The following is a 72089-nucleotide window of genomic DNA, read 5'->3' as shown; positions in this document are numbered from 1 at the left end:
GCAAATCAGCACTGTGGTGTATCTACAAAATCGCCCGAGGTTGTTGTTTGGACTCAGACCGCTGCACAATATAGTATAATATCTCACTGGCGCACGGCTCACCTGGTCGCCTGTAAAACCAAGAGGTGTGTCCCGTCCCGGCCTCAGTCGGTCTCTGACGGGCTCAGACGGGCCCGCCCTTGTCCCGGGCTTCGCCCGCGCTGCGTTCCGCGCTGCGTTCCGCGCTGCGGAAATAAGTGCACTGAAGGATATAGTCACGCCGGGGGACGGGTCCTGAGGAAGAGGCAGGCAGCAGCAGCAGGAAGTTGGAGGGCTGCTGGACCTCGCAGTCCTCGGTACGGGAATCCCAGGGCACCAAAGGTCAGTTTCTCCACGAGCGGCTCCCGCGAAGCGGGGGCCGCGAGTTTTTAACCTGTGTCCAGGGGCGGGTCCTGAGGAAGAGGCAGGCAGCAGCAGCAGGAAGTTGGAGGGCTGCAGGACCTCGCAGTCCTCGGTACGGGAATCCCAGGGCACCAAAGGTCAGTTTCTCCACGAGGGGCTCCCACGAAGCGGGGGCCGCGAGATTTTAACCTGTGTCCAGGGGCGGGTCCTGAGGAAGAGGCAGGCAGCAGCAGCAGGAAGTTGGAGGGCTGCTGGACCTCGCAGTCCTCGGTACGGGAATCCCAGGGCACCAAAGGTCAGTTTCTCCACGAGCGGCTCCCGCGAAGCGGGGGCCGCGAGTTTTTAACCTGTGTCCAGGGGCGGGTCCTGAGGAAGAGGCAGGCAGCAGCAGCAGGAAGTTGGAGGGCTGCAGGACCTCGCAGTCCTCGGTACGGGAATCCCAGGGCACCAAAGGTCAGTTTCTCCACGAGCAGCTCCCGCGAAGCGGGGGCCGCGAGATTTTAACCTGTGTCCAGGGGCGGGTCCTGAGGAAGAGGCAGGCAGCAGCAGCAGGAAGTTGGAGGGCTGCTGGACCTCGCAGTCCTCGGTACGGGAATCCCAGGGCACCAAAGGTCAGTTTCTCCACGAGCGGCTCCCGCGAAGCGGGGGCCGTGAGTTTTTAACCTGTGTCCAGGGGCGGGTCCTGAGGAAGAGGCAGGCAGCAGCAGCAGGAAGTTGGAGGGCTGCTGGACCTCGCAGTCCTCGGTACGGGAATCCCAGGGCACCAAAGGTCAGTTTCTCCACGAGCGGCTCCCGCGAAGCGGGGGCCGCGAGTTTTTATCATGTGTCCAGGGGCGGGTCCTGAGGAAGAGGCAGGCAGCAGCAGCAGGAAGTTGGAGGGCTGCTGGACCTCGCAGTCCTCGGTACGGGAATCCCAGGGCACCAAAGGTCAGTTTCTCCACGAGCGGCTCCCGCGAAGCGGGGGCCACGAGTTTTTAACCTGTGTCCAGGGGCGGGTCCTGAGGAAGAGGCAGGCAGCAGCAGCAGAAAGTTGGAGGGCTGCTGGACCTCGCAGTCCTCGGTATGGGAATCCCAGGGCACCAAAGGTCAGTTTCTCCACGAGCGGCTCCCGCGAAGCGGGGGCCGCGAGTTTTTAACCTGTGTCCAGGGGCGGGTCCTGAGGAAGAGGCAGGCAGCAGCAGCAGGAAGTTGGAGGGCTGCTGGACCTCGCAGTCCTCGGTACAGGAATCCCAGGGCACCAAAGGTCAGTTTCTCCACGAGCGGCGCCCGCGAAGCGGGGGCCGCGAGTTTTTAACCTGTGTCCAGGGGCGGGTCCTGAGGAAGAGGCAGGCAGCAGCAGTAGGAAGTTGGAGGGCTGCTGGACCTCGCAGTCCTCGGTACGGGAATCCCAGGGCACCAAAGGTCAGTTTCTCCACGAGCGGCTCCCGCGAAGCGGGGGCCGCGAGTTTTTAACCTGTGTCCAGGGGCGGGTCCTGAGGAAGAGGCAGGCAGCAGCAGCAGGAAGTTGGAGGGCTGCTGGACCTCGCAGTCCTCGGTACGGGAATCCCAGGGCACCAAAGGTCAGTTTCTCCACGAGCAGCTCTAATGTATGCTACTCTGAAACACTGTTGTGCACTCTGTGACACTGTACAATATTCTGCTCCACACTACAACACTCTACCCAACTCCCTCTATGCTACTCCATGCCAAGTTACTCCACTCTAGTTTATGACAGAGTACTGCACTGTATTCCACTGTACTACAGTCCTCCGGTCAATGCCACACCACTGTACACCACTGTATGCCACTCCACTCTCTGACATTATGCCACTCCACTCTAACACACTGTACAACATGCCACTCCACTTTACAACACTCTGCTCCACCATATGTTCCTCCACTCTACCTCACTTTACTGTACTTTACAGCACTATACCACACGCCACTCCACAATACAACACATCACTTCACTCTATAACCTGCCATTCCAACCTACAATGCTCCACTCCACTCTACGACACTCCACGCCTCTTCACACTCTACTGTACTGTACGACATACCACTCAACTGTGCACCACTCCACTCTACATCATTCCACTTTACGCCAGTCCAACCTACACAACAACACCGCATGTCACTCCACTGCACGACATACCAATTCACTCCATGCCACTGAACTCTACGCTCCTCCACTGTAAGACACTGTACCACATACCACTCCACTCTACTGCAGAACATGCCATACCACTCTACAACGTTCTCCACTCTAACACAGTCCACTCCACTGTCTGACACTCCACGCTACTCCACTCCACTATACGAAACACCACTAATCTCAACGCCATACCAACCTAGTCTACCACATGCCACACCCCTCTTTGACATGCTACTTCACTGTGTGCCACTCCACTCTACGACATCCAACTCTACTCCAATCTACGCCCCTTTGCTGTTAGACACTGTACGACATCCCAATGTTTCACACCCCACTACACTCTACTTGTAACGCTGACCAGTCCTCAGGATCGGTTTGATGAATGAGAGGTCCACCTCTTGATCTAACCAAGCCTTCAAGCCGTGATGGCACAGGTCATCGGAAGGATCAAGTGGGGGAAGGAAAGGAAGGGAACAGCGGGGAAAGAGATCTGAAATGAGAAGAAATAGAACAGACAATGGTAAACATCACCTTCATAAACACATGTTATACGAAAGCCAGGTCTCTAAGCCAAGCCAGGTACGGAACCCCCTGTACCTGCAAAGAAAAAGAACCATTCATGTAGTCCTTGCGATAGAAACAAAAGTAGAGGGGGTGGCTTCTGTGAGGGCGACTTGTTTTGGGTATTTCTGCAGGAACGAGAGAAAGAACAATCAACATGCACGCACAATCCCACTCTCTTTCTTTTCGTATCTCCCATTATACTCAGGCATGGAGTTCTGGCCAAGCACCTACCCTTCTCTAGACTCCACCGTTCCTCACAGGGATAGAGCGTAGACCTCTACCACTCATGCCAACCGCGGTTAAAGATAGAGCCAGAGATAATACCATTAACAATACTGTGGATATGTTACGTCACATAACACAGCCAGCCACATGCATTCAGTCACTTAGCTCATCCCCTCAATCGCTACTTTGCTTTGTAGCGTAACCGTCTGTGATCCAGACAACCTTGTCAGTGTTTGTATCCAGTATAATGACTCTTACACGGACTTCGGCTGGACCATAGTACCTAGAAAAACTCTTTGTAGGGGAGACGCCCCCAGGACTTATAGTGGCAGCGCACCCCCGCCGGCCGACAATGCAGGCCGATCACATCCGGAGCGCCAGTAGCGCTGACCCCCAGTGAACGTCTCTCACCCCCGCCGGCCGAAAATGCAGGCCGATCAAATCCGGAATGCAAGTAGAGCGGTAAACCAAGGAACGCCAGACTCCGCACGAGCAGCCGCTCACCAACGGAGGTTGGCACAAGGACAAGAACAAGCAGCGGTGCAAGCACCCTTACCGGACCAGGATTTCTAGAACTGGAACTGTAGCGGACGAAAGTACCTCGAAGCTGAGAATTTCCCACAGCTTCCCGGGACTCAACTTCCTGCTTTATGCGTCTTCTCGCGACGTCGAGCATGACGCGCTGGGCATCCTGGGTAGTGTAGTTCGTGGCAGTGCGGCGGACGGCCGGTGACGTTTCTTTGTTTCTACTGATGTGCGCTCGCCAGGATGTAGTCATGACACTACTGTACGACATGCCACTATACTCTACTCCACTCCACTCTACAACACTCTGCTCTACTCTATTCCCTTTCACTCTACTCCACTGTACTCTACTGTACGACACGCCATTCAACTCTATGGCACCCGACTTCACTCTATGACACACCACTCCACTCTACAACACGCCACTCCACTCTATGACACTGCACACCACTCCACTGTAAGAGACGTCACTCCACTTTATGACACACCACTCCAATCTACTAAATGCCACTACACTCTATGATATTCCACTCCTCTCTATGATATGCCCCTCTGGTCAACTCCACTCTACAGTGCTGTCCTCCACTATACAACACTCTGCTCCTCCACTCTACAACACTCCACTCCACTCTATGACACTCTGCGACACTCTACTGCACTCTATGCTACTCTACAACCCTCTACTCTACTCTACCATACTGTACGCAGCTCACTATGCCTCTCCATGCCACTTAACTCTAGTCTATGACACACTTATGAACCATACTCCACTGTACTACACTACTCCACTATACACCACAGCTCTCTATACCACTTTATGCCACCCCACTCTTCGTCACTCTAAGCAAGTACACTCTAACACACTGTACAACATGCCTCTCCACTTTACTCCAATCTATGCCCCTCCACTGTACAAATGTCTACAACACGCCACTCCATAGTACGACTCCCGACTTCTCTCTACGACACACCACTCCACTCTGGGACGCTGCCCTACACTCTATCACACTCCATGCCAGTCAACTGTATGACATTCCACTGCACTGTATGACATGCCACTCAACTGCACACCACTCCACTCTATGCCACTCCAGTGCACACCACTCCACTGTACACAACAACACTCTACGCCACCACACTCTCTGCCATGACACTCAAAAATACTCTAGTGTACTCCTTATAACAACACGTCGCTCTACCCTATCTCACACCACTCCAAGGTACCAAATGCCAATGCACTGTATGACACTACACTCCATTCTATGACACTGTACGGCACTCCACGCTGCGAGAAGCCACTCCACTATGTGACACTTCACTCCACATTATGACATGCCACTCCACTATATGGTATTTCACTTTACACCTCTACACTCTAAGACCCTCAGTGACATGACACTCTATGACACGCCACTCCATTCTACTCTATGGCATGTCACTGCACTCTACATAACTAAAATCTACTCTACGACATGCCAAACAACTGTATGCCACTCCACTCAATTCTGCCCCATTCTACTCTACCCCACTTGCACGCTATGCAGCACCACTCTAAGCCTCGTCACTGAACACTATCACACTGTACACTACTACACTGTATGCCACAACACTATACGACACTTCACTTAATGCCCCCTCCAATCATCAACACTGCACACCACTCTATGCCATTCTATGACACTGTACTGCACTATGCAACGCCTTCCTCGCCACTCCATGCCACTTTGCTCCACTCTACTGTATGACACACTACTTCACTCGACTCCACTTTACTCCACTACCCCAATGAACACGACTCCACTCTACTTCACCCACTCTAACACACTGTACAACACACCCCTCTATAATCACCACTCTACTCCATAAGACACCACTTCACTCTACAACACTCTACTCCACTCTATGCCAATGTACTACATTCTACTACACTGTATGACACCCCACTGCACTCTACGCCACAACATGCAATTCCACTCTACGCCACTACACTCAGCAACACTCTACTCCGCTCTATGCCCCTACATTCAACACCACTCTATTCTATGACACTGTACAACACACCATTCCACTCTACGATACCCCATTCCACTTTATGACAGGTCATTCCACTGTACGTCACACCACTCTACTCTATGACACTCCACTGTACAACAGTCCACTCCATGCCATTTCACTCTACGACATACAACTCCACTCTAAGACATGCCATTACAATGAATGCCACTACACTCTGTCACTCCCCTTTTAGAGACTGTATGACATGCCACTATATCACGCACCCCTCAAGTCTAATGTAAGGAAGCTTTTCCCTCTTGTGCTGTGCATGGTGCAGTTTGCAATGATTTTACAGCACGGGACAAACACCCGGTGCTCAAAATCACCACGAACGGCATGACTCTAACGCACTCCGCCACTTGTGGAACTCCGCGTAGGTGGAGGAGTTTTTTTGGTCACTTTGAGGAACTCTGCGAACTCTGCCCAGGCTTACAAAAAAGAAGAAAAGAAATTCCACTTCAAATAGGACAAGAATCTGGGTGGAAGGTGGCCAGGTGCAAATAGGGACAACAGAATGGGAGAGGTGCAAGGGCAAAGAGAGAAGGGTGGCAAGGGATGTGTGCAGAGATTTTGCAGCTGTGGGACATAAAGGCGCAAAAAGATGGCACGGCTAGTAGAAAGTGGGCAACTGAGGCACCAAGTGCCTCAAGACTCGAGGATGCTCAAATTCCAGGAGCACGTTGGTGCTTCAGAGAGCAGAGAGGATTTGACTCTTGAAGGCTGACTTGACCTGTTGACCTTGAACTAATACAGGAAGTCAATGAGTGATTTTCAGGTATGTGGGCTGGGAATAGGAACTGACTTGGTAAATGTTTAAAGCCAAAAGTAAAGGATTTGAGGGTGGTGACGTGGCATAGCTATCATTCACCGAAGCTAGAGAAAAGATTGGCTTCCACCATAATGGCAACCAAGCAGGCATGAATAGCTTTCTATGGGTATTTTAGGGGTACGAGTCTTATGGGGGCTCAATGGGAAAGTGAATGACTGAAAACTAGGCCAGAGCAAGGAGAAAGAAAAAGTAGAGCAGGCTACAACTTTCAATAGGGAATTTAACAATATTATGGAAGCAACTCCCAAGATATGGTCCTTTTAGTGAAAAAGATATAATTGCAGGGTAGTTTTTTTTTAATGATTTTTTTATTTTGCTACTTGTAGATTATCCATAATAATGAGCTCCAGGCTTGATGGTTGATGCTTCAGAGGAAGGCGGTAGTGTGAGGTTATGGTAGACAGACCAGAGGAAAAAGTGATTAAACTGCGGGAGTTGGGAGAAAGATGGACAAGGAGAGAAGAGGAGATATGTCAGTGAGATGTAAATGCCTAGAAGGGAGTGCTCCTCCTTCTCAATCTACCTTTGACAATGTATTGTATTGGGGCATCCGTTCCATGATTAAGATTAGAGAAATTTGGGGACCTATGGATATGGCGGCACCATAAAATTCAAGCAAAAGGGCTATTTAGCTATGAATGTTGCTGTGTTATTGTTTTGAAATGTCTGGGTCATAAATAATTATTTGTTCTCCCTTTTCGCCCTTTTTTTTCTTTTTCTTCTGCTTTGTAAATGCTCTCGTCTCCTTTCAGATACTTATTTTTTGTTCAATCTAATTGTCAAATTAATATCTATAATTTACAGTTATTTCTTTAATGTATACTATGTATTTTTTACCCCACTTGATGACAATAAAAAAAAAAAGACAATGTATTGTATTTATTACAGTGTTATTATTCTAAAAGGACAACGTTGACAGTCAAGATGAAACTGAAAATAGGGACCTGTGACCCATCGGTTGGTAGGTGGTCAAGTCCATTCCAAGAAGAGGAGATACAGAAAGCAGGTAGGCCTTTCCCTCGAGGTAGTTGAGGTGCACTGTTCTACCTGGAAGGGGGCAGTGATTGGGCGGGCAACTGAATCAGACTGAGGTCTGTTTTGGAAACTACTGTAAGGCCACGGCAATGACACATGACCTGCTGTAGATATGCTAATTAACAATAGCTATAATGCCAACTTTTGCCTATGCAATAAAAACGCCCATTCTAAATTTTCTATTGTTTCATGTGGGCAAGAATATTTTTATCCAGTTGACTGGTAATGGAATTCATTAAAGAAAAAAAAAAAGGGAAGTTGACGTGGTCTGCATGTGATGTGGACACAGTTGCTGCTGAGACATGCAGTTATCCCTGGACATATTTAAATTACATTAGTGTAATTTTCAAAATTTTAGGAATTTTTCGTTACACTCCATACACAAAATTCCTGAAATTACGCTATTACAACACACTACGCAATTATGCACTATTCGCAGCAGAATTTTACTATTAGCGCTCAGAAACAATGGCCAGAACACGAATGTCTGTTCCGCTATTTTTTAGCACAAAATGCGCCCTTGTGTCAAAAATTGATGCTAGGATGTAGTTCACACTAAAATATAGCACTAAACTACCACTTTGTGTTTTGCATAATTATGCGTCATTGTTCATGATTTTGCCAAAAGGTTGTGTAAGTAGGCAGATGCAGAATTTTGCACACCTCCTAGAGCCACTGACTTTTAACAGCGTGAGGAAGGAAGTTAACAGGACGACTATGGAATTTTAGAAGCAGAGGAGCTTTGGTTGGTGCAAGCATAAGGCGATACAAAAGCAATGGAGTACACTCTCTGCCAAATTGAAAGTCCACTCACCTGATTTACAGCTTGGCAGACTTTAAGTATGCCAGCGAAGGAGACTACTCTGTCTCCGTGACTGACTTACTCCTGCGACACCACGACTGACTAGAGGCCATCCAAGATTTTGCCATTCGACTGCCCGCCCACCCGATTTACAGCGAGACAGTTTTCTCTATCCATCACTATCTGGTAAAACCTGGCAGTAAGGGGCAGTGAAAACTGCAAAATTACCCCCGGGCCATAGGAGGCGTGACGTCATTTTTAATACATTGACAAGAACCGCTGTGACAGTACTTCCTGCCCATGTTAAGAGGTGTCTGCTGGGCTGGCAAACATCTCTAAATTTGGCAGCCTGACGAGCCTTGGTGAGGTGAGAAGAAAGTATGCTGCCATAAAAATGGTTTGACTTCTGTCTGCTAAACTGAATCACACTCTTAAGTTAGTGTCCTATTTCTATTTCAGCAGCATGGGGTTATTTTGTACTTCCTGCATAGTGAGATATGCCTATAGGAGGTAATGGAGATGGTGGTGCAGTGTGAAAAAGTATTAAAGAAAAGAGGAGGGTTAGTGATAGGGCCTTCATTACAGGTATATATGAGAAAACAGTGGTTCCAGTGGATAATACGAGAAAATGATTTAAGCAATGAATATGCACAATCGCGATAGGTGTGTGAAGGACCTGATAATGTCAGAGGGCAAAAATATTTTTTTTACACAGTATATTCAATATAGTATTTTATAAAAAACAGCCAATAGTATATACACTTCCTTAAGTCAAAAGCGCGAAACTTTGTGCATGGTGTCCCAAAGTGAAAGTTGGAACCAAAAAGTGACTGTACATGGTGAAATAATTTATAAAAGGTTTCCATAAGTTTATAAAGACCGACCATTAAAATAAATGTTTTCATAGTCTACGTATACAATGATGCAGGCTGGGTGATGGTCCGTTCTATATACTGGTCGACGGCGTTTCGACCCTTCTGTGAATGTAGGGTCTCTTCAGGACTAACGATGTAGGGACATCTAAAATTAAATTGATAGGGGTTAGCAAAAGGCCCATGTAGCGGCACAGATGCGAGAAACTATAGCAAAGGACTTCAATAGAAGGTGGTTACCTGGATTGTTAAAAGGGCGCAGCCTTAGTGAATGTGAAGTGCCTCAGTGGAAAGTGAAGGAAAGAACTCACGTGAGGACCCAGCTGGGTTCTTCAATGGTGTGTTCGAAAGGAGGAAAAGCAATGGTATATTATTAGCGCTACGTGAATGTGTGATAGCTAATAGCTGACTTATTAGATGCAGTCATAGTGGTACCTGAAGTATAAAAATGAAGGTTACCTCACGGTGTGGAAGGACGGCTCTTAAGGGTAAAGGGAGGCCGGAGGGCTCTTCGAATGTGTTGCTACAGCTGTAGCGAACTGCTTCTCATTAAGGAGCTGGGATCGATTGTTTGCCATATATTAAGAGGTACTCGGTGTAGTAGTACCGCGAATGGGTAGCTGCAAAAAGTAAGGGGTAGTATCAGGTATGAATAGTGGAGGGGAGGGGAGGTGAAGTGGCACTAGCGCACAGTGCGCGCAGGTACTTACTTAAGAAAAAGGACAAGGCGAGCGGACGAGTCTCCGCAGGTGGCTCTGCTGTTGCCTGGATCCACTGCGGTCTGAGCGTGCGAATGAGCACCTAGTATGATGACCCCGAGCGAAAGCTGTGCACTGAGTTATAACCAGTGATTCCCGCCTTATCTGCCTGCCGAACGGCATGCAGTAGGGTAGAGCGCTGATAGAACGTGCGATCCGGTGATGGGTAAGCTGATGGAATGAAAACTGAAAACAGACTCGCTCCTTTGCGGAGGTTTTGAGTTTTGAGTGGGGATGCAATATTTGCAAATTGTGAAAAGGGAGTCAACGTAAAGGGATAAACGAATAATGATGCCGTTCTGAATTATGTGATATACCGCTAGCCTGTAAATACAATACGACAGAACATCGTGTGATTGCGTAAAGCAAGAGTTTCACAACTCCACCGGAGAGGTGTGTAGTGAATGTATATACGGCGCTTACTCACACCCTGTTGGGTCCGGACATTAGGTGTTGAGCATTTGTTCATGGCAAAACAACATGTGACAGGATAGTGTTTACATTGTAGGATATCGACATGTTTCGCATTATACATAATTTATATCTGCTATAAACCTTATATCTGTCATATACCCCCATTTGGAAGATTTATGCTCACATTCTATAAAGTGACATTGTTTCATGGAGCAAGCATGCACAATACTATAAGAATGGTGTTGTGCATGGCGTGATATGTACAAGGGTGTCATTACGGCAGATATCAGGGTAAGAACTCTACTTGCCTCAGATGAGTGACATGTAGGGGGTGTCTGAGCTGGTGTGTTGGTGGTGTGCACAGCGTTGTGTTGTAAAACTACTAGGGGGTGCTAAGTTACAGAAACGTTCATAGGTGGGGTGTCAGACAGATGGTGCACAGAAGGTGCGTTTGTCTCAATGTAGGGTAGTTACATAGCCTCTCCATTCTTCAGCGGAATTAAGTCCTTCATCAATCGAATTGATCCTGTCTAGCCATCTGCATTCAATCCGCTGCAGTATGTTTGTGATATCACCTCCTCTCTCTGGTAGGGAGGTGATGTCAATCACTTGCCATTTAAGTTCGTCGGCAGTGTGGTTTTTCTCATTATAATGAGAGACCAAGGGGGCATTGGGGACAGATCTGCGAATGCGGCTTCGATGCTGGCTGATCCTGGCTTTGATAGGTTGTTGAGTCTGGCCTATGTACGGAAGGTTACACAGGCACCAAATGCAGTACACGACATTCCGTGTGTTGCAATTAGAAAAGCTTTCTAAGGTGTGTTCAAGGTTGCCATGTTCAAAGGTGGAGGTGTTGAATGTGAACTCGCAGGACACACAATCGCCACACTTATGGTGTCCTTTAATTTTGGGAAGGCCCCATGCATTGATAAGAGTGTTGGGTGAGTTCGCTTTTTGGTCAGGGGCGGACCTTACAAGATGGTCTTTTGTATTTTTCCCTCTTTTATAGGCAAAAAGTGGTGTTTCAAATGCCTGGTCCATACTCCTGATAATTTTCCAGTTTTTGTATGAAGTTGCATACTTGGTTTGTGTGCGTTCCAAAAGTGGTGACGCATACTATTTTCTCCATGTCTGGTTTCTCTTTAGTTTTCAATAGTTCTTCCCTTGGACAATACCAGGCCCGTTTGAGTGATCTTTTTAGTAGTCTGTTGGGATAGCCTCTGTTAACTAGTTCGACTCTAAGTATCTCCGCTTCTCTCACGTACTCCGCTTTATGAGTACAATTGCGGCGGATTCTGAGAAACTGCCCGAATGGCAGGCTGTCTCTAAGGGCCCGTGGGTGGTGGCTGCGATATGATAGCAACGTGTTTCTTTCCGTGATCTTTCTGTGGAGGGAAGTGTACAGTGCCCCGTTCTCATGATTAATGTTGAGATCTAGAAACGCTATGGAAGACGCATGCATGGTGAATGTGAATGTAAGATGCGTCTGGACAGTGTTCAAATGTGTGACAAAGTTAGTGAAATCTGTGGCAGTGCCTTTCCAAATAACGAAGATGTCGTCGATGTATCGCTTCCAACATTTGATGTTGGAGTGATACATATTGTTGTCGTTAAGGGCGAACTTATACTCAACGTGGTCCATGTAGATATTCGCCAGATTTGGAGCAAAAATTGCTCCCATACTTGTGCCAGAGCACTGTTGGTAGAAGTGACCTTCTGAAATGAAATAATTGCTCTGTAGAGCAATGCGTAGTAAACTGATAATAAAACTGGTTGGTACTTGTATTGGCCTGGGTCTTTTCTCTAGGAGACTCTCTATGACCTCTATGCTCTCTTTCTGAGGTATGTTAGTGTAAAGCGAGCTTATGTCCAGGGTAGCTAATAGGTCACTGCCTAGGTTGAACGGCATACCATCTACTAGATTTATCATGTACATTGTATCTTTCACATATGTGTCTTGCAGAGGGACAAAATCTCTAATGAAATGATCTATGTATGAGACTATGGGTTCTAACACGGAGCCGCATCCTGACAGTATAGGCCAGCCATGGGGATTGGTGATACTCTTATGTATTTTTGGTATGGTGTAAAGGACTGGGGTCCTGGGGTTATCAGCATTAAGAAATTCGAATTCTTTCTTGGTAATGTAGCCCTCTTCTCTTGCTGCTGTGGTGATCTGCAGGATATATTTGCAAATTTGGGGAAGAGGATTAGCACTAAGCTTTCTGTAAGATTTTTTCTCATTTATTTGCCTCATAATTTACGATTTTGCACTACAATACCTCCCCCCTTATCTGCTGGTTTCAAAATTAAAGAAAGGGTAAATTTAGCAACATCTCCACGACCTGCTCATGCCACTGGATGGTACTAGGCGTAGAGACAGCGCTAGAACACGCAAAAGCAGAACTAAAATAGAATGAGAAACTCAAAAAAGAACTCCAAAGTGGAGACGCAATAACTGAAGCTAGAGCACTACTTGACAAACTTAATAAGACCATTGAAGACTTCAACACATTTGAGCTTAAGAAAAAAGCAGACAAGGTCTCTAAAGACATAAAATACTACTCAAAAGAAAGGGCATATCCCTACCTCAGAGAGGACTATTACACAACCATTTGTAATCAAAACAGACAGAATACCTGAGGGAGATTTCGAAGGAACCAACCAGTCACATTCTCTGAGTCCTCCGGTGGGTCAGACGATTCAAACGCTCAGGCAGGACCCAGTCGAATTGACAATCACCCTGGTCAGCCTTTTTTAGATCGAGGAGGCAAATCCAAAACTAAAACATGGTACCAATACCCAGGAGAGAGACAGACTCGCAGGAAACATTACCATTGGGGCCCACAACCATACTAACACACAATAGTAACCAATCAGAGACTATCCCTATCTTTAACCTATTTCAACACATAATGTCATCAGCAGAAATCTCGCTGCTCAGTAAGGGTCTTTCTTTTGTCATCACAGAACGGACCAATTTCTTTACACTAAAAACAGAGATCTTTCAATTTTTCAGAAAGATAAGGTTGGAATTATTTTTTAGAGATAAGGAGCCTCTCGTCCAAGACTCGTGTACAGGACTCAGCCCCCCCTCTAACTTTTACCCTACCAATGGGATGATGCCACCAGAGTTATTAGCCTTTGAAAAACTGGTTATACAAGGCATAGACGAAAAATTGGGACCCCCTCTAATGATTAGTTAAGGTCAGAGAGAAGAGAAGCAATAAGAACAATCATACTATAAGAACTCCCTCATGACCTATATTTCTTTTTCATGTGATTCAAATGAATTAAAAAATGGGCCCACATTTTTTTTATATAATATACTACAGATACATCATTATTTTTTATATTTTTATTTATTGCTTTTTATTAAAAGATAAAACACTTTTCTATAAATATCCAACTTTATCAATTTGTAATTTCTTTGTCATAAACATACAATGAATATACACAATACATTTATCTATAATATATCATGTCACTTATTACCATAATATAATCCCTAGGAAAAGCTAAACACATCAGAAAAGGTTTATTCACATTCTCTCATGCATACATCCTAACTCAATCCACATTCGCGCTACATTCATGATCACAGACACAGAACTCAGACAATAAATTGGAGATATAAGAATGACAATAATCTCCTTTGACCAACAGAACAGCTGCGAAGAGCAGGATATAGATATCAGTGGTCAGTTGTCGACGCGTTTCGGTGGCACAGGAAGAGAATAGCCACCTTCATCTGGACCCACTAAATAATCAATCAAAATAGCAATGCCCAGGGAGTACATAAAGAAATCTATATAAATTGAAATCAATAATCAGCCCAAACACAACTTATTAAAAAAGAAAATTTCCAACATGTTAGGCGATAACACCATGGACCAAAACGTGTACCCTACATATTTTCACAAAAAGTGACTTACAAATCCCACACACCTAAGTACTTTAAAGAAAAAAGAGTTGTTATAATAAAGTGCTTTCAAAGTGAAAGTACATCCTGCATTATCTCTTTTAAAATAATCCTACAAGTCATTGACATCTCTGAAAAACGATATATAGTCCCAAAACACCAAGAACAGACACCTAGGTCTATCAATGCCATCACCAGAGTGAAAATCAGAACCCTAAAATTCACGACGTGTACTCCAAAAAGTTCTATTTCTAAGTGTGAAACCTTAAATTCGAACAGAACTTACTTGCTGTCAACTTAATTACTGTCTATAATGTGACTAGTGTCGCCGTCCTTTATCTAGTACAGATGGTTATATATTGTAACATCCTAATATCTATTGGACTAGGAGTCATTATTAACAGGTAGGTATGCTTTCTTACCTTTTATTTCAAAATTTGTTTTAACTGCTCATCCTCACTGATCAATATAATATTGATAGAGGAACCCAAAATTTAATCTGAAGAGGAAAATAAAATTTCTAATGTAGTGATACTGTTATATTACCAAATAATTTTTATCTAAATTAGTGCTTCTTATACCTTTTTCTTGTTTTATCAGGCTCTCAGGGAGTCATTTATCCTTCTTATATCCTGTTTCAATCTTCTTAGATGAACAAAGCACAAATAATGTGTCCTAGTCGTCGTGATACTGGAAATGAGGGGAAAAGAAGAAGAAGAGGATATCTTAAACATCCGTAGGCTCCTGTAGCTTTAAGTTTATTTGGTGCCTCATTCCCTCTCCTACAACCCCTCGTTAATACTAATACAAAAAAGGGGGACACGTATTGAACTATTTCTCTTAGGGTACAAGATTCTACTTACTGGTTCCCTATGTCTCCCTTCCACACTCGTTGTGAAGGAGCCTTCACTGCGTGGTAATACCCACAATGTAAAATACCTGATGGAGAGTATTTCTCCAAAGGAAAGATTTCACTGAATTTGCGCATGTAACAACATGCGATATAGCGGTTTTAACAATCCGCCTAAGCCTTATTACAAAACCTAAAGCACTAAAAGTTAAGTTTTGAGTGTTTCCACCCTCTTATCGCAAAAACGAAAATGGGGGAGGGGGAAAGGGAAAGCAGACAGACACTAGCCATATACTTAGAAAGCGACCCCCTAATCAAACGCTTTTAACCTTGTTGTTTCTAAAAGCGCCACAGAAAACTTTAAGAAATTTCATGTAACCAATAAACACACAAGAACTAATGGTACAGCCTTTAGTTGGAAATACATGTTTCCAACAATCACGTAAAGAAAATCTTATCTAATCGTGAACCTACTGCGAGTAATACCATACGCAGTGTTTCTAAGGTCACTTACCTATTGGTTTACATCAAAACTTCAGAACCTCCAGCCGTCCAGGAGAGCCCACTCATGAGAGGTACGGCACAACGCCATTAGGTCGCAAACCTCCACTTTTTATACGTAAGAGCTCCAATGAAATTAAAGCGTATTGAATGCGAGCGTGCTCACATCCAACTGCATGGAACTAGAAAGAAGACAAACTATTTTAGCAAAGGGACGCGCCATCTTAGTGCAGGTTCCTGTGGGTTGTGTATAACCTATTTAGTGTAAAAGACAAAATCTTTTTTTCTATATATAAATTACTGCTCAATCTGCTTATGATGCCGACGGATCATGTATCTACGAATTAATTACCCATGAAAGAGATTTTTATTTTATATTTTTCTATCTATGGGCAAGTAATGCAGTACAATAGTAAATAGGCAAGCGAAAGAAAGGAAGGGCACACATCGGCGGTACTTAGTAACAAATATTAACCGCCTTGAAGTGACGTGTAAACATTATGCCCACATGAAGCTCTAACCATAATAATAGTTTGTCATAACTATATCATGCTTTCGATCCAAAAATACCAAGATTAGCTGAAAAATATACAGATGCGTCTCACTCGGTATTCAGGTCACAACTAAAAACAGATATCAAAATTTTAATGAGCAGAGAAAATATATATATATAAAGCCTCCATCTATACTGATTCTATAGACCTCTGATTGATAAAATTGATAAAATTGGATATTTTTAGAAAAGTGTTTTATCTTTTAATAAAAAGGAATAAATAAAAATATAAAAAATAATGATGTATCTGTAGTATATTATATATAAAAAAAAAATTGGCCCATTTTTTAATTCATTTGAATCACATGAAAAAGAAATATAGGTCATGAAGGAGTTCTTATAGTATGATTATACAAGGCATAGACAACATGAAAACAAAGAAATCGTTCATTCCATACAACATTACACTACTAGAGGGCCAAGCTCTTCAGGCACTAAAAAATTATGCCTCCATAATTTTGAAACCAGCAGATAAGGGGGGAGGTATTGTATTGCAAAATCGTAAAGATTATAAGGCAGAAATTCGAAAAACAAATAAATGAGAAAAAACATTACAGAAAGCTTAGTGCTAATCCTCTTCCCCAAATTTGCAAAGATATCCTGCAGATCACCACCGCAGCAAGAGAAGAGGGCTACATTACCAAGAAAGAATTCGAATTTCTTAATGCTGATAACCCCAGGACCCTAGTCCTTCACACCATACCAAAAATACATAAGAGTACCACCAATCCCCCTGGCTGGCCTATACTGTCAGGATGCGGCTCCGTGTTGGAACCCATAGGCTCATACATAGATCATTTCATTAGAGATTTTGTCCCTCCGCAAGACACATATGTGAAAGATACAATGTACATGATAAATCTAGTAGATGGTATGCCGTTCAACCTAGGTAGTGACCCATTAGCTACCCTGGACATAAGCTCGCTTTACACTACCATACCTCAGAAAGAGAGCATAGAGGTCATAGAGAGTCTCCTAGAGAAAAGACCCAGGCCAATACAAGTACCAACCAGTTTTATTATCAGTTTACTACGCATTGCTCTACAGAGCAATTATTTCATTTCAGAAGGTCACTACTACAAACAGTGCTCTGTCACAAGTATGGGAGCAATTTTTGCTCCAAATCTGGCGAATATCTACATGGACCACGTTGAGCATAAGTTCGCCCTTAACGACAACAATATGTATCACTCCAACATCAAATGTTGGAAGCGATACATCGACGACATCTTCGTTATTTGGAAAGGCACTGCCACAGATTTCACTAACTTTGTCACACATTTGAACACTGTCAAGACGCATCTTACATTCACATCCACCATGCATGCGTCTTCCATAGCGTTTCTAGATCTCAACATTAATCATGAGAACGGGGCACTGTACGCTTCCCTTCACAGAAAGATCACGGAAAAGAACACGTTGCTATCATATCGCAGCCACCACCCACGGACCCTTAGAGACGGCCTGCCATTCGGGCAGTTTCTCAGAATCCGCCGCAATTGTACTCATAAAGCGGACTACATGAGAGAAGCGGAGATACTTAGAGTCAAACTATTTAACAGGGGCTATCCCAAAAGACTAGTAAAAAGATCACTCAAACGGGCCTGGTATTGTCCAAGAGAAGAACTACTGAAAACTAAAGAGAAACCAGACATGGAGAAAATAGTATGCGTCACCACTTTTGGAACGCACACAAACCGAGTACGCAACCTCATAACAAAAAACTGGAACATTATCAGGAGTATAGACCCAGCATTTGAAACACCACTTTTTGCCTATAAAAGAGGGAAAATATAAAAGACCATCTTGTAAGATCCGCCACTGACCAAAAAGCGAACTCACCCAACACTCTTATCAATGCATGGGGCCTTCCCAAAATTAAAGGTCACCATAAGTGTGGCAATTGTGTGTCCTGCGAGTTCACATTCAACACCTCCACCTTTGAACATGGCAACCTTAAACACACCTTAGAAAGCTTTTCTAATTGCAACACACGGAATGTCATGTACTGCATTTGGTGCCTGTGTAACCTTCCTACATAGGCCAGACTCAATAACCTATCAAAGCCAGGATCAGCCAGCATCGAAGCCGCATTTGCAGATCTGTACCCAATGCCCCCTTGGTCTCTCATTATAATGAGAAAAACCACACTGCTGACGAACTTAAATGGCAAGTGATTGACATTGCCTCCCTACCAGAGAGAGGAGGTGATATCACAAACATTCTGCAGCACATTGAATGCAGATGGATAGACAGGGTCAATTCGATTGATGAAGGCCTTAATTCCGCTGAAGAATGGAGAGGCTATGTAACTACCCTACATTGAGACAAACGCACCTTCTGTGCACATCTGTCTGACACCCCACCTATGAACGTTTCTGTAACTTAGCACCCCCCTAGTAGTCTTACACCACAACGCTGTGCACACCACCAACACACCAGCTCAGACGCCCCCTACATGTCACTCATCTGAGGCAAGTAGAGTTCTTACCCTGATATCTGCCGTAATGACACCCTTGTACATATCACGCCATGCACCATTCTTGTATTATTGTGCATGTTTGCTCCATGAAGAAATTTCACTTTATAGAATGTGAGCATAAATCTTCCAAACAGGGGTATATGACAGATATAAGATTTATAGCAGATGTAAATTATGTACAATGCGAAACATGTCGATATCCTACAGTGTAAACACTATCTTGTCACATGTCGTTTTACCATGAACAAATGCTCAACACCTAATGTCCGGACCCAATAGGGTGTGAGTAAGCGCCGTATATACATTCACTACAGACCTCTCCGGTGGAGTAGTGAAACCCTTGCTTCACGCAGTCACACGCTGTTCTGTCGTATTGTATTTACAGGCTGGCGTTACACCACATAATTCAGACCGGCATCATTATTCATTTATCCCTTTACGTTGACTCCCTTTTCACAAGTTGCAAATATTGCATCCCCACTCAAAACTGAACACCTCCGCAAAGGAGCGAGACTGTTTTCAGTTTTCATTCCATCAGCTTACCGATCACCGGATCGCACGTTCTATCAGCGCTCTACCCTACTGCCTGCCGTTCGGCAGGCAGAGAAGGCGGGAATCACTGGTTATAACTCAGTGCACAGCTTTCGCTCGGGGTCATCGTACCAGCAGCTCATTCGAACGCTCAGACCGCAGCGGATCCAAGCAACAGCAGCGCCACCCGCGGAGACTCGTCCGCTCGCCTTGTCCTTTTTCTTAAGTAAGTACCTGCGTGCACTGTGCGCTAGTGCCACTTCACCTCCCCTCCCCTCCACTATTCATACCTGATACTACCCCTTACTTTTTGCAGCTACCCATTTGCGGTACTACTACACCGAGTACCTCTGAATATATGGCAAAAAATCAATCCCAGCTCCTTAATGAGAAGCAGTTCGCTACATTTGTAGCAACACATTCGAAGAGCCCTCCGGCCTACCTTTACCCTTAAGAGCCGTCCTTCCACACCGTGAGGTAACCTTCATTTTTATACTTCAGGTACCACTATGACTGCATCTAATAAGTCAGCAATTAGCCATCACACATTCACGCAGCGCTAATAATATACCATTGCTTTTCCTGCTTTCGAACACACCATTGAAGAACCCGGCTGGGTCCTCACGTGAGTTCTTTCCTTCACTTTCCACTGAGGCACTTCACGTTCACTAAGGCTGCCCCTTTTAACAATCCAGGTAACCACCTTCTACTGAAGTCCTTTGCTATAGTTTTTCGCATCTGTGCCGGTACATGGGCCTTTTGCTAACCCCTATCAATTTAATTGTAGTTGTCCCTACATCGTTAGTCCTGAAGAGACCCTACATTCACAGAAGGGTCGAAACGCCGTCGACCAGTATATAGAACGGACCATCACCCAGCCTGTATCATTGTATACGTAGACTGTGAAAAAATTTATTTTAATGGTCATTCTTTATAAACTTATGGAAACCTTTTATAAAATATTTCACCATGTACAGTGACTTTTTGGTTCCAACTTTCACTTGGGGACATCATGCACAAAGTTTTGCGCTTTTAACTTAAAGAAGTGTATATACTATTTGCTGTTTTTTATAAAATACTATATCGAATATACTGTGTAGAAATTTTATTTTTGCCCTCTGACATTATCAGGTCCTTTACACACCTATTGCGATTGTGCATATTCATTGCTTAAATCATTTTCTCGTATTATTAACTGGAACCACTGTTTTCTCATGTATAACTAATACCCTGGTTCCGTTGTGAGTAGGGTTCCCCTGTTCCTTGTGGTGACTTCATTACAGGTATAGAAAAACCACATAAACCAAACTGAGATCTGGGTAGGTACAGTATAAATGCAACAATATCTCAGCAGGAGTTATTGTGATTACTTAAACTTGTATGTGCAAGACATTACAATAGGTGAACACAAGAGAGGAGGCTTCAAATAATTCAATCAATGCGCCCGTAGGCGTCATATATTATAAGAAGATCAACAAATACACAAAACAGTTTTTAAAGCACTGTTGGGTATAAATACCAAGGCAACCCTAGTGGAATGTGTACAAAGTGCTCGTGACAGTGAAGTAACGGCGCAGGTGACAACGTGAAAAACACCACAGCATACGGCGCAAGAGAATTTACAATATATATACAGGTTAAAAGGTTCAAACATCAACTTGTTCAATTATACAATTAGTAATTTCCGTTATGTTAAAGAACCAAGGGTCAAAGTGCGCCTAAGGCGTTTGAGCTGGTGGGCAATGGTCGACGACGTTTCGATCCTATTTAATTAGGATCATCTTCAGGACCTGGGTCGCCTATTCGTGGAGTGCTCTGTGAATAAAAATAAGTATCAGGGCGGCTGAAAGGGGGGTTGAGAAAAGGGGGGATAGATGGCGGGAAGGAAGACTCTCAAAGGCATACCTGAAGCGCATTGAATCAAGCGCTAGTGCAGGGGAAGAAGCGATGACGATGTGAAGACTGGCCACGTAGTGGTCGGGGTACAATTAAGCTGTATGTTAGGATTAAATCAGCCGAAATATCTATGAAAAGCAAGAAAACGAATATCACTGTGGGGACGATGAAGGGCTGAGTGCGCTGGGCGGAAGAGGAAAGCTGGGGGCTAGTGGGGAGAGAAACCGAAAGCGGAAAACTCACCGCTTTGAGATGTGAATCGAGGCAGTTGCAGGGAATTAACCCTGATCGTGATTTGGAGCTTCAGGACAATGCCTAATGGAGGGGGTAAAAGAACGGGGAGGGTGATTAGAACTCAAATTTGGCGGGGTACCAACGGGAAACGTGAAAGTGAGCTTGATCAAAGGCTTACCTATTTAGCGGGTCAAAGGATCAGAATAATTCTGGATGCTGGAATAAATCCACAATTCAGGGAGAACGGGGATGCCACGGTCGTGTGGAGTCCACGGTCAATGCCTGTAGTCAAAGACGCGTAACCAACTAAAAGAAGGAAACACATGCTCTACAGGAAAATACCGAGAAGCGTTGATTGGGTCCTCAGAAAGAGGGGAGGGGTTGTAACTAAGACGCCTGGGGTGGGTCTGTGGAGACGACAAAGGAAAGGGAAGAGTTGTGCGGGAATGTAGATTGTCATGCGGAGCGCTGATTAGGCAGGGGGTGTGGTGTTACCAAGGACGCCTGGAGTCAGTCACTTGAAAGGGCGAGGGGGAAGGAATTAAGGAGGCGATAATAGACTCAAGAAGGGGTCAGAAAAAGGAAAACAGTGTAAACAATAGACTATTGGTGGTACATTCATTGAATATGTACCTCTCGTGCCACGAGTAACGCAAGGTTTAAGACATAAAAGCAATACACAATTTTCCGAAAAACAAGTGCAAATGTCAAACATAAGACGCTCAGGGTTAGTTATAAGGGGATATTGGCAACAGATTGTCATCCAATCCTTATCTGGATGTATATCACAATTATCAAGGGACTGACAATGGAGCAGAGGTGAGATACATCGTGGGAGAACACAAAATCATGTAGGCAGTATAACTAGAGTCTCAGGTGGAAAAATGAATAGTGCTGTTCCTCTCATCGATGGTGTTCAACCCCTGGTTCACAGAATTACAGCGTGTTATCCATTTGCATTCGCTTTTGTTCAGAAGAGATTGCAGATTACCCCCCCTAGGGGGGAGACAAGGTTGGTCTATTATTTGCCACTTCATGTCAAGTACATCATGATTCTTTTCCAGGTAGTGTGTAACCAGAGGGGCTGTAGTAATCTTACAATGTATTCTGCGTGTATGCTGAATAATTCTTTGCTTTACCATCTGTGTCGTTTGTCCAATGTAGATGAGATGACATGGACATTCAATGGCGTAGATTACATTCTGTGAGCGACAATTGGTGAACGTATTTAGGGTGTGTGATTGGTTGTTGAATCTGAATTCCTTAGTGTTGACTGTAAGTTCACAGACGCTACATGATTGACATTTGTAATGACCCAGTACAGGTGGCAGACCCCAAGTGGAGGTGATGGTATTGGATTTGGCTGATTTAATGGGCCAAGTGATAGCATGAACCAAGTGATTGGATAGATTATTGCCGCGTTTGAAGGAGAAAAGAGGTGGCTCCTGAAACGATTTATTGGTTCTCAGAAGTGTCCAATTTCGTGAAATAATTTTCTTTACTTGATTACTGCTGGGACTGAATTGGGATACAAACGGAATTCGAGAATTGGTTTTCTTGGAGTGAGGTGTAAGTAAAAAATCACGGTGGCAGTACCAAGCCCTTTTGCCAGCTCGTGAAACCAATCTGCGTGGGTAACCTCTGTCGGTGAGTTTCTTGTAAAAGACCTCGGATTCCCTGAAGTAGTCCTTGCGCCATTTACAATTCCTCGAATGCGAAGGAATTGACCGTAAGGTAGCCCATCTTTGAGTCCACGGGGGTGGTAGCTCGCATAATGTAACAGAGTATTCCTCTCCATGGGTTTCCGGTACAGTGATGTTCCAATTATACCTTCTTCTGCATGTATGTTCAGATCTAAGAATGGCAGGTCATTGGTTTTATATTCACACGTGAATTTCAAATGAGGTTGAGAGTTGTTCAACCAATTGACAAAAGATGTTAAAGTCACAGCGCAACCCTTCCTGAGTAAAAGGACATCGTCTATGTATCTTCGCCACAGGGAAATTTGTGGTCTGAATGGGTTGTTGGGAGAAAGTATAAGACATGTTTCAAGTTTATGGACAAAGAGAATGGCAAAATTTGGGGCAAAACAAGCACCCATAGAGACACCTTTGATTTGTAAATAAAAATCGTCGACCATTGCCCACCAGCTCGACGCCTTAGGCGCACTTTGACCCTTGGTTCTTTAACATAACGGAAATTACTAATTGTATAATTGAACAAGTTGATGTTTGAACCTTTTAACCTGTATATATATTGTAAATTCTCTTGCGCCGTATGCTGTGGTGTTTTTCACGTTGTCACCTGCGCCGTTACTTCACTGTCACGAGCACTTTGTACACATTCCACTAGGGTTGCCTTGGTATTTATACCCAACAGTGCTTTAACAACTGTTTTGTGTATTTGTTGATCTTCTTATAATATATGACGCCTACGGGCGCATTGATTGAATTATTTGAAGCCTCCTCTCTTGTGTTCACCTATTGTAATGTCTTGCACATACAAGTTTAAGTAATCACAATAACTCCTGCTGAGATATTGTTGCATTTATACTATTCATTACAGGTATGGCATAGCAATACATTTCTGCAATAATACAAGTGATTTGCTATTTCTGGACCTAGGATAGTGGGGTTTGGAAATACCACCATACCCAATTTTATTGGGACGGGAGAGGGGAAGGGACTTTGTCTGGCCTTCTCGTATACCCTCACCATAGTAGGGGTGCACAAAATGCTTTTCTTGCCATGCTCAACAAAGGATTGCCTCTCCGACCCTGTCTCTCACCCACTGACTGGCACCAGTAACCCCGCTGACATTTACCATCTGCTCAGAGCAAGTGGTCATTGCTAGTGGAATAGTTCCTGGAATAAGGGACAACATGCAAAATGTTCACCTTTATTTCCGGGTCTGAATGTTTGCTGCACACATGGGCCCTCATGATAAACTGGCCACATTTAGGTATTAGGGTAGCATCTGGAATTAGAGGTTTTGGGCTCTAGGTAACCCGCACCTAAATGCGGGCAACTCGTAATGAGGGCCCATGTGACTGAGTTTTTCATGGTGCCTGAAAGAGCTACCAACAGAGACTTATATTTTAAACATTTTTTTTAAGTAAAGAAGTTGATTTTTGGGTGAAACTAAGATGTGGTGTACATATGGAAATATTGAAATAGTGGTTTGCAGGGTGGGCGGAAGACCTGGAGATCCAGGGAAGAGAGACTGTTTGGGCAGGAGAGCAGAGAATGGATTAAAGTAGTGGCTTGTCCTGACAGGGAAAGGCTGGCTTTAAGGCCAAAGTACAGGAATAAGAGCTGAATTTAGGGACTGATTCACAAAGGTAAACTTACACTTTAGTGTAAGTTTTCGAGATTTTGCAATTCACAAAGAAATGCTATGAGCAGTATCTTTATGACTGCCTATCTTTTTATGTGTGGAGTCTCTGCAGCGAGTGCGGAGATACTCGTAAAGATACTATTCGTAAAATCCCTTTGTGAATTTCAAAAAATCATAAATTTACACTAAAGTGTAAGTCTATGCTTGTGAATAAAGGCCCTTAGAGTTTGGCGGCTGGTAGTCTGTCAGTCAGGGTAACGGAGGAAATTATGTCCGCTACCCTGAGAGGCTAACACCTGCCATATTTAGAGATCACCGTCAGCCCAGCGATGAATGCTGTACCTTTTAATGAACCGCCATCATGGTCTTGAAGGCAGTCCACCAAACCTGTTCATCCTCGTCAGGTTTTCCGTGGCAGTGATGGACAGAACACAAGGATATCAGCAGTGCCGGATTAAACCCTGTGGAGGCCCCTAGACAGTCGAAATTCCAGGCCCCCCTTGCGTATTGTCTCTTAATACCCAATGCACCAGATTTTTTAACAAACTAACAGCTCCAAAAGATGAACTTTCAAGAGACATTGGGGCATATCATCAAGGGCTTTATCTCCGCTTTTATGGCTTTGAAAGCCAGAAAGGCGGAAATAAAACCAACGCCCTATCAGCAAGAGGGTGCTAACCTGCGTATTCGCATGTTAGCACCCTTTTACACTACGCCTACCTTTGTATCTCTAATGAGATGCAAAGTGGGCATTCCTGACATACACTACATGTCAGGAGAGCAATAACGCGTCTTTGCGCTATCTGCAAGGATGTCCTTGCATTTTACCAGACGTTAGTTTTTGGAGAAAACTGCTGTTTTCTCCAAAAACTAACGTCTCCTAAAATCCTGACTAAGCCACCCCTAACATAGGGGGTGGATTATGCTGATACGACCACAGGGATGTATCAGCAAGGTTATCGCCCTTTTGCAGGGAACATCGCTGGAAAACCAGCGATGTTCCCTGCAAAACGGCGATAACATTGCTATCTCAGGAATTTATATTGCCCTGGAGCAGCGCGTTGATGATAACGCGCTACCAGGGTGATAAAAAGTAGAGACAGCCGGCGATAAGAAAATTATCGCTAAGCACGGCCAGCGATAGTTATCGCTGGCTGTTGCTGATATGGCCCTAACTGTTCTGTGAATCTGATGTCTCCGGTTTATGTACTTTAGGTTGTTAATGGCTACATTACATTAATACAGTATTTTCACTATAGAGTCTCTAATGTAAAGTTTTCGTTTTTCTTTGAGTTGATTCATTTTTTTCTATCTTTTGCAAACAATATTTAAGAAAGCTTGATTCCAATTTTCTTTCAAGATAAAATCAGTATTATTTTGATCCATTGTCACGGGGCCCCTAAAAGGAGTGGGACCCATATACCGGTGCCTACTTCGCCTATTTGGGAATCCGGAACTGGATACCAGACCATTAGCCTTAGTAGGGTGGGCGTTCTGATGCCCGTACTCCCACGCAAGCGCTCCACCAGGCTAGAGGCTTTCTGTCGACAGAGCCAGCAGTGGCACGGATGGAAAGCCGGGGTCCGTTCGACTATTAATAGGGAAAGCGGGCCGAGGGTGTGGCAGACAGGGATATCTGTCAAGTTGTGACGAGTAACCTGTTCCCCAAAGTCTAAATCGGGCCAAACGCTTCAAAGTGTAGGCGGTATACACGTGTATTAATTAATTCGCTGCCTAACTTTATGATTTAAGCTGGAAATTGTAAGCCCTGTCCTTTCCCTATAAAAGCGGCAGTGTATCAACCAAAAATTGCGTCCTTGGGTCGCTCGCAGTGGTCCTTAAAGAACACGTGGATTCAGACATAGTTAGGATTCCGGCGCGACTCATAAAATGTGTCAGAGGCTGCCAGAAAGCGGCATCTGTACTTCTGATCAAGACCTCCTTAATGCAACAAAAAAATGTTTAAAAAAAAAATCAGGCTGCTGTGTGCAGCTCAGACTTCTGTGGAGGGTCGTAAAACGTAAACCCTAGTATTCCCACCCTGATACATCTGGCTGGCCCACCCAGCTCCTCCTACTGCTCTGTATTTACGACCCTCTCTATATTGAGAGACTGCCCTGTCAGAGAATTGCGAATTTCATGGCGGACAGACAGGTCTTTGAGTCTCATGACAGACAGCCGGGCCTCCCTCTCTTTCCATCTCGCAGACCCAGTCGCTTTATTACAACGAGTAAAGCATTCGAACGCCTCAGGGAGAATTCGACTCCATGACGTAACCTTAGCCGGGCCTACCTCCCGGCGCAGCCTCCGGCTTATCGAATTATATTCACTTAAGACTGCAATAGGATTGGAATCCAAAATATGGGTTTTCAATGTGCCTGCGGTGGGCCCCTCGCGACATTAAGGCCGTTTCTTTGGAAAAAAAGGCAGACATTCTTCAAATATTTGTATTTCTGTTCTCACCATCATGGCAGATGATGAGAAATGCACCCCGCGCTCGACAGGCCTAAAAAACAAACAAGGCCAAATCTGGCCATTCCATATATTAATCTCCAGAGATGAAAGTATAGACTTCGAATGGAAGGAGAATGAGTTCCACACACTGAGTGACTCCTCCAGAGAGAGAGAGAGGGAGAGAGAGAGGCCAAAGATCGAATGGTTAGGTGACTAAACTGGAATGTTACCATAAAATGTGCACCTTCCTTGCCCTCAGAGCCACTCCCAGGCATGTGGGCGTGAAGCCTAAACTGCTTTGTCACAGTAGGCCCCTATTTCAAGTTTGGCCTTAATTCTGGTGGGGCCCATAACTTCTGTTACCTGCCGTCTGTGCACCCAGTGAGTTTCACCAGGGAATTCCCCATGTGAAACGCTGTGTCTGAATTAAGCATCGCCAGAGGAATCGGGCGGTAATCCAAATTCCCCTAATAATTCCTCATCTCTCAGTGAGGGCTAGGGTCTAGGTGTTAAGGAGCTGGATTTTCTATGCACCCAGAGCGGCTGTCAGTATTGGTTTTGGGAATAACCCCCCCCCCCTCCAAACACACACAGGTGTGTGTGTGTGTATATATATATATGTATATATATCATCTTTGCGAAATTTTCTAAACTTATGGTCCGCTCCGGTCAGCTCCCATCCTGAAAGTTTCAGGGTGATTTGCCAAGCGGGGGCCGAGAAAAAAGGGGGGGGTCCCAAAACGTGTTTTCCCCATGTTATTTACCATAGGAAACTTTAGACACGGCTACAGCCCGAACTGCTGAACGGAATTATATATAGGACCCCCAGGGCCAAAAATAATTAAAGAAAAAATAAAAATCAGCAAAATCCGCGCTTTGTTGCTAATTAGCCCCCAGGGTTATGTAATGGGGGGCCCAGAGGGGCCCCTCAGCCCCGGGGACTGCCACCCCCCTAGGCTTTGTAAAATTATGTGGGGGGGCTCACAGCCCCCCCAAGCCCCGGAGACCGCCACCCCTGGGGCTTTTGATCACAAATGGTGTGGGGCTCAAAGGCCCCCCCAAGCCCCGGGGACCGCCACCCCCAGGGCTTTGCAAAAATATTTGCGGGGGGCTCATGGCCCCCCCACAGCCCCGGGGACCGCCACCCCCCGGGGGCTTTGTTTAAAAAACAAAAAAAAGAAATAGCCTGTGTGTGAGGGGGGCTCCAGCCCCCCCACATGCCCCGGGGACCGCCACCTCCCTGGGGCTCTACATATTCAAAATAGGGGCGTTATAGTTAGATGGACATTTCACTCGTACAAAACCATTGAAATTCCCTTGTTATAGTTAGTTCAGCTAACTATAACTCGCGCCTGCAATGCACTGCTGATGACATCACATATTACATCACTCATGACATGGTCAGTGACATCACTCATAACATCACTGATGACATCTCAAATGACATCATTCATGACATCACTGATGACATTATCCTTGTGATAGAGTGGCAGACCTCCTCTCACCCTAATATAACCTTTGATACACATACTCAAAAATAGAAACTAACATTTTCAAAACAATGGACATACCAATACCACTTACAACACACCTATTTAGTAATTCCCAGATATACACATACATCCACTCATTCACCAACAGTCCCTATACTGTCACTCATACATGTACTCACTCATCATATGTACTCATACACCTATACATCCTGTTACACACCGCCACTCATCCATAGAGTTACTCACACACATAGTCACACATGCAAAAAAAGTATCAAACATCCATTTACTTGCATAGACAGTTATACACACGCTAGCACACTTACTTCTACAGAATCTTACACATACTTACTCTCTTAAACAATCACTTATAGCAACACCTACTTATTTGTACAGGAACTCTTCCAATCTCTCACTCTCACATATACTCACTTATATACACCAATACTCACATATACTAGTTTAAAACATATGTAGTTACTCATAAAGACACTATTGAGACAGTCATTCACTCACTAACACACACATATCCACTTATACATTCCTGCACACATGCTGTCTTCAACACATACAAACAGTGAGTCACTCATTCATGCATCTATGCACTAAGTAATACCCCCCACCGAACCATACAGACATTCAGACACTCATACTGATACTCAAAAAAACAAGTAATAACCCATATAGACACTCATGTAGCTACTCACCAACCCATGCAGCCACTTATACACAAAATGAGAGACGGATGCAGATATTTAAACATTTAAACATTACTCACTAACCCATGTATTCACTAAGATACACTTTACCAGTCAGTTATACAATCAATAAAAAATAAAAAATCATCCATTTAGACACTTATATACCCATTTATTCTTCCATCGACCTTGAGATATACATATATAGTACATATTTAATTTTCAGAAAAACACACATTCACTGGATGATGTCATCATTGATGTCATCAGTGATGTCATTTGAGATGTCATCAGTGATGTCACTGACCATGTCATGAGTGATGTAATATGTGACGTCATCAGCAGTGCATTGCGGGCGCGCGAGATATAGTTAGCTGAACTAACTATAACAGTGGAATTTCAATGGTTTTGTACGAGTGAAATGTCCAGCTAACTATAAAGCCCCTGAAACCTATGTTTTTTTCAGTGAATATATATATATATATATATATATGCAGGCTGGTCACTTGCTGTAACAGAGACTTTGCACATGCACTTTAAAAATCTGCAACAATAAAAGAAGAATATATCTCCACATTGCGGTCCGTACCTGTTTGTTGTGATCGAGACTGGGATCATTGCAGGATTGTGGTTAACATATATATATATATATATATATATATCCAAAATACATCCGCTCCTTCTGGACAGCCAGCCCCATGGAAGGTGGCGTACGCGCCGGCGAAGCAACCGGCAAATTATCTCCAATTAACCAAAGTTCAGTACGCTCTCAGGCAGGTAAATAACACAGATCTTCATGGATTGCGGTCGCGTGAGTTATAGTTGCCTGCACTAACTATAACGGGGGAATTTCATTGGTTTTTTATGAGTAAAATCTCCAGCTAACTAAAACATGTGTGAAACCTATGGTTTTTTCAGTGAATTTGTATATATATATATATATATATATATTCAGTGAAAAAACCATAGGTTTCACACATGTTATAGTTAGCTGGACATTTTACTCGTAAAAAACCAATGAAATTCCCCCGTTATAGTTAGTTCAGCTAACTATAACTCGCGCACCCGCAATGAACTGCTGATGACGTCACATATTACATCACTCATGACATGGTCAGTGACATCACTCATGACATCACTGATGACATCTCAAATGACATCACTGATGACCTCACTGATGACATCATCCAGTGAATGTGTGTTTTTCTGAAAATTAAATATGTTTTATATATGTATATCTCAAGGTTGATGGAAGAATAAATGGGTATATTACTGTCTAAATGGATGATTTCTTTTTGAAAAATTGATTATGTAACTGACTGATTAAGTGTATCATAGTGAATACATGGCTTAGTGAGTAATGTTTAAATATATAAATATCTGTATCATTTTTTCACTTTGTGTATAAGTGGCTGCATGGGTTGGTGAGTAGCTACATGGGTGTCTATATAGGTTATTAGTTGGTTTTTTGAGTATCAGTCTGAGTGTCTGCATGGTTCGGTGGGGGGTATGACGTAGTGCATAGGTGCATGAATGAGTGACTCACTGTTTGTATGTGTTGAACAGAGCATGTGTGCAGGACTGCATGGGTGGATGAGTATGGGTGTGTTAGTGAGTGAATGACTGTCTCAATAGTGTCTTTATGAGTAACTACATATGTTTAAAACTAGTATATGTGACTATTGGTTTATATATGTGAGTATATGTGAGAGTGAGAGATTGAAAGAGTTCCTGTATGAATAAGTATGTATTTCCATAAGTGATTGTTTAAAAGACTAAGTATGTGTAAGTTTCCGTAGAAGTAAGTGTGGTGGTGTGTGTATAACTGTATATGCAAGTAAATGTATGTTTGATTCTTTATTAGCATGAGTGACTATGTGTGTGAGTAGCTCTATGGATGAGTGGCATTGTGTTACAGGATGTATAGGTGGATGAGTACATATGATAAGTGAGTACATGTATGAGTGACTGTATTGGACTGTTGGTGAATGAGTGGATGTGTATGTGGATCTTAGAATTACTGAAGAGGTTGTTGTAACTGTTATTGGTATGTCCATTGTTTTGTAAATTTTAGTCTCTATTTTTGAATGTGTGTATCAAAGGTTTTATTAGGGGAAGAGGAGGTCTGCCACTCTATCACAAGGATGATGTCATCAGTGAGGTCATCAGTGATGTCATTTGAGATGTCATCAGTGATGTCATGAGTGATGTCACTGACCATGTCATGAGTGATGTAATATGTGAAGTCATCAGCAGTTCATTGCGGGCGCGCGAGTTATAGTTAGCTGAACTAACTATAACGGGGGAATTTCATTGGTTTTTTACGAGTAAAATGTCCAGCTAACTATAACATGTGTGAAACCTATGGTTTTTTCACTGAATTTCTAAGGTTTTTTAAATGCTAATTCCTAACTATAACGTGTGTGAAACCTATGGTTTTTTCACTGAATTTCTAAGGTTTTTTAAATGCTAATTCCTAACTATAACGTGTGTGAAACCCATGGTTTTTTCAGTGAATTTGCAAGGTTTTTTAAATGCTAATTCCTAACTATAACATGTGTGAAACCCATGGTTTTTTCAGTGAATTTGCAAGGTTTTTTAAATGCTAATTTTTTTTTTTCTTCTATTTTTTCTAACATATTTTTATTTTAATTTTCTTACCTTTTATAAAGACTATGATTAAATTTTTAAAATTCTTAAATATGTTTTTTTTAATATATTTTTTAAAATAAACATGTAAAATTTATTTGCAGTACTTTTTTTCTATTTTTTTTTTTATTTTTTTAGTACGCGTACCGTAAGCTCACGGTAAGCGTACGGTTTACGCAACGTCCGTAATTTTCCTACGCTGCTTGCGTATAGTTACGCAATTTGCGTAGCCGCGCGTACTCCGCGTGGGACGCGTACGCGTGTACGCTACACGCGCACGTTACGCGGAAGTGCCGGGAGTGACTGTTATGCGCATGCGCGCAAGCGCGTGTCTTTTTTACGCGCATGCGCACTTTTGCCGTAAGCGTACCGTAAGCGTACCGTAAGCGTACGGTAGGTCATGTGATCATGAAACACAACTTTTGATTGGTTGAAACTACTTTCAGTTCTAGAACTCTCCTACACCACACCCATTCTAGGCCTGGGCGGTAAATTCCGTTCCGTTCGCGGAATTTGCGGAATTTGGGTAATTTTGCGTTCCGCGGAGAACGCGAAATTGCCCAAAAATCTGCGTTCCGCGATTTCGCGAAATTTTTTGCTTGTTCGCGTTCTCAATATGCGTGTTCGCGAGATATTTCACCCCGAGCACGCAAACAGCGATCGCGAACAGGAAAAAAGTATCGCGAACAAGCAATTCCGCGTGTTCGCGGAATTTTTGCGTGTTCGCGGAGATTTTTTACCGTTTCGCGGAGATTTGCGTAACGCGATTGCGCAAATTCCGCCCACCCCTAACCCATTCCCCTCATTTCTGCTTGTGATCCCTTGGGAGAAGGAGCTGGTTTGTCTTTGGGATACGATGGCAGAACAGCAGAGCTCTTCTGAGAGTGAGGCTAGCACTAGCAGCACTGTCTTGAGGCAGAGATCGAGGAAACAAAAGCCCTCTTATGTATGGGATTATTTTACTTTTCCTGAAGGCCAGCAAAAGGTAAATGCACCCTTAGTGACTTGTAAGCTGTGTAAGCGTGTACTTTCTAGAGGTAATCCTAACAGGAAGTATTCCTTTGGGAATCACACCATGAAGAGACACCTCCAGGATGTACACAGAAGGACACATGGTCATCTTTTTGGAGGTAACTCTTCAGAAAGACAAGCCAGTACATCCACAGCAGCTCAGCCTGAACCATCATCTGCAGGGCTGACTCCTTCTTCTGCAGGTCAGGTGAGCCCTTCATCTGTGGGGGGAGAATCTCCTTTTGCTGGCCCTCTGGAAATCAACCCTCAATTTCGGAAGGTTGATATTCGATGCACATTTTGTCAAGATCTAATTTGCTATAGGGAGACCAGTGTTTCCCTAGTGAACAACAAAATAGATCAACACATTTGTCGCTTTGAATAATTTTCCCATGCTTCCTTTCCTCTGTCCCTGCATGAACACAACGGTTCTTTTAAGAGCCAACCTTATCTTTCATCTTTTTTTTACATATGTTTTTAAAAACTTTTTTTTATTTTTTTTTACCGTACGCGTACGGTGCGCGTACTTTTTTTTTTTTTTTTTAAAAAAACACTAAAAATCAATAAACACATTACAAGGTCCTTGAGAGACTACAATTATTATTATTGACTTACCATACTCACTGAAAAAATATTTATTCATTTGTTTTTTTTAAAAATAGTTTTAAAAATGTTTGTAGTTTTCGAAAATTTTCTATATCTATCTGGAAAAAAAGAAAAAAGTATTAATATTTTTAAAACATTTTATAATACAGTACACATATTTACATTTTTTTCCATAAAATATTTTTGCCTTATTTTTGCTGTTTTCAGAATATATTGCATTTCACTATAAATTGTGAAAGCAATTGCATTCATCATTTTACAGCGGGCAAAAAAAAATAACAATCACAAAGATTGTATTAAAAAAGCCCTGATTCTTTTTTTACTTAAACTTAACATTATAGAAATGCATAATATTCTAAAAAAATATCATCTAATACCAATACTTATTTCTTTAAAATACCGTCTGATATGTTTGTTTCAGAAGTATAATCACAATATTATATCTCAAATAACTCCAAAATACATCTGATTTCATTTCCTTTAGACCAAATAGTAATTTTAAAATTCTTTTTTGATTAAATTTCCAATGGTAATCCAATAAAATTCTAAAGTTTTATTTGTACAGATCTCACCGATTCTCTGTAACAATTCCTTTATTGTATTTAAATATATTACTACATTTCTTTTCACAATAGTCACAAAACGAAATTTCTATGCCAATTTGAATGCACACTAACTGCTCTTTTTTTTGGGCAAGTGAAAATCACTTTTACAAACTGTCACATTATGAAACCACTTTTCAGATTTTTTAAAAAGCCCATGTCCAGACTGCTACACTACAGCAAGGGCAACCAGCCTTAGTGATGCTGAATGTATTTGCATTACAGACTGAAACCTGAAAACCCCACTCGCTTGTAAATACTGTGCATGACTATACATGGCAAGCACATGGGTGTGTGCTAAGACTCTGCTTCTTCCCCAAAAAATTCGCTCCCCCTTTCCATCTAATGCAACTGTGAAATCACCAGAGCAAGACGCAATAAATCTCTGCCTATAATTCCTCTCTGCACACAGAGTCATGTTTTCACATTAGTCCCAAAACGAAATTTCTTTGCCAATTTGAAAGCACACTTACTGCTCTTTTTTTTTTCGGGGCAAGTGAAAATCACTTTTACAGACTGACACATTATGAAACCACCATGTGTAACTACAACAAAAACAATTTCCATTTCTATTATTCATTTCTTAAGTTACCACATACATCCCCTCTCAAACTGTAAACTCACCTTTAAAATTAGTTAGTTGTGAAAGAAATGTGACACTCAAACAGAAGATTATCAGAGCCAGGATCTCTGTTGTGTTCACCTCTCTCCTCTCAGCAGAACCAGATAATGGCAAACTTTCCCTCTATTTTTCCACACATATACTTGTAAGTTTCAAATCTCAGTGCTTCCCCCTTTTTTTCAAATGTAATCACACATTTCTATTGGTTGAAAACCAACCCTTTTCCAAAAGTACCCTTCCCCCAACTTGACTTCTGCCTAGTACCCTTCCCCCAACTTGACTTCTGCCTGCTACCATAGCAACAGCTCATGGAACACTGCTGTGTTGAGTTAGGTCAGAAGTTCGCCAAACAATGTTTCAATTCCACAGAGCAAGAGTGTTTGACTTTTCAAACCTAACAGCAAATCCATAGTACTGTTCTTTGGTTACACATTTTTTTTTACCAATATAAAACATGCTTCTATTAATTTACACATACAGCCTAGTTTTTATTCTAGAATGGTATGAAACAGCCAATCAGTTCTTTTTGTTTTGAAAAAAATATGTATGCCTCCATTTCCAAACTGTCTTTCTTTTCATATTGCCATTCTACTGAAAGACACCTCCTGAGTGCATCCAGTTCTCCTTTGAAGATGTTCACAGTGTGGATTGTAGGGCACAGCTATGTCTTCTGGAGTGAAAAGTTTGCAGAGAAAACAGGTATGGTGAGAGACCTTGCTTTGCCAAATGTAGACATTAAATGGATTGGTCAGAGAGGGTTAAAGTGGCACCAATTGATGCCATTGGTGAAATCCTTCATTCAAATCCAACACCCTGACCTCATAATAGTGCACTGTGGTGGCAATGACCTAGGCACTTTGACTGGGGTAGGTCTGGAAATGCTTATGAAGGACACCTTTGCACAACTGTTTACACTTTTCCCTAAAACTGCCTTTGTGTTTTCCAACATATGCCAAAGGCAAAAATGGAACTGGTCCAATCATTTCTGTCCACAGATTGACAAAGCAAGAAAGCACGTCAACAAATCTGTTTCTGCTTTCCTCCGTGACTATGGTATGGGTGCCATTTACCACAACAACTTGCGTTATGACATGCAAGACATTTATAGAGGAGATGGTGTGCACTTCAATGATGAAGGGAACAGAGTCTTCCTCTTGAACCTTAGACTCTGCATCGGTACTTACTTGTAGGTACCACTAAAAAAATGACTTCATAAACACAACAGCTCTTTTTAGAGCTCCCTAATTTCTAAACTCTTAAATCTGCTTTTCATTTATTTATTTTTATTTTTTTACCGTACGCTTACCGTAAGCTTACCGTACGCGTACCCCGTGATTTTTTTTAAAATCAATAAATGTTTTTTTTGTACTTTTCTGTCCTTCTTTGACCCCCTTACAAATGTTAGGGGGTCTGTAACTCTCCTCATTGCCCCCTTTCCTTGTTTTCACTCTTTTTTTTCAGAGTGAAATACACAAAATGGCGGCCGCCGCTTCCTGGTTTTGACCGATTCGAATGTTTACTAAGATCTAAGAGCCAATCAGAATCGCGCTCGCGCACGCCACCGTACGCTTACCGTAAGCGTACGGTAAGCGTACCGTAAGCGGGCTCAGATATATATATTGATTTAAAGGCTATTTTCTCAGAATCTACTGAACAGATTTACACCAAACCTACAAAAGGCACTTCCTTGACCTAGGGACTACCTCTCTGCCAAATTTTGAGTAATTCTGTTCAGCCGTTCGGGCTGTAGCTCGTTCTAAAGGTCCTATGGAAAAATGCATGGGAAAAACGCGTTTTGGGACCCCCCTTTTATCTCAGCCCCCGCTTGACGGATCCCCCCGAGACTTTCAGGGTAGGAGCGAAGCGTAGCGCCCCACCTATTTTGAGAAATTCGCGAGGATTCATCGACCGGCGCCAAAGTTATTCAAAATAGAATGTTGAGGTTTTCCTATGGAAACGTGGTCCTAACTATAACTACCTACTGGCGACCGCCAGTAGGTAATATATATATATATATATATATATATACATCTTCAAGATACAAATATGTTAAGTATATAAACTCTATACATTAATACTTTTAATATTTGTCCTTCGTATATTCTTTCTATGATATTAGTGTCGCACAATATTCTGTAGTCGACATTCAGGATCCACACCAATGACTAATGAGGGTCTAATTGGAGATAGTTTCACAATAAGGTCAAGGGTAAAATTCCACCCTCACTGTGGCTGTGCGAAATGTTTTATTACAGAAGCGTGAACCTCGATTAGTGGATTACCCTGATTTCGCTTAATTTCTGATTTGTTTAGATTTTGCATCCATACACTGACAACTTATGTTTGTCTGGCGCAAGACTTGGTTTAATAAGATTTTTTTTGCAAGAACAGTCTACTGCAGCTGCTGCAGTAGCAACTTCCAGGGCACGTTTTACAGAAATTAAGGCTACTTTTTGAGCCCCTTTGCAGTGCTCTTGCACCACACAACGTGGTGCAAGAGTGACCCAAATTAAAAAATCAGATTTGTGGCCTTGTGTGATCCTGCGTGGCTTCGTAAATCTCGAGTAATGTAACACAGCATAAATCACTGCGTTGTATTACTCTGCGGCAGGGAGGTGCTTCCATGGGTGTTCCTACGCAACATTCATGGAATTCGACACATTCCCACACTTACAAGAACTTATAAATCTCAGAATGCACCAAAAAGATGTGCCTCCCCAGAGATGTTTTAAGGCGTGGGCCAAATGGGCTCTGGTCCAGGGCCTTAGCCTCTCATGGGGCCCCCTGATACAGCCAGTCTTGTTCTGCAAAGAGGCTTGGCCTGATGACCTTAAATAATTCTTAAACAGATTGTTTTAAATACCTTTTCCTTTAATGTATTGTTAATGTGAGTGATGGACGAGTGTCTATTACAGACATTTTTCAGATAAATGTTTGGGCTTATTTACAAGAGCTTATCGCCACCAGAACATCTCTTTTTGTGACGTTCTGGTGGCGATAAGCCTTTCGCCTTGTTTACAAGGTGGCGTTTAGCCACTTAACGTAGCTAAATGCCTCTTTGTGAATAAGGCCCCCTTTCACGCAGCACTTAGTGTGAATGGTGCGGGCAATGGGTGTTGCAGTGGGCGTTCCGCCTCAACACCTTTTGATTTTTGACGCTGCCAAGGGTGGCATGAATAGGAGGCAGCAACCAAAAATAAGACCAGGGAAAACCTGGTATTTATCTGGCGAAACGGGGTGAAATGATTCATTTCTCCTCGCTTTTGGTGTTTCTATGTGTGCTGCATTGTGCAGCACACAGGGAAACATCAAATCGCCACTAGTGATTGTTCATGTGCAGGAAAAAATGACAAGTTGCAACTTCTATGTGTGCTGCATAAAGCAGCATATATAGAAGTTACAAATTGCCATTGCTGATTGTTTATGTGCAGGAAGGGACACTTTTCTACACATGAATTATCGCTCCCAGCAACGCAGGCACCCTTGCATTATAGTTCAAGGGTGCCTGCGATGGCGGTAGGTAGCTAAATTTAGCCCCATGGCTAGGGGAAACGCAAGGGTGTGCCGCATTCTTGTACATACAGCACATTCCTGCATTTTTAGAATGGCGGAACGTGGCGTTAGCAATTTTAGCTTAAAGCTGCGCTCCGCCATTCTTTTGTAAAAATGCCCCGTTGTGTTTATGTTTCATGCAACATCCATAAAGAAAGTTTCTTTTAGATCAAAACAGGACCTCACATATGAGAAATGGGAGGGTGACACAGAGAGTATTTGCAGTAATTAATGAGCTGCTGCTGTGTTGCAATATTGAAAACACAGGTCATTATCCATCAATATTAGGTGTAAGCACATTTAGAACTTGGACGAGTGTGCATGTGCACTGTCAGTTACGTGGCCAAAGAAGGCATGAAAGAGCTGAAACTGGATAATAAATTCAAAGCTGTTCCGAAGATCATACCTTTGGCCCAGGGCCCCCAAAATCTTTAAGATGTCTGTGCGCCTCCCCAGGAGAGCACACATAGAAAGGGGAAAAAGCCTCTCAGGATTGTTTTTGTGCAGGAAGGTGTCCTTTCTTGCAGAAAAACAATCCTGCATGCAACGCAGCACCCTTGCACCATGATGCAAGTGTGCCTCCGTTGGCGCTAGGCAACCCATGTTGTGCGGGCAAAGGAGAAATGACAGGAATGCGCCGTATTGTCTTAAATACAGCACATTCCTGCCCTTTCCCAGTGAAGCAGCACAGCAAGGTGACTTGTTGCGCTGAGCCACTTTTTTTCATAAATATGCCCTGTGTTTTTTGTACAAAAGTGTATTTCAAGCTTATCTTTTCCTTGCAACTTACTAGACCGAAGACAGTTACAAGGTAAATCCATGTGAGATAATTTGTATCCATAGGTGGATGGTAAAACTGGGCATCTTCTAGTGAAATGTTTTTTGACTGTACTGATTTTCGAGAGGATGTTTACCTCGCATAGTTCAGATGAAACTTCCAAATTAAGCCAAAGAGTGGATATTGGTAATATCACTCCTTGGACCTGCTTTCGGCCCTCAAGTGAACTTCAGAACCATCCAGATTTTGAAAGGCGGTATTAGCTATGCTCCTTTCATTGATGCAATGTATCAGGCATGCTATGATACATCTGCCACTTTGTCACAGTTTCTCCATAATCCATGATTCAAGGAAGGTAGCTCAGTGGGTCTGCGCCAATACTGCATTGTCCGCAAAATAACCCATCTCCCAAAAGTGAACTAGAGATCACAGATGACCAAAAAGTTGAGCTTATAGTTGGCAAGGACAACCTTCACTAAATCTCTAGTCAGTGGGGTGTCAGTATGCCTGGGCCAATGGGTTCTGATGTTGGTAAAGAGAATTTACTGGACAGAGTGAAGGAGTCTGAAGCGGGAAACATCCTTCAAACCGGAGCTGGAATCCCGCTGTGCCATTACAGCACCAGCAAAAGAACAAAGACATCTTTAGTACACATTGGTTCAGCACACAAGTCGGTTCATTGGTGGAATGGTGTTGGATTTAAAGTCCAACACCTTCCCTACTGTTGCGCATACTGGAATTGGAATAGTAAATTAACCTTTTTCAAAATCCAGCGCCCCCCTAAAGCAAGTCGTTATAATGACTTGCGTGCTGAACAAATGCATGCTACAGACGCATTTGTTCTAATGATGGCGCTGTGAAGGTACAGCGTGATTCTGGCTTGCGGGATACCGTCACACATTTGTCTGAAGCAATTACAAATTGACCCGCGGAATTTGAGTGTGCAAAAAGTGTGCTGGGAAATTGAATGTTACCAATACCTCACCACAGGCATATAAGGGTGCCAGAATCTTTAGAGAGCTCAGTCTTGTAAATGGTTGGTTGTGTTCATGATTTTCCAGTGACAAGGCACGCAGTGGCCAGGAAGCATTAACTGCACTGATCATTGGTTTCGACCACGAAATAGGGTATTGGAGATTAATGTCTGCTAATCTCCCTGTAAATCCTGTTCCCATGTAATACCCTGTAAACTGGATTAGCTCAGAAATTGTTAGATCACAGGATGATGGTTCCAGTGCTTCCAAGCTCACTTTAACTAGCTCAGGCATACAGCACAAACCCCACATTTCTTTACTGATGTGGTAGACGCCCTACTATTCCATATTCCTCACAGACTCAGTGATTGCGATTAGAGGCTCCTATAAAGGCAAAAGGGTTCTGCAACATACAGGGCACACTCCCAGCCAGTTTTGGGTTCTGTAACCATGTGCTGAAAACCATGCTGTAGGTCAGGTTTTGAGAGGAATAGGTTGAGGGGTACAGTACAGGTTTCTCCATCACACTCTTGACACTGTTGTGACACGGTGCCTGAAGCTTCAAAGTTAGTGCTTTCTCAATGCATGGGCACGCTGGGGATTTGCCCACGGGCCCTATGAAGATAGAGACCCCATGCAGACCAGAAATTAACACTAATGTTCCTTTAAAACTCTTTATTCCTGGGAGTTGTTGTGTAGGCAGGGCCCAGCACACTGCTTTGCCCGAGGGTCTATAATGCTATTAATACAGCACTGGTCGAAGTCAGTTTTGCCTATGGCTCTTCATGGCTCATTTTACAAATTCTTATCAGGTCAGTTCTCTGTGGAAGCTTCTGGTGTCTGGGCCTTCTGCTTGCCCGCAAGGCCCGGCGACCTGGGCCACTTATATTCCCTGAAGGGGGCTCAACCTGGCAGGTCCCCCTGATGCAGCATGGCTTGCAGAGACCCAACACTTGCAACACACATGGAGCCACTGACTGGTAGAAGTGCCTTCTGAATAGTGGACATGGCAGAATATCTCTCCCAAACTCGTTTAAATGGGTAAAGGCCTCGCCCAAAAGGGACTGCGACCACTTCTCTTGGAAAGGAACAGTTTTAAGTCTGGTGTAGAAACAGGTTTAGCTCTCTTGCCAGTCTCATGTATTAAAAAATATTCATAAATAAAAAAGACTTACATATGTATACATATAGAGAAGAGGTTTGAGATAGAGCTCTTCATCCATTGGTATGTACAACTGTCATTCACAGTTTGCTTCCGCCCATCACAGCATACAGCATGGGGCTTTGGGTCTGCTCACTTCAGTCATTGGCTTGCTTACACAGTGGCTAACGTTTTTTTAGGTCTCGCCTGCGTTGCAGCGCATGCACTGCTTCACCTTGGCGAGATCTATTGTCGTTGCTTTTGTGTCCGGCTTCTCTGGAAGCGGGGTTGGTGTCCGCCCTGTCTCCTTTAAGTCCCATCCACCCTGACTGCATATTTTGCTCGTTAATGATGCATGCAGGTAGAAGGAAAACCATTTCCTGACCAAATATTAGCAAACCCTTGACCTAAGGCCAATTTATTTTTCAAAAACATTCTTGATCGATGCAAGACTTTAGCGCCTCGAACGAAATCGTACAACGTGGGCTGATTTGCCTCATGGGAAATTCATATAGTTCATAAACTCAATTGAAGCTCCAGAAAGGCAGAAAAAAATAAGAAGTCGACTTGCAGAATTTTTGGGTACCCCTGGGACTACGAAAGCGCATTTTGCAATGAGAAGCTGTTCCTGTTTGCAGATAATGCATGTGCTTCACTCCGGGCAAGCCATGATCCGATAACAATACAGAGGCCAGGCTGCTCTGTTACTGGTGGATGTCTCGCACTCTCATGTCATAAACACAAATTTCTGCTCATGTTCTACCCCGCAACCCGTGAACGCCCATGGCCCGTAAGATCGAACGGCTGCCCCTGCGGGAGGCAGAAGCGTTGCTCCTTTCGGCGGTTTGATTTGAGCGCAGAAAACGATGGACACAGGTAATGGGATGGAGGAGGGAAGCGAGTGTGTAATGTGTAGGAAGGAACATTCCTGAATGTGTATTATTTGCTGCACATCTGTAGAACAAACTAATAATCTGATTTAAAGTGTGATGGGTGGCCCACAGGTGTCATGGTGGCAGAGGACATTACAATCGTCACCCTTATGCGCTACTGTTCTCCACAATCCGACACAAATGCTGGACCATTGGCTATCATAGGAACTGCCTCACTGTAAGTTTGGTACGCCGCTGCTATCTTTCAGATGTCTTTACATTAAACTTTTTTGTTTTTCAATGACAAGGTACCAATGTGTGACCTGTTTTTTTAAATAACAAAAGACTAATAAACAATAACTAATGACCCCTCCGCCCTGGGAGATTTCTCCCAGAGTGTGGGGCTCATTTTTCTTTTTTTTATGTCCAGTACCACCATGTTTTTCCTAGCGCTGATAGACAGAAAAGAACAAGCACTGACAAAGCCAATAGGTCTTGTTTTCATTACATTATCCTGGGTGCTACAACATCTACTGGTGGCGTCACAGCACTGTGCTGTGTGCTGAGCCATGCAACCACCTGTAGCTTCCAACTTTTCAAGTGCCAGCAGGAAGCACACACTCCAGGCCCATGAGGAGCGTGGGATTCATGAGGCTCCAGACCATCCTGGGCTGGTTTATCTAGGCTGTGTGTTACGGATTTGTGTTGTGCCAACTGTCCATGTCAAATTAAAGCAGTGGCAGCCACATGCGCTACAATGCCCCAGTTTAAAGTGCTTTCCATGTATATTTGCTGTTTGAATTTTGTAATGATGGGGGAGGGCGGAATACTGGCTATAGGTGATTTTTTTCGTATTTTTAATCCCTTGGTGCATTGAAATACTGGTGATGCCGGTAGACAATCAGCCAGGCGGCAGCTTTTTGGAGTGGATGAGTTATTTACTCATGGGGTGGGACTTTTGAAAGCTTTGAATTTAAGGGCACTGGCTGCAACGATAGCTGCTACGAGTAACATCCTCTGTTGTGTTTTTATGACAAGGTTGACTAAAGCCTATCCTGTTGTTGTTTTTTTTTTTTTACATAAAACAGCATTCACATTCTGGAACTTGGGTGTGCGCTTTTAACAATTAAATTATACGTTTCAAAACTGACTATGCAAAGTGTTCTGAGCTAGCATGCAGGACTGGATGAAGGTATCACACTTGGCACTGCGTCATCTGACAGTTTATAGTAAATGTTTTTTTGAATGAGATTTTAAGGGTGTGGATAAGAAAAGCCCTTTAATGTCTGCTGTTTTCTCAGGCACTGTGCCATTCTAATAACAACATTCTTTAGGTCAAGCATGGGCAGCGCATGCGCTGCTCTGCGAGACATGCCTTATTGACTTGAAGCCCGCCCACTCTCCGCCCATATTTGTCATTGGCTTGTGTCATTGTCCTTCATAAATGCTGGCTTCTGATTCGTCATTAGGCTTCTTAGTCCCTCCTTAGTGCCTCCCATGAGGACTGGCCCTTTTACTTCAGTTGTTACACGGTACATCTTATTTAGTCTGCAATGAGTTTCTCCTACTGCAGGCACAGCATGATTTCCTGCAACAGTCAGTGTGCCATGCACGCTTTCGCTTTCCAAGCAGCGCGGGACAATGGCGGCTGCTTCTTTGAAATGCAATAGGTCTCACATTTACAAGAGTTTGAATTATTGGCATTGTAAATGGCAATGCCTTTCATTTCTGTGTTAATTATCAAAACAGATAAATAAAAGGCATTGTCATTTACAATGCCAATGGCTTAAACCCTCGCAAATGCGAGACCTATTGCATTGCAAATCCTTGTCTTTTTTTCTTCTATTTTTCTAGCACGCGTTTGTAATAAAAAAAATATAACCATTGCACCAGCATGCCAAGTCCAGATCCCACTGTTTTCCTAATGCCTGTTTCTCAAGTGGCAGTTAAGCTCTCAGAGCTAGAATAAGAGAGTAGAGAAGAAAATATGTTAGTTTAGGAAGCATTGGTAGGCATTAATGTTTTCCTATGGTCTAGGGTCTCTGTAGTAGCATTTGTACAGTACACATGAAGGAAAGCTTGTTGGCGCTTGCTGGGTCAAGATTGGTGCATGTAAATTGAATAGATGCTACTCGTGTTTTTAAAATAACTTTTTCGGTTTTTTCCTGAACTGGAACAATACGGTTTCTGAGGGAAGAGAGAGGAGTAAAGAACACCAGGCATTTGATGGGGCGATGGTAAAGGCTTGCGGGGCTTATTTACAAGCCCCTTGCGCCACCGGTGCATAATTTCTTCCCATATTAAAACTGACGTACCAGCGGCGCAAGGGGTTGGTAAATAAGTCCCTTGTTCTCTAAAAGTAACTGAGCGTGACCGGGGAGATAGCAGATTTGGGTAAGGTGAAGAATAATTATTGTTGGTGCTATGAACATTTTGAAGCTAAGAAATTAAAATATTTTTGATAAATAGGTTTATGCACTATGGGCCAGATTTAGGTGGCTAAATACCGGTCGGTAACGCCGAAATTCGGTAAATTTCAGCGTTACTGACCAGTATTTAGTCATGTGCGATGTAGGAATTACCGAACGCCATCGGTAATAAGGAATCGGTAAAAATAAGGGAAACAGTTACCGATTCCTTATTTACCGAGTTGCAGACAAAAATACCGAATCGGAAAATGAGGAATCGGTAAAAATAAGGGAAACCAGTTACCGATTCCTTATATATCGATTTGCAGACAAAAATACCGAATCGGAAAATAAGGAATCGGTAAAAAATCGCAAATGTGACATGACTTCCTCCTCAATTGTGGGTTCCTCCTTGGAGGCCTCGCCAGTCACCCCTTCTGCAGCCCGGGGCACTGTTCCGCCTGTGCATACAGAATGTACTAGTACTCACTTTTCTGCCAGCATTTGTCTGCAAATAAATTTCACAACTGACATTCTAGCTGTCTGTCCTCCGCTATCTCATCTATTGCTGTGTGTGACATGCCTATGCTTATTGGGGGCTGGCTGATTTGCTACCTGTTGTTAGGGACTACATTTCCCAGGATGCATTGCTGATCTTACACAAAACATGTTCTGGAGTGGGATTTTTGAAGGGGATTGGGGTTAGGGAGGGGAGACAGCATGCTGTGCATGCATCTTACCTTGTCTCTTGGATGCTGTTGCTGAGCTATCCACGTCCCCGACGCCACTGACGCTCTCTGGCAGGAGGGTGGACTCTACCAGTTGGTCTAGGGCAGTTGGTGCAGGCGCTGTGGAGCTTCCCCTGCCTGTCTTCCCCGCTTGTTTCTGCCGGCCAGCCACCCTCTCCTTCGCACGTGCCCTCAGGTCATATCATCGCTTTTTCAAGTCCTCAATTGTGCTATGTGTGACGCCAATAGCGTTGATCTTCTCCTGGATTGCCAGCCAAATGCTCCTTTTCTGGGACTCAGGGACGTTCAGTGATCTCTTGCCAAAGAGCTGGTTGTGGTATTTGACTACTTCCTCTATGAGGACCTCCAACTTCCCCTCACTGAACTTGTGCTTCCTTTTCCTTCCGGCAGCATCCTTCCCCTTCTCCTGTGAGTCCATGGTGCAGTTCCTCTGTGTTAGCTGGGTGGTGGCTGTGCAGCTCCTCTGCTCTTGCTCCTGCTCCCTGTCTCTCCAACAGCTACAGATTCAGTGCACCTGCATGGGTGTGGCCACTTCCTGGTTGTGAGGTCATGTGGATGCACAGGATTGGCTGATTCGACAATTACCGATTTTTTTGGATTACCAATTTGTTAATTACCGAATCGGTATTACAGAATCGGTTTTACCGATTCGGTAATATGGAATCGGTAATTTTTTTCCCGATTTGTAGGAAATCGCTAATTTTTAGTGATTATTACCGAATTGATATTTTTTACCGATTTTTACCCACATCGGAAATACCGAGTCCTTAATAGCGATTCGGTAAAAATCGCTATTAAGGACTCGGTATTTCGAACTTACCTACATCTGGCCCCAAAACCAATGCTTCACCCCTTTGGGTGCTGAAGGCTCCCACTTACCTCCACTAGTGAGCCTTTCTGTGATATTTAAAGCACTTCATGCTTAAATCTTCATAACTTTTATTCCACTAAAGGTATCCAGGACAAATATATGTCCTTTCATTCAACATGTTAAGGAATCTGAGGGTACCCAGTGTTTGTGCATTCGCCTGGAGGGAACTGAGAAAATAGCCAAATTACAGCTACATTTGGGAGTTTCTGTGGAAGAATTGGAAAAAAAAGTGTTGTTCAAGAAAGCAATTTTTTTCCTTAAAAATTAATCAGAAAAATGTTTGCTTTGCTAAGACAACCTTTTTCCCAGCTTTCAGGAGCTAGGAATTTGGGATTTTTACCAAGCCGTTGTCCATTATTCCTATTTCTTGTAGTAACTAGCAACTCATAGTTTGTGGAGGAAACAGATGTCAAACTTGAGGGTGAACCCAGAAAGCTATACATTTCTGAGAAGTATACCTCATTCTAATTAAGCAAGGGGTAGATCGCTCATTGTTTCCCAAACAAACTAATCGTTGGAAAAAAATAAATGAAATAAGTTTGAATAAGTAGCAATTGGGTGTCAGTGTTTTCATATGTAATTGTTTTGCCCCGTGGCGAATTTGCAAAACAAATACACTGTTACTTCTATCTGACACTTCTGCCTGCTGGGATAAATAGTGCTAGTTGGTTGTCCAAAAACACAGCATCCCCAAAGTTAACAAGTGAGTTGCAGCTTATAAGGATATTTTGTTTTGTACAGACTATGCAACAATTCATATACTAAAATCTAATGAATGAAAATCCTTGGCAAAGCCAATAGATCGTGCCTTTATCTTATTGTTGTTGCTCTTTACATTACTGTCCCTTGTGGACCAAAGTTGGGCACCAGTTGGACATCAAAGAAGCAACATTAAAAGTATTGTTAATTGTTAATTGTATGCACACAGGTATAATAATCAGAGGAAGGAAATGGATATGAAGGGAGCACTTGAAAAGCATGCAGCTTTGCAGAGAGTAATTAATAACATGAGAGTATTTCATTTCAAAGTAAATGTCTCATGGATTTTTTGGATTCAATTAGTGTCATCTTATTTACCAATAATCAATGCCAGTCATTTCCTAAATGTATTTTGGTAACATGTGGATAGCATAAAAAAAAGAGATGGCGCTATCTCTCATGGATCAAAGATGGACACCCCCTTAAGACGTCAAAGAAGAAAATTCAAATTATTGTCATTTGCGGATTGTATGCAGGTACAAGAACAAGAGAAGGGAAGCAGACATGAAAGGAGCCATTAAAAGTCATGCAGGCGTACATAGTGTAATACTTAACACAAGATGGTTTCATTTAAAAGTAAATGTTTCATGGGGTACTTGGGGTCAATTAGTGTTATATTTTTTGCCGTCAATGCCTGTAATTTCCTAAATGTAGTTTTGTAACATGTGGATAGCATGAAAAAAATATCCTGTCCCCTGTGGACCAACCTTGAACACCGACTGGACATCAAAGAGCTAATTTAAAAGTCTGCTTATGTGCGGATTGTATGTGCGTGGGTGTAAGAACAAAAGGAAGGAAGCGGACAGGAAGGGAGCAAGTGAAAAACATGCACCCGTATGCAGTGCTTAATTTGAGCCGGTGGTTCCCGGTGCTCGGCACTGGCACTAAATTGTCAGCACCGGGCCCTGGGACAGTCTGCCATAAGGTGGCACTGTCTGATTAATATAGATGACCACAACAACAGGTAATTATTAATTCAATATACATTAAAAATTAATACTACCTGCCATCCAAGCCATTCTTATAGCTTTGGGGGGCTGAAATAGTTAGAACTGTCACACTTGTAGGAATGTGAATGTTAGCACACGTGCCGTTACTATAATTGGCAGCACTGGTAGGGGCAATGTGTGGTACAAGGTGCAGCGGCCTCCTGACAAGAGACCTGGCACTTATTTGTTTGCAAATTAAGCACTGTCCGTATGGACAGTAATGCTTACACAAGTGTTTAATTTCAAAGTAAACGTCTCACAGAGTGATTTCAGTATGGGCTACAAAAAAGTAGCTCCCACAATGCAAACAGTGGAAGGAAATGAGTAGGACACAGGTATTTTGGACGTATTCCAGAGGAGGGTCAAATGAGTGAGAAGTGAAGCTGACACGTGTTGACCAAAGGAACCAAATGAGAGTGATGATGACACCAACCAATGTTAAGCAATGAGCGGGCTTTAATCCCCTGATAAATAAACAAAATGTCCTGAAGCGACAGCAAATGCTCTGTCTCAGGCGGGACCTAAATAATGGGTAATAAGTAAACAAATGCATTTCTGATATATGCTCAAATTACTGAGTTTAGAAATCCTGGTTATGTGTTCAACTCAGAATATATGGTTAGCCATACTATCATGTGACTCTTTCTTGCCAACTGCATTACATTTAAATGCCACAAATGGAGATACATTCAATTGATAATAATAAATGTTCTACCATTGTGGGTTCCCACACTGCCCTGGATAACCACAGTCCCCTAAACACAAAATGGAAACATTAAGTTTTCACCATGAAAATTGTGTGCTTTCTTCATATTTGCTGTGAGGCAAAGTTTCAGAATCTGTGAGAATCCACAAAATTCCTGTCACCCATGTGTTTCCACACTTCTGCCCATAAAAATGGTACCCCACTTTCAATGAGTGTGACGTCAGCATACTGTGTGCGTGCTGTGTGTCGCACTAATTAAAATGAAAATAATGTTAGGACACAACAAAACTCTTCCCTCATGTCCCAATGTTATTTGTAAAAAGCAATCCTTCTGGTACTATCCAGAAGGATTTTCTTTAGCACCGCGTAGGGCGAACCGTTCATGCCCACTGTACTGTCAAAGGGATTGCAGTTGATGTGAATGGTTCGGCCACAGCATTTAAGCGGTTAAATACTATTCAGAGTTTAGTGAGGAGGCAGTGTATTTGTTTTAAAATAGGGTCATGAATGTTTGGATACATTGGTAATAATAGTATTTTGGACCAGGCGCTACTGATGCAGAAAAGTTTCTGGTATAGCTAAGCAAATTGCAATGCCACATTTCACTCTAGATTGGATGTGGGCGTTAATGAGTGCACATGATATTGGCTATCTATGAAGGGAAGTAGTGAACTCAGAATTATTAACTGCCAGAGTAGCTGGCAATGTTAGGTCATTCCTGAGAGATTAGAGTTATTATGTATCCTTAGGTTATGGACTGAAGAACTAGAGATGGGACGTGCCTCATAAGAAAGGGCCAGATGAAGGAGGCTGTCTTCATGATGCCAGAGGAGCTCATGTTTTGATCGGATTCATTTCAGAAAACTATTGGTAATCCTCCGGTGATCAAGTGACATGAGGTCTGACTTTATTGGTTGGTCTGTGTCTTCACTGATAAAAAGATCGAATATAAGTTGAGTGTCTAGTACTGAGCCCCTACCTGGTGGAGGCATTTGGACAAAGGAAGCATGCAGATGGTGAACAGAGTGGCCAACATGATGGAACCTTGTGGAATACCACTACTTAGGGTCTGACCAAACTGAGTTAAGCCACAATTTGTTGATGGTCTTTTATGAAAGGTGTTAGGCACTTAGGACCTGTTCCCAAAATATAAATTGCAACATGGTGGTGGATGGAATACTTGAACTGGGTTGCTTTTGTTCCGGTTCAGGGAGGACGTGGCCTGGTAGTTGAGGCTGGACTGCTCCCATGAGGAAAAGGGTCAAGACTGAATTGCATATGGCTAGGCCCAACATGAAGTGGCATGCTGGGCACAAAAATAATGGACTGGGATGCGGTCCATGTGAGTGCCAGTGGCTGAGATTAATTCAAGCATTCCATAAATCATCATGTTGCTTTTCATTTGCTGCCCTAAGTGCGCCGGGTATGCCCAGGTGTGGGTCCCGGGCACACTGTGCCACTGGAAATATGCAATACCCAGGTGGAGAGCCCATAACAAGGGTGAAACCATCCCTGTATTGCCTGTATTTTAGTTCAGGGAGGACCTGGCCTGGCAGTTCGGGCTGGACTGTTCCCATGAGGAACAGAGTCAAGACTGATTTCAATATGGCTGGGTCCAAACTAAGGTGGCGTGGTGAGTGAAAAAAAGAATTATGGCTTGGGATGTGGCTTGAACAATTGCCAGTGAAAGAGATTCATTTAAGCATTCCATCCATCACCTTGCTGTTGTTGTATTTGACACCCAAAATATAAATGTCAGTAAGACTGGAAATTAGTCCATAATACTGTTGTGCTTGACATACTCCTGAAGTTAGCTTTCCCAAAACCTTGCCCAGGAAGGGGTACAGTGAAATGAATCTAAATTAACTAATGTCTCCAGGGTCTAACAAAGGCTTTTTCAGGAATGGTTTAACTATAGTCCTTTTCCAAAGAGTAGGCACAGAGTGCGAGATCAGTGACTTCCAAAAATGATGACGAAATCTTTGGGTACCATAACTTTAATGGACCTTTTCCATCTGATCATACATGGCTCGCCAGGAGATATTCCGGGCCACTTGATAGTCATTGTATTTAAAAGGAAGTAAGTTAACCAGCTTGAATGAGCCAAAGTAAAGGTGGATAATGAATTTGTGCTGTTAACAGAAGAGAGAAGGGGTAAGGGAACGTTCTCTAGTGCAGAGTTTCTAAACTGTGGGTCACAACCAATGTTCCCTCTAATTGTATTCCTCTGTGTAAAGCAATGAAAGAACTCTGTGTACCACAGCCAAGGTTGTGTGCACCACAGACATGTTTTAAAGGCCTATAGTGCCTCGGATGAGTGAGTCGCATATAAGGCTATGTCTCACAGTGTATCTTACCTGTGACTGATGTGTCCCAGCCATTAGCCTTAGGAAGGCACTAGCCTACCATGAGGATCCTATGATACCCAATACAACAGAGCATCCCGCAGCCGTGAACATGGGCTAAGGCATCTTTCTGTGCTTTATCTCCCTCAATTAAGAAACCTCTTTTCTGTGGGCTTCTGGCTTCTCTGGCCGTGAACTGAATCACATGTTTACACGTAGAGTAGCACTTCGTGATCTGATGCAGAGGTGGACGAGCAACTGTTGAGCCACTGTAAGCTCAAGCCATTCTCAAATCAGATGTCTGGCTTTGGTTCAGCACAAGCATCTCTTGAACCCTCGAGCCCACGATGAGCTCTAACATCGTGCGCCAGACAAAGCAGTAGTCTGGTGTAAAGAAGGCAAGAGGAAGGGATACCCATCTTGTGGCCGAACTGCACAATGTAGCTCTAGAAAACCTAGATTCAATCCCACCTTCCCTATTTCACCAAATTGTGTGATCCTGTGCAAACGTTTTATTTCTTCGGGCCTCCTTTTTCTTCATTATTACATATCACAGCACGTCAAATGTGTGAGTCCAGGATGTCCACTGCACAAAATCCTGTTGTGTTTGATATAATAGACTATGATATTGCTCTAGAAGAGGGCGAGCCACTGAAAACTCGAACCCGGTGTCCAGCTCAGGGTCCTTTTGGGCCCTCAAGCCCAACACTAGCCGAACTTTCGCAGGAGGCGATGTGGCCTCACAGATATAGCAGCCAACCATATAACATGGAAACAGGGTTCAAATCGCTTTAAATTTCACTCTGCTGAAAGAAAATGTTTGTAGCAGTCAGTGTCCATGAAGAGCTCTTATATCCTTGGGTAAGGTTCACGCTGTGTCAACCTGTCAAAAATAAAATGTGAATTCTGCAAGTCATCAACTCTAATTTCATCCTCCAAGAATTAAGAACAAAGCATTAACCTTTAATGTCAGAGATACTCAGTCAGTGGCCGAATTGCTGTGTTAAACTGGAAAATCTGGGATCAATCCCGGCTTCTCTGCTTGACCAAATTTTGTGATCCAAGGAAAATATATTATTTAAGCAAACCTCCTTTTTTCATGATAATAGAGTAGAACGCCTTTGAATATGTCTGTTCAAGGTGTGCTCCAACAAGAAATCTCTATGTATTTAATTTTCTTCTAGTTTAATATTTTCAAGGCGTGGCTCATGCACACAACAAAATGTAAATACCTGTAAATGAACAGCATCCATTCAGCAATTAGGAAAGCAAAAATGAAGCACATTTTTAGTAGTTCTGAAGTGTGCCGGAAAGAGATTTTAATAGGATCAAAACAAATCAAGACACTTTACTTGGTGCTGCACAAATGATACATATTCTCAGCAACCCTCTACACATTATCCTTTCTATGCTATATAGCTTTATAAGTAAAGTGTGTGTCTGTGCAAACTTAGCGCCTATTTCAGTGGAAAATCTGTTGGGGCATATTTACAAGGGCTTTATCTCCGCCTTTTTGGCTTGCAAAGCCAAAATAGCGGAGATAAAACCAGCGCCCTATTTACAGGAGGGTGCTAACATGCATAATCGCATGTTAGCACCCTTTTTCCCAACGCCTCACTTTGCATCTCCAATGAGATGCAAAGTGGGCGTTACTGGGCGAACCCCGGATGGACTACCTTGCAAATATCGCTGATGTTTACATCGCGATATTTACAAGGCAGCCCACATGATTTTAGCACACATTAGGTTTTGGCGTAACGTCTGTTAAAATCCTGACTTAGCCATCCCTAACATAGGGGGTGGAGTATGCTGATAGGACCCTGTGGGTCATATCAGCAAGGTTATAGCCCTTTTGCAGGGAACATCTCTGGAAAACTAGCGATGTTCCCTGCAAAAGGGCGATAACCTGGAATTTTTATCGCCCTGGAGTAACGTGTTGTTAATAACGCGCAACCAGGGTGATAAATACCAGAGATAGCCTGTGATAATATAATTATCGCTAAGCACGTGTTAATATGCCCCTGTTGTCTATAAATGACAGTGCTCTACCACGAGATGCTTTAGTTGCGTTCAAAAATTGCCCCGCCTGTTGTCCATCAAATGTAAGTAGGTCGCAAGAGTTTTGGTTCTAAAAATTGGGTTGTGGTTCTAAAAGGATTGGGAAGCACTGCTCTAATTTCATTTCTGGTTTAATTTTTAGGATTTCCCTGGTGAAGAAAGAGGAGAGATCGTTACAAAGCTTGACAGAGGGGGTTGCAGGTGTTTTTGAGGATGGAGAGATTGCTACTCATTGTTTTTTCCGGCTTTGATTATGATGCTTCATGGGTAAGATTTCTCGTTTTAAGTTAAAACCGATATAAACAATAAAGCACCAAAAGGAATGTTTGCTTTTCATTGATAACCTGGGACCCCACATTTTCAGCACCTCTAACTGCTTTGGTGGCCTCTTTTATCAAAGCAGTATAAGTGCAGCTCCTACCTCAAAGCACTTTCCTGTGATGGATGCTCCTGTTAGGCTTCATATTATCAAAAAAGGAGGGGTTTGGCCCAAAGGATTAGAGGGTAGGTAGGGCCAGTTATACTACATAAGAAAAAATTACCTATACCTCTAGTGACTTCAACACTTATTCATATGAAGTAAGACAAACGAAAATTAATACGTTTACCTAAGCAGTAATTTGTGCCTTTTATTTTTTTTAATTTTTTTTAATTAATATCTTTGATCACAAAAAGAACACAAAATGAACTACACGAAATACCACATTAGTACTTACACAATGAAAATGAACAACGTGAAAAATGTGTTTTGACATACAATTAAAATAGATTCATAATAATCAAACATTGAAGCAACCAAATGAAATGTCACAAAGAACAATCATTATATACACAATCCGAAATACAAAGTTGTCATACAAATTGATGAATTAGACAACTAACACCCTTATATTTGGAATAAATCAAATCCTCTGAAATATCAGGGACACAAGGGCGTATATTTGAAATATTTAACCAAGGAGTTGAGTTCCTTTGTCTGCCGACGCGTTTCGGGTGCCGGTTAAATCAATTGCCGCACTCTCATCAGGGCTGGATTAGTCTTTCTCACGAACAGACTGCATTATGCCGATTAAATATAACCATCAGCAATATGTAACAAGCAGTGGTTGCCAATCTGGTTTTCAATATTGCGTGGCCAAGACGATTTATAAACAGTAGACAGCAATTGCAGATCTTTACTTTCAGGGAGAGGGGCCCAAAGGCGTGGCCCGCACGGGGGAAGTGTTGTAACAAATGACGGTCCTTCACTCTCGTTAAAAATAGTTTGTGGCTAATAAAGCTTCAGGCTCGAGGTTTCAAGTGGGGATTTGTCTCCATTATTGCTAGCCAAAAATGGAGAGTGTGGCAATTGATTTAACCGGCACTCGAAACGCGTCGGCAGACAAAGGAACTCAACTCCTTGGTTAAATATTGCAACATTTCATTTGATTGCTTCAATGTTTGATTATTATGAGTCTATTTGTAATTGTATGTCAAAACACATTTTTCACGTTGGTCATTTTCATTGTGTAAGTACTAATGTGGTATTTCGTGTAGTTCATTATGTGTTCTTTTTGTGATCAAAGATATTAATTAAAAAATGAAAAAATAAATAAAAGGCAGAAATTACTGCTTAGGTAAACGTATTAATTTTCGTTTATCTTACTTCATATGAATACCTGTTAGGCTTCAGGCAGGCCATGGTAAGCACTTTCAAATGCCCTTGTGTCTATCTGCAAGGTTCATATACCTGCAGCATCTACTTCTACCCTCATTTTGGGAGCAATGCTTGCCTCACCTGGCTTCGGTTTGCAGTGCGCTGCACATTGCATTGTGGTGACCAGGAGGTTGCAGCTGTATTCTAAGCCTTGTCTGAGTCCAGGGAATCAGCACCAACTTGATCTCATGCTCCTTCACTGAGAGCAGACTAGAGCATCACCTTCTGAAACCTCAGGTATCAGGATTGTGCCAACAAAGATCACTGTGCATACAGATGTGCCCAGAATGAATGTTTTCTCCAAAATCACAGCACCCAAAATTCCTGTCATTAGGTTTACATCCTGGTAGTCTAAAAAGCATGAATGTAGCAGCAATAATAACAAGCATTTGCAATGCAATAGGTCTCGCATTTGCAGAGTTTAAGCTGTTGGCATTGTAAATGACAATGGATTTTATTCATCTGTTTAAAAACAACACATAACTAAATGGCATCGTCATTTGCAATGCCAATAGCTCAAACTCTCGTAAATGCGAGACCTATTGCATTGCAAATGCTTGTTTTATTGCATTGTCAGCTACTTTTAAGTTTATGGGAAGGGTCAGCCATGCAAGCACTGACTGCTTGTGACGCAGAATGTTATAGCGTGAGTAACATCAGTGCATATTCCTCTTGCATGCGCACTGGCCTTGTCTGCTTAAAAACTGCCAATGAAGGGAGTCAGAGACAACAACTGTACTGCGCACGTGCCATTTACCCATTGTTCTTATTTGCAAAGGAGCACCGTGAAATTAAAAGAAGCCAATGACGTTCCATTTTCTGTCGCAGTCGGACCTGGATTGTTGCTCGGGCTCTATTTAACTGTTCATATACACCAAACACACGGACTATCGCGGAGGACAGGACGCATTTCCAATTGCTACTAGATGCAGGCCTGAGACCGGTCCGGCATGTTCATGAAAAGCAGGATATTCTGGGTTAAAAGGAACTCCGGAAAGAGCGCTTGCAACAAATGTTTACCTCTTTTGACAGATGACCGGGGGTGGTAACTAGCGTTACTGTTTTTAAGGTCTTAATTCCTCGTCTACTTTTAGATTCAGGACGATGTGCGCAGCCGGGACAGGGGCTTTGGGAATGGTGGCGCGTGTTTACTTTTTGCGCCAGGCGAGACCTAAAAACAATGACAAATTGCACCTGTTTACAAACGCTGACTGCGGAGAGGCCAACAAACGAATGGGCATTGAATTCAAGTTAGCATTAGTGAAGTACTGGAGGCATTGGCGCGAATGAGACGTGCGAGAAGTCACCAGTGGTGGGTAGTGAGAAAAGCTGGCACGGATAGGCAGAGTGGAAAGCTTCCACTGTTACCCTCTGTGAACATCTGAGGCAGGTAGGCAACGCAAGGAACAGCGTAGGTGGGCACTGGACAAACTGGCACTGACAGTGAGGTATCTGGCACTGGTGGGCAGTTATGGATTTGGCACTGGTGGGCAGTGAGGGATTTGGCACTGGTGGGCAGTGAGGGATCTGGCACTGGTGTGCAAGTAAGTGTCTGTCACCGATAGTAAGTATGAGGATCCAGAAATGAAGAGCAGCATGGGAGTCAATCACTGGTGAATGGTGGCAAATGCTGGTTCTGGTGGGCAGTGTGGGGATCTGGCACTGGTTTACATTGTGAATATCTCAACAGTGGTACTAATGTCAAAGGCTGGTATTGGTGGGCAGTATGGAATCCGGCACTGGTGCTCTCTGTGAGAATTTGGCACTGGGGGTTCTAATGGCAAAAGCTGACTCTGGTGGGCAGGTAGGGTCTGGCAGTGGTTCATTTGGTAAAAAAACTGGAACTGGCATTAGTTTTAAAAACTGGCACTGGTGGCAGTCTTGGACCTGCAGTGGTGCATTTTGTGAGAATCTGGCACTGGTACTAGTGTCAAAGCTGAGCAGTGTGGGATCTGGCGCTTGTGCTGTGTCAAGAGCTGAGACTGGTGAACAGTCGGCTCTACGGCGATATAGGGACTGGTTTCTGGCTGCGGCTGGTATTCGATCTCGGCCCGTGCTCTACAGCCCGGGAGTGGGGAAGCGAAGACTGCGTCACCAATGAGGCGAAACTACACATGATTAAAGGGACTTAACTACTACCAGGCTTGCATGGCGCATGTCTTTACTTTGGAGAAGTGTTTGATAGCAGTAGCTCGGCTGTATAGTTTGGGGTGTCCTGTCACTGATACTCCTCCTGGTTGCATAGGTGCTGAACAGCTTGCACCGTATGCTGAAGCGCCCCAATTTGTAGACTTGTTTGATCTTCAGCAATTGCGTTTTTCCTCTTCCCGCCATGTTGTGACACCAGGAGAAAAGGTCGAACAAAGCATCTTCGTGGGCCTGAATAATAGCACGGCCCTAATTGGGAAATGACTAGATTTGACGGGTCAAAGTCTCACATGACCCCTGTTAAGAGTACTAATTGCCGGGTCCTTGTGCTCCTTCCCTGGGTATCCGGGCAACCATAGTAACCCCCCCACACACAGCTGCCCTACCTACCCTGTAAGTAGAAGCAGTACCGTGGCAAACAAACGGCTACGAGAAGAAAAAAAACAAGCGCGCCGCAGCAAATACATCTGTTTTACATTATCGGGCACGATAATGCAAAACAGATGTCGGCCGTGCGGGTAACAGTCACCAATAGGCCATGGGCGGGGCAAATGCGGCACATGCGCCCGCATTTGCCCAATTGCGTGCTGTCTTTGTTAGAAAGACGCACGCAATGCCAAATAGCCTGCAAAGATAACAAAACCACACACACGAGCGTGTGGTCAGCTTTCTGAAGGCCCTACAAGAAGACTTGCGCTGCGCGAGCAGTGTTTCGCACTGCAACGCTAGGCGCGAGACCTAAAAAGGATACGCAAAAACAATACATGAAAGTACACAGTGTGCCTTGGTTGTAGGCATACGTTTACAAGTTCCTTCTTAAGCCACGCAACTCTAATGTCATTCAATGTCTGATCAGCAAACCATAAGGCCTCCTGCAGGCCATGAAGTTTCTTCATCATTACCTCATCTGCTCTTTCATTTAGTAGCAAAGTTTTCTCTCACCAGAGATCTTAAAACCAGTAGTAGAAGTGGTGGCTCCTATTCTAAGGTGGAGGAGCGGAGGCTCCATACACAAAAAGGAAAAATACAATAGCAATAACGTATTTTTATTGTCATTTTATTTTTTGCTATTGCATGCAGTCACAGGCCTGTGTGTAGTGTTGGGTGGGGCGGGATTGGGCAGAGCAGGGGAGAGTGGTTTGCACTCCCACTGTGTGCATGAACTGTTTGGCCAGCCCTCTTGAGCCGACCAAACAGCTCATGCGCTCTTTCAGCCTGGTAGAAACATGCACAGGCTCCCTGTCCAAGTCTGAGCGCCGAGCCACGATGCTCATACCAATCACAACACTGCATTGTAGCGTTGTGATTGCCTCTGGGGAGCCTGTGTGCCAGGTGTTTCGTGCTGCTGGCCGGACTGCAAAGGAAGAAGGAATAGGGTGCAGGGAAGACGCTCGGCTCTCCGTTCAAAGGTAAGTTTTTTTTTTTATTATTTAAACCCCCCCGCCTCACCACACCCGCATGGTAGCAGCCGCTACTGAGGAGTATGCCTATTAATTTCTTAGCAGGCTTCTCTGCTATGATCAGGCAGAGCAGGAAATAGCTCCTGATCAGACAGCAATTGCGTATTTACTAGCCCAGTACATTCTTAGTATGTTGAGACTTGCAGTAACAGAGCAATCTGAACCCCATTATATAAATCGCATATCCTCAGAAGAAAATCATGCTTCAGCCATTTGATTGAAGAATAGAGCCGCCACAGAATGGGAATTAAATTCCCAAGATTAACCCGTTTATCTACTGCAATCAATTCTGAATGAGGTGCAAAATCCACTTCGCCCATGCACATCCTCAGCAATGAGAAGGGTGAGAAATTATTAAAATTTACTTCAAGGTGCAAATTCAAGGAATAGGTAGAAGGAAGGGACCGAGGAGCAGAAAAGAATGAAGGAAGAACTGATGATATCAATGAATGGGGATAGGAATGAATTATAAGGGAAAATGTTAATAGGCATTGGACAACGAATAGAAACTGGAAACAGCAAAGCCTATTCGTATGTGTCTCTTTTAGTGTAAAATCATAGGAGTGACACCATTTACATTAATTCTGCAAAGCTTAAAATGTGACCTTGCTTAATTCAGGTGTTAATCATTTATTTTGATTATGTCTAGAATTTATGTTTGCAGCAACTGCCTGGGAATATAGATGTCCAGTACCATGGTTAGGCCTTCAATCTCAGGATTAAGATTCAGATTCTGGTCGTACTCACTGTTAACATTTGGGAGAACTTTGAGGATTCTGCTTCGGGGCAGCAGATCCATTTATTTGACAATTAGTGGACATTCTTGCTGTCGCATTTAACAGTAAAGCCATTGGGATTATTAAACAAATGGTCTTGTGATCACTCAAAGAGAGTGTGATAAGGTGGCGGACCTCAATAGAGTCAATCACGGATAACATAGGATCAATAAGATGTCCTACCTTGTGTGTGGGATGTGGATTCTTTAACTGAATGCTTAAAATTCAGAGGCTGTGTTTATAACCCCCGCACTTGGCTCACTCCAATTTGTACAAATCCTACGTATACCTTTATAAATAAATTTACATCAGCCATGTGTTTGTCTTTTTTCTATGGGAATACTTGGCCACAGTTTTATTACATGCATGGACTCTACCTTATATCATGGACTTCATAAGACACAGTGGTCAGTCCTAATTCAGTGTGACAAGTCCATAAAACATTTTACACCGTGTCATAACTCATTCTGAGTTTCACAAATCATTCTGACAGGATCATAAATCATCATTATCTAACAGGTCACAAATCACGGTGGACAGGTCATAAATCATCTATGCCATACATAAATCATTTCGACAGGATCATAAAACCTTGCTGCGTAACAGGGCATAAATCATCATCACTTTATCTGTCCTAAATCATCTCTGCCATATATCAATCAAGCCCTTGTCATTTGCTTATCATAATTCTGCCACCTTTGTTGTTGAGGTCATCCTTCATGCCGCTTTAAGGGTCATAACATTTGGTGGTCTTTTCTTGGTTCTTTCTCTGATTGTGTGGGGGGGTAGCCTCTTTACTGGAGTTAGGCCCCCAACTCGCTAAATTGCGTGTCCATTTTGTGCCCTGCCAACCGACTGGTCTGGGCTGCGAGTGCCGTTCTCCACTTACTCCCCGATTGGCCTACATACCCTGCCGTAAGGCATCCCAAGGTAAGTGGACTTCCTTTGGCACACCGCCCTCTGATGTACCTCCATTACCAACCAGCATACCCCTTTACCACCACGCCGCCTGTGGGGCTCATGTCCCCAGGTGGCTTCCCTTTCCTCTTTTGGGGTTTAGTCCTTTTTCCTCCTTTTCGGTGCAGCCCATTTCGGACTCTCATCAGTGCACCTCAGTGTCCCAGCCATCAGGCCTCCCACTGATCACTGTCACGGCAATTCATTTCCTCATGACGGCCTACCGGCCGCTTTTATGCTTAAAGGAAACCCTCTACAGGTGCTGTCTACACCATGCTGCTGGTAGTTTCCGAACTGTTGGCCTTCTCTTGTGACACCGTACTCATATATTCAGCCCAGATAAACTTAGCCTTCAGCCATTCATTTCTGGTGCTCTAATTGTCGGCTGGACCAGGGTCTTGGTTGCTCTTACCTCCCCGTGATCTTTGGGGGTACTTTATCCCGGCCTTAAGAAAGACTACTGTCTAATGTCTGGAGCCTGGTACTTGCTCAGCAGCAGCGCCCTATATGTCTGGCTAGGCTACCTAACCCTGGACCCGAGGCCCATTGTTCCCAGGGCGTACCACAGTGGAGTATACCACGCTCAGTGATGTGCCAGTGGGCTCTAAATCGGTCCCCCGTGCCCTACCCTGGAGTAGAGGGAGGAGGTATCCCTCGATAGTCGTCCTCATTAGTCGTGTGGTGACCCTGACACCCTGCTTTCTTAGTTGCTTCTTCTAAGCTGAGTCCTACTGGTCAGTGAGTTGCTCGGCGGAGAAAGCCGTGTTCAAATACTTCCTCTCAACTAGTTTTATAAACCTAGTTTTGCCTTGCTACTAAGCCTCTTAAAATACCAATGACCGAGTAGTTCCTGCACTAGAAGGTTCCGCCCCCCTTTCAATGAGTTTTTTTTTATAGGATAGGATAGGATAGGATCATCACTTATAGAGCGCGAACAAATGCCGAGGCGTCTTGGCGCTAGTCCATAGAGAGAGACCACTCCATCTAACACCGAGTCGTATCAAACAGCCGTGTTTTTATCAATTTTCTGAAAACTTGGTGACTTTCCGTAAGTTTAACAAAGCCAGGGAGCTCATTCCACCGGCTAGCCGCATGAAACGAAAAAGCTCTACCACCCCATCTGGCTTTTTTGACACGATTAAGTTTCAGCAAGCTTTGCGTAGATGACCTAAGTGTCCGACCCGGGAGATATGGACTGAAGAGCTTCTGAACTTCCTGAGCTCCCCCCCATAGACAGCCTTATGGACTAGGCATAACGCCTTGAACTCTATTCGCTGCTGAACTGGGAGCCAGTGCAGTGCTTTGATTCCCTCGACAACAGACTGGTCCCTAGGTACATCCAACAAGAGTCTAGCTGCCGCATTCTGCAGAACCTGCAGTCTCTTCAGCAAGGTCTTGTTCAATCCTAGCAGTACTGCGTTACAATAGTCCATTTTAGACAGCACTAAAGCTACCACCACATTCCTGCGAAGATCAGGATTGATAAAAGGGAAAATCTTCCGCAATATCCTGATTAAGTAAAAGCAGGAGGAGGCAAGGTTACTGACATGTGCAGAGAAATTAAGTTGGTTGTCGAATACCACTCCCAAATTTCTGACCTTGAGCACAGGACAGGGACATTCACCTGCCTCCGCCGGCCACCAGGAGCTATTCCATACAGGTCTTCCCGGGCCAAATTCCATTATCTCCGTTTTCTCTGTATTAATCTTAAGAAAGTTTTCTCGCATCCATCTCATGATTTCGGACATACATCTATGAAACTTCCTAGCCGTGTCATTCGATTCTTCACCAGCCGAAACTATAAGCTGGGAATCATCAGCGTAGGAGATTACACTAAAGCCCTGAGCCCTAATGAGCTTGGCCAAAGGGGCTACGTAAATGTTGAAGAGCGTGGGGGACAAAGAAGAGCCTTGTGGCACACCACATGGTAGGTGGAAAGGGTCCGTCTGTAGGCCGTCCCATGACAGGCTATTATCTCTACCATCCAAAAAAGAGGTTAGTAGGGCCAATGCCCTTCCCTGTACCCCAAACTCCTGAAGCCTTCGAAGCAACACCTTGTGATTAACGGTATCGAAGGCAGCCGAGAGGTCCAACATCACCAATACTGCCCGACCTCCCCCGTCTACTATAGCCCGTACATTTTCTGTTGCGATCAACAATGCTGACTCCGTAGAGTGCTGGGCACGAAAACCGTGCTGAGAAGAGTCAAGCAGATCGTGGGCCACCAAATGTGCCGTAAGGGCACGATTTAGTTCTTTCTCCAGGATCTTCGCCCCCATGGGCAGGGCAGAAATTGGACGATAGTTCTTTAAGACGAGAGGGTCTAATGTAGCTTTTTTAAATAAAGGTTTAATTATTGCCCTCTTCCAGCAAGACGGATAGCGCCCAGATTGCATTGCTATGTTAATTACCAGGGACAGCTCCTCCGCTATCACCTCAGCGGCCAAGTGGAAAACTGATGGAGGACATGGATCTAGAGGTGATCCTGAGTTTGTTGAGAGAATCAACCTCTGAGTTTCCTCCACCGTAATTGAGGCAAACTCACTAAGTCCCATGTTGTTCCTGGGGCCCAATTCCGGCCCTACCTTTCCCCCTCTAGACTGTAACACATGCTACTAAACTCATTATAGATGACCTGGACCTTCTCTTGGAAATATACTGCCAACTTTTGGCACATTTCTTGGTCCGATCGATAGTTGTTGTCCTGGGGTGGTTTAGCCAGAACTGTTATAGTTCTGAACAACTCCTTAGCCGAGTTGCCGGCATCCCTGATTTTGGCTGAAAAATAAGCACTCTTGGCTGCCACTATCGCATGCTTGTAGGCTGCAAGGGTCCAATTATAATGTGTTTTGCCCTCAACACTGTAATCCTTTCTCCACGACCGCTCAGCCATTCTACATGTGGCCTTCAAGGTCTTAAGCTCAAAGTTGTACCAAGATGCACTTGGTTTGGTTCTCCTAGTACCAAGTAGCTTCTGAGGGTCTACCCTTTCCACCGCCGACTCCAACCAATCCTTAAAATGCATTGACGCCACGGAACTATCATTAGTATAGACAGGACGTGACCCGGCCAATATAGGGAGTAGTTTCTCAGCAGTAACCTGAGACCATGGTCTGATCATACGTTTCTCTACTCTATGACCTAAGGAAATAACTGATATCCCAGTCATAATGGTGAAATTTACTGCCTTATGATCAGACCAGGGAAGCGCCATGGTATTAACCCCTTTCAAAGCCATATTATTAATAAATATGCCATCTAGGGTATGTCCTCCACTGTGCGTGGGACTGGTAACTATTTGGTTAAAATCCAGCGCTGCTAAACTATCAATTAACGTGGCAACCTCGGATTGATTCCGGAGTTCTAAATGATAATTAAAATCGCCCAAGATCATAAACGGATGATAATCCACTCGAGACTCTAAGAAATGCATAAGCAAACCTGGAAAAGTGGACTTAGGACCTGGTGGACGATAAACTAAAATTCCGCGGAAGTTATACATATTAGCCACATAGATGTTAAAAAACATTGGTTCCGCGGCAAGATCCAAGTGTGTTTCCACACGAATTTTCAGCTGTGATAAATGAACAACCGCTATTCCCCCCCCTTTCTTATCACATCTGTCCTGGGAAGAGACAACATACCCATTCGGTAAGGCAATGTTCCAGTCAGGACCGGACGCCTCGTCCGTCCATGTTTCAGTTAAAAAAACTAAGTCATACGCACCACTTTCTATCAAATCGTGAATTTGGTAACTATGCTTATGCAGCGACCGAACATTCACCAGAACACAACTGAGCGACTGAAGTGGGTGGCCTTTCATCAAGGGGAGGGGCACTGCTCTGCTCTCAATCGTGAACTCTCCGGCTTTCTGGCTGTTCATCGGGATCCTCCCATCGTCCTTCCTAATGTTGTTCCAAACCTGGCCCTCACACTTGGGGCAGGGTCTTATCCACGAATCCTTCTGATTAGCATCCCAATTATGGGGCCTACATACGGAGTTATCCAAATCAAACAACTCCTCTCTGCTATAAAAATACAGATGGCGAGGGGCAGGGGTCCTGGCGCTGGGCGTGGATCGGGCGCGGACGGGCGCAGACGGGCTTGCCTTTGGCGCGCCCACTGCGCGCTCCCGCTGCGCGGCCATCCCAGCACCATTTTTATCTTGCCAAGAATCACGCCCCCTATCTGACACGTCGATCCCAGGTGCAGTGCGGACCCGCCTACAGCCGGGTCCGCTTGGGTCGACTGTCGGTGATTAACTGGGAGGAGAATGCAAGAGGAGCCTTCCTGGTAAGAATACTCTCATGCAAATAAGCAATGTGCAAAGTGCTGAACTATTCCCACAATATTAAAACATATGTGATAGTTTTAAAAGCAAACATCAACAATGTTGTTTAAAAAGGAGCAGCGCAAAAATATCCCACACAAATCAGTAATTCTTTCAGTTAAAAAGCAGTCTTAATAGAGTAAAACGCTTTACTACTGGGCGAAGCAGCTAAAGGTCATTAACTATTGGCTCCATGCCCCGCACTCGGATCCGGCGTTTAAAGCGGATAGAGCCATATTGGGCACGAGAGGTATGTTATCGCCCTTGTACGATGGGAGGCTCGGCCCAGACCTCATTGGCCCTCTGAGGCAAACAGTGGCCGTGTGGCACGCGGCCCAGGCCCGGTTGGGGTGGAGAGGAGTTTTGACCCAGCTCACGCCCTTGTGGGATGTGAAACGGCTCGGGAGACTTAGGCATAGCAAGGGCTTTGATAAATGGGATGACATTGGGATCTGCACAGTGGGCGACATGTGGCACAAGGGTGCAGTGATCACCTTTGCGCGCCTACAGCAACAATACGAGCTGGCGCCTTCGGAATGGTTCCGATACACACAAATTAAACACGCGCTACTCGCCGCTTTGGTGCCTGGAGCCACAGTTCCGGAAGCGTTGCCACTGGAGGATAGGCTACTCACAGATTATATGCCCCAGCGGGCAACATCATTCACGTACCGGAAGCTGATAAATAATCTCCCGGACCCTATGGGCACCCTGCGGGAGAGGTGGTCCAGTGATGTCGGGGAATTTGATGACCCAGAATGGAGGGAGGCGCTGGCGTCCCCCCGGGAGGCAGGGATACCTTCCAGGCTTCGGTTGGTACAGCTCCGGATTCTGCACAGGTCCTACTACACCAGGTACACGCTCCACAAAATAGGAAGAGCACCCCACCCATTCTGCCTGCGCGGCTGCGGGGAGGAAGGCACCTTCTATCACACCATCTGGGAGTGCCCCAAAATCCAAGAATACTGGAGGCGAGTGATGCGAACGCTGTCCCCGGCGGGGGGTGTGTCGCTTGTACCAGAGCCCAGGCGCTGCCTGCTAAATGTATGGGAGCCTAACGACCTTGGCCGGCAGGCTCAGTGTTGGGCTACAGTGGGAATCGTGCTAGCTAAGCGGAACATAGCGCAGAAGTGGGGGGTGGGAGAGGTGCCGCTGATGTCTGTATGGGGGCGTGACATGGATAGGGCTATGATAGCCGAGCGCTCAGTATACATCGGGAGGGGGTGTCCCCAAAAATGGTCTAAAATATGGGGGGCATGGAACACATATCGGGGAGATATATGCGAGCCACTGCCAACGCTTGATGATGAAACCCTTGATACGGAATGAGGTGCAGACCTCTATGGTGCACATGTGGGGTGTGACTGCTGGGGATGAGTGCATGTATGGGGGGATTGTTGGGAGGTGGGGGGCTGAGCCGCTTAAGATTTTGTTATATGCTGGAAAACGACTAAATGATCGACAATTGCTGTATTGTACTGTGTTGAAAGAAAATAATAAAAATTGTTTTAAAAAAAAAAAATAGAGTAAAACAGAGTAGACCAGAGGCCAAACAGAGGTCCTCTCTACAGACATTTGACAAGGCCTTAAATGTAAACTGACGACCATAGAAGCTACCCTTCAGTAGTACCATTGGTGTCGAGTTTAGTTTTATCCAGCACACTTCCCTACTGCCCTGGCATACTCTCGGGATTGAAAAATAACATTGGTTGGGGGTGCTTTTCCCAATAAGAATGTATTTATTATAGCTCAATAAAACTTTTTCAGATCATTCGACTAATTAGAGACCGAGGAAGGCCCTAAAGTTCCAACCTCTACCCTGCAGCTTGCACGCAGGCTCCTCCCATCAGGTGATGGCTCACTGTGCCATACTAGGTTGTTCATGACTCATGACTTTCACATCATGCCCTTCAACCCTCTGTGCCACTGTATTTTCTTTCAAAGATACCTGCTGAGCATTTGCCATCTTATGGTGCACGTAAACAAGAGGGCCCAGACAAGGGAATTCCTTACCCCTTTTGTCGGAGTTTGTAGATGTGCCTGGATTTTCGTCTTCACTCGCCGATGTCATAAATGAAAGAGAAAGAAGACAGACATTTTGTTTTGGGGGGGGAAGGAGTAATGCAGCATCCTGTTCCCAAACTCGTCTGCTTCACCAGTGCCAGATCAATAGCTTTGCTAGAGACCCAGCCCTTGGCCTGGTGGCAAATGGGACATTGAGGACACACTTGATTCAACCCATTGTGTGGTGCCCGGCTTTCTCCCAGGATGCAATCCTTCTTCACACAGAGGCTTGATCACCTTAGTAAGAACAAATGTTTGTTTCTCGTCCACTCCTCTTGGGTGACGGAATCCCCACCCTGTTAACTGGAAACTTGAAGCTGGGCTTGATGCCCTATTGCTACCATAGATGCTAATTACTCCTGCACGCTTAGTAAATGCACTGCAACATGCAACTGATCCATACAACATGTACACCTGGACCTTCAACGAGTGGCTCGTGAGCTCTGGTAGCTCTCCAGCTGCTTGTAAAGTGGCAACCATGTGTGCTCCCCCAGACTACTAAACAAGAACCTCTTCCTTGGTTGCATTAGTGTGTGTCTCATGTTATGCAGAAAATGGTTGGATTTCCAAAAGCTATTTAAAACTGTTTTGTGAGTAATACATTAGAAGGGGACATTATTAGTATTATCGTTATTTTTGCAGCAGGGGCATTGCAGCTATGGCTGCTTTTATTTACCCATGTGGAGGCATTCCAATTTGACAAAGCCTCTTTTTGTAAAAAAAAATGTTTACATTACCGCTGGCAATAGTCTCTGATGCGCTGCTAGTAATTTTACATAATGCGGCCACTGGCATAAACCTGTCTGATATGGTCCCTGTTACAATAATATAAATATTAGTAACCCTTAGGAATGCCTTAGGATGCCCCGTCAACCCAGCGTTATAAGGGGAACAATCCAACTGCAACCAGGACTGCTGCTAAACTGATATTGTCTGCGTAGCGCCCTACATTCCACAACAGAGTGATTCTGAGGCCCAACTACCAAGTTGACTTTGTCTCCTGCAAGCTTTGATGTGCGAGTTTTAATAAATTACAGATACCTGTCCCAGCAATTGGGATGTATAGATCAAGTTTCATCTAGTCCTATCCTTCCAAAAACGACTATGGCTACTTTTGGCAAAATGAGGCTTGCACAGTGCTAACTGCTTAGCGTCCATTCCTTTATCCCTTTATGGAGAAGGGGGGTCCTAATGAGTAAAACAAGCACGGCCGCTAATGTGAAAGCGAACCACGCTGCAAATAAAAAAAGAAATAGTGCTTACCGACTTATGAAGGAGATCAAGTAACGCCACAACTAAAAGATCCAGTCCTCATGGGAGGTAACAAATGGTAACAGGGTGGTAACAAGAAGGGACTAACAAGCCTCATTATCAGTCGGAAGCCAGCATTTACCCAGGACAATAACACCAGCCAATCAAAAATATGGGCGGAGAGAAGGCGAGGCTTCCGTAGCATACTCAACTACTGCATGCCCACAGAGCAAGTAGCGCATGCGCGCTGCCGCTAGGCTCGACCTAAAAATCACTGTGCTTTGGCCCAAAGCGAGTGGATCATTAGACAAGCAGGGGAAAAGAGGGAGTCACAGGCTCCTTTGAAGGGGATTAGATAAGTGGCACATCCTGCATTCACTTCCTGACGCATTTCATTTGCCAGACGTCTTAATTGGCATTTCCGTCTGCCCGTCTCTGCATTCACCAAGACCTAGTTAAAACGCATGTGAGGTCCCTGTATAGCGTGCTGCCTGTTCTAACATTCTTCACTTCCATGCCTTCATGTGCTGTGTCATTTCTGTTTTTGCAGAGCAGGAGCAACGCTCAAGGAAGGGAACATTGCAGTCCAGAAAACACAAAAAACATCAACATGTCATATTGCAGCGTGCCATGCTGTGAGCCCACAACAAGATCCCTCGTTAGGGGAATGACACTTGCGATAAAGCATCAGCGTTCTCTCTGCGCAGTGCGGCCATTACCCAGTTTTGTGCTGCATCCGCGGTCCAAAGCATTGAATGCATCTCACTAATGATCAATTTCACCATCAATTTAAACACTACTCTAGAATAGTATTAATACTATTAATAGCAATGTTATTGCTCTTTATTATTATTATGAGCCCGATAGAAAAAAACTGGAGTTTATTGTGCTATTAAATTCATATTGTGTTAAATACGCTGAAAGTTCACTTGTATTGTTTAAACGTACATCAGTTTTGATGCCCCCTCACCACCACTTCATCACATCACCGTGTGGGTGTCTGTGCCACTTGTTCACCTGCACAACATTATCCCCTGCAGTAGTGGGAGTTCTATCAGCAGAGAAAGAGTCTTTCAAACAGAAAGGGGACTAACCAGCCATGTAAAACGGTCAGTGTCAACTGTGGCTCACACACTGGTTTGCCTTAAACAAGGCCACGCCCCAAGCTTAGGCATAGCAAGAGTATGAGATTTGCCCAGGATCACCGCGTGCCGGGCTGCCGCTGAGACGCAAGAGTTTTTTATGACCTTTAACTCTGTGGTGCCATGGGGGGGGGTCCTAACCTACTGACTCCTGTTCAAACTGGTTCCCCCAATTTTGAAGTTGCCCGATCTCACCGTCATGCCGACTAATACATTGCCCTTTAAAAAAGGCACCAATAGAAGCTTGACTGGGTCGACGACTAGTGTTGGAGATTGCCAAGTGGCAAATCAGCCTGCATCATAAACCAGTCGATGTTTCCCACCCCTATTGAGCACGGCTGTGGAGCCGAAGTAATAACAACCTATTAACTAATAGGAAGTGTTATATTGTGCACACTCCACACTCGACCTTTCTCAGGAGCTATATCGGGTCCTTCTCCATTGTCAAAACTGACCTTGTCACCACTGCTGGAGCTTGAACCCCTGCCTTTAAGGGCCCTGGCCTCTTACTTCAAGTCTCACGTTTTGTTTAATGCCGTTTCCCATTACAGACAAGGTGCAGGGTGAAATATTATCCCCCAAACCAGATTACAAAACAGTCAGTGCTGACCGGGAATACCCTCTAGATACAATGCTCCCTCACCTCCACACTTCAGGCCCATCCTCCACAGAGACCTAGGCGTTGAGATGTTGGACGATTATCTCCGCAAACTCAGCGAGACATTCTACAAAGGATTGGATCAAAAAGAAAAACCACTGATCAGGAACCTTGCTGACATTTCTGCAAACCCATTTGACCGCTACCCGTGTCCCATCACAGCACTGACCTTGTGAAACCGGAACAGTGACTCAGCATCCAAAACTCATCACTGCCAGAAAGCTTCCGCCTCGGCAGGCACCCAAAACTCATCACTGCCAGATGGCTACAGCCTCGGCAGGCATCCAAACCTCATCACTGTCAGAAGACCACAGCCTCGGCAGGCATCCAAAACTCTCACTGTCAGAAGGCATCTTGACAGAAAAAAAACAAGACTCTGTGATAAAACTTGCTGACATTTCTGCAAACCCACTTGACCGCTACCTGCGGCCCATCACAGCTCTGACCTTGTGAACCAACTTCAACTGTGACAAAGCGTCACACATCAATAAGAAAACCTAAACAGCGACTAAAAAATTCAAAATGAATGCGGAGTAATGAAGCCACCACCTCGGTATCCAAAAACTCATCACTGTCAGAAGGCATCTGACAGACGAAGACAAGACATTGTCCAACTTCAGGCCCATGTTCACCTTAACAGACTGAAGCCTCTACTGCCGCTTGTGAGCTCCTCCTGGACTCTTAGTGCTGTGAACACTCGCACCTTGCCGTTCTATGCAGCGGTCCTCTTGCTCTGCGCAAAACACTAGGGATTTTGGTAGTCTACAAAAAAGAATGGCCCCAGTGGACACAAATTTAAAAAAAAGAGATATAATTATCTACAACACCTGTTAGAGCAAACAATATCATTCATGTTGAACACATTTTATTCATGTGGAACATGGAGTCTCATATTCACAAATGTAACATCTGTTACATATAATTATAAAGAGGTGCCCCAACAGGGAGGGAGGGGTAAGTGCCACAATGTGCAGAGGTGAGGGCAAGTGAGAGAAGGAGGGCAGTGAACAATTTATACATCTAAATCTTAAAAGTAGCCAATCCAGCCTTATCTAAGGCTTAACCTAGTTACAACACCATAATGTTATGACAGATGGGGATACGGTGAATCTATCACTGTTGTCGACAAAGGTAAACAGAAAATATAGCCATCGACGTTTCGACCCTGAGATTGTATGTAGGCAAGTAGGAGCCTTACAGTAGGGTCTTCATCAGGACGAAGTGGGGGACACCCTAGGGCCACTGTTGCAAGTGGTGGAGAATTAGATGCAGGTGGGGCTTCCGGCTCCACAGTCAGAAAGGGATGTGATAGTAGGCTATTCATTAGAAATCCTGTCTCTCTTCTATTTTCTATACTTCGTGGGCTTGATCAATCAAGAGCTCCAAGTGTCTCATTCGTGTAAAGACGTCCTTGTCTCTGCAGTGTAGGATTTTTGGTAGGATTGAACTTCTCTGGTGACCATCACCATTTCCGTTTCAGACTCGTTGCCACATGTTCCCTCAGGCCGCAGTTGCTGCTGTGCTCTGCATCCCTCTCAGGGGGTTCGCTTCCTGGGCTGCACAGATATCCAAAACTTCAATGACCGCCGATGGGGCAGCGCAGCGAGTCGGGCTGTGGGCAATGACCCTAGGCTGCCTCGGAAAACAGGAGACAGTTCAACAAACTAGGTGTGGGCAGGGCGGTGCGGTCCAACAGCACGCTTCATGCAGGTTCACTCCACTGAGGGCCTGAAAAATTCAGATTGGTGCTGTACTTCCCCTCACGAATTTAGTGTGTGCTGCTCCTGCCCCACGAATGTACCTTCTGCAGGGGCAGAGCAGTCCTTTTAACCCCGAGCCCCAGCTGAGGGTGCAATGGGTCCCCATAGGGGGGCTTAAAACATTATTTGTCTTACCCGGGCCCTCATTGGCCCGGAGTATTTGCGCCAACCTTGGTGCGCTTTCTTACACCAAGGGGGGGTGCCCCATCCCTCATTGTTTGTTGCTAAAGCGGTTTAGACTTGATATTTCCGCGTCCCCATCTGCGGTTATTGCGCCGGCTCCTGATGCGCCGTTTGGGGGTGGCCTCTGCCAAAATTAAGTTTCTCCCTCGGGAAGAGTTACTCTCTTCTTTTTAAGTGGATACTGACCAATATCTTTGACTAATTTAAACAAGCATAGACGTTTGGGAGTTAGGGGAATGATGAACTAAATAAAGTGGTGAGAAACATTAGCTAACTTACATGAAAAATATAATATCCAATATAGGACTCTGAATGAAACTTCTCAATTATAACGCCAGGTGTGGCTGAGTTATTATAGCTCATCCAGCGTGGATCATTACTTTCTGACAGCCAAGTTTTTTTCATGCATAATATGTTTACCCCTTTCT

This window comes from Triturus cristatus, chromosome 9, assembly GCF_964204655.1.
Source record: "Triturus cristatus chromosome 9, aTriCri1.1, whole genome shotgun sequence".
Taxonomy (NCBI): Eukaryota; Metazoa; Chordata; class Amphibia; order Caudata; family Salamandridae; genus Triturus; species Triturus cristatus.
The sequence above is the reverse complement of the archived record's forward strand: the minus strand, read 5'-3'. Positions refer to the sequence as shown.